Source organism: Calidris pugnax, unplaced genomic scaffold (genome assembly GCF_001431845.1).
Source record: "Calidris pugnax isolate Ruff unplaced genomic scaffold, ASM143184v1 scaffold15, whole genome shotgun sequence".
NCBI lineage: Eukaryota > Metazoa > Chordata > Aves > Charadriiformes > Scolopacidae > Calidris > Calidris pugnax.
In genome coordinates this window covers 6,044,817-6,116,905 of record NW_015090774.1, presented here as the reverse complement: position 1 = coordinate 6,116,905, position 72,089 = coordinate 6,044,817, and the positions used below count along the sequence as shown (strand labels likewise).

General features: G+C 39.1%; 1 long non-coding RNA gene across 1 annotated transcript; it reads right to left on the bottom strand.

The window, feature by feature from the left end:
• Positions 1–16,174: 16,174 nt before the first annotated feature.
• LOC106889016 lies at positions 16,175–67,599 on the bottom strand. Its single transcript, XR_001412243.1, has 3 exons — positions 67,576–67,599; positions 65,762–65,824; positions 16,175–16,253 (listed from the first exon to the last, which is right to left on the bottom strand). It is a non-coding gene; the product is annotated as an uncharacterized LOC106889016 (long non-coding RNA).
• Between the last annotated feature and the right edge of the window lie 4,490 nt (positions 67,600–72,089).

The window sequence follows — 72,089 nt, the reverse complement described above, 5'->3', positions numbered from 1 at the left end:
GATTTCTGAAAAGCTTCACAGATAATTGAGTTGCAGCTTCAATACGTAGGAACCCTCAGTAGGCAAAAGAGTATCATCCTCTGTTTGTCATAAATCTTTTTAAAATGGGAAGAAGAGTGAGAAAAGAAGAACGGATGAACTTGTTCAAAGGTTTAGATGGCATTACTTCTCTCAGCAGTCTTACTAAATACGCTACAATTTTGCATGGTTACTTCAAGGCCTTAAGAGTTAGGGAGCTGATTGACTTCAAGCCAGTGGTGCCACGCTGTAAATGCAAGTTAAAACTGAGTACTCCCATCCTCCATTAACATTGCAAGCCTGTCTCTGTGGAGCTGTTGCCCGTTAGCCTCTCCACACAGCTGTTTCCAATGACAGCTGATTTTCAAAGTGGGCTAACAGGCTTTCACTATTGCAGGACCTCCAGATCAGCTGCCCACTAAATGAGGTCCTAGACTAATTGCTCAGGCAAACTCTTACCAGCCTCAGTATGGGTATAAACTGAGCCTGGAACAGGTTGGGGTTTTTTCTGAGTGTCAGGTGGAGATGCTTAGAGTCAAGGTTGGTCTAAAAAATTTCCTGCATTGTAAAATGTCACTGCACACATCATAGTCCTTATTATTATTACTACTGTTATTAGGTTTATTATTCCCATGAACTATAGAGCTGTGAGCGATGTATGTGTTCAGAGTACAGCCATGGCTACCGCTCCTCTCCTTTCTGCTCCAAAACAAGTGGTGTGTATCAAAGGCTACCTCCTCTCTTTCATGATGAAAATGTCCTCAAGACAAAACAAACAAGTAGACCCCTTTCTTCTGGTAAGGCAGAGCCAACGAGGCTGTCAAGAGCATGGTGGAAAATTATAATAATCGGATAGTGGAAAAATTACAGTTAGTGGAGAACGAAGTCTATTGCTTCTAGGTTTAACAGCCCTGCAGAGAATAGGAACAGCTTTTCTGCTGAGAGATTTGACGTCAGTGCCAAAAATTTGAATTGACACCTTAAAATAACCTGCCAAAGGAGGGGGAAAAAAATAACCTTTCTTCTTGAAATACTGTAGCAGAGTTAGCTCAAATTAGTACATTTTAGTACTGCTGCCCAGAGCTATGAGTTGGGTAAATGGTGACTATTAACTCTGGTTTTTGGTCCAAATTTATGGAAAAGCTGGAGAGTTATTCAGCAGGGATAGGTACTCTGGGTAATTTGTTTGGAAAATCTAATACTGACTAAGAAAAATCCCTAAGCTTCTGTTCATATGGGGGAAATTTTACTTTCTTCAAATAGATAAAGGCAATCTGATTATTCTGTACAATAGCTTTTCAAGAATTTCTGGTAGGACACTTGTTATTTTGCATTTATTAAGACTGGTTTTTTAAGTTGTATTTCTGAAAAAAAAGGCAAGACAATGCATCAGTGTCTGAATCCTTAAACTAGTCTTACATGTTTTGGTGTTTTGCCCTGTGATACTTAAAATACTATTAATATGTTTGCATCTGATTTCTTTCCAATAGAGACAATCATATATATGTTTTTAATATTGACAACACCACTGACAGTGTATACTTCATAGTACAACTAAAAATAGCAATTATATCAGTTACACAAGTTGCCTTTGTGCTAAGTAACTTTATTTTAGTTTGAAAAAAAGTTTGTAAAAGAATTAGCTGCAAATATAGAAAGAAAAATGAAGCTGGTAATATGTATCAGCAGCTATGTTTCCAAACAAATAAAAGTCTATAAAGCAGTACCATTGAGGACTAACGAAGATGCAGAAGAAGTAAGCAGCACTGAGTATAAACAGAGGCCAGTTCTAGAGTGTTGTGCATCTTCCTCAAAAGTCAGTTTTGAAAATTGTTCCTTTATTTTTTTAGGACAAGGTGCCTGTTTTCTTGCCGTGAGTTAACCACATCAGATATCACAAATCAGTCAGACTATTCCTGGAGAACAGAGTGGCTTAAGAATGGATCTGACTTGAGACCCATCACAAAGTCTCCTCGGCACTTGAGAAAATGCAGTGCCCAGTATAAAATATCATGCAACAGCCAAGTGTCTTTGTTACTCTGTTTTGGATACAATTAGAAAGTCTTTGCCAGTTGCTATCACTTAGTAAAACTTTTAATAACTGTATAGATATAAAATCTAATCTTTTGGCCAGAAACTAATATGACTAATTACATTCCGCTATCTGCATTTCCCCTGGGGTTTCAATATTTCCTGCTTTCTTCCCAAACTGTAATGTAATACAATTTCTACTAGTTATGTAATTTGTTATTAATTTAAATAATACACAAACTATGTTTTGGTCTCTCTGGGGGAGAAAGCATTCACCATCTTCTTTGACATAGTGCGAAAAAATTGAAATTTAAAAAATTTTAACTAACACATTTAAAGAAAATCAGCATTTCTGCCCAAGTTAGACTAGTTTTCACAAGCTTGGTGACAATGTTTTAGATATAAAGTTCATTATTTTGTCACAGGGGGGCTACAGGGGTGGCTTCTGTGAGAAGCTGCTAGAAGCTTCCCCCATGTCCGATAGAGCCAATGCCAGCTGGCTTCAAGACAGACCTGCCACTACCCAAGGAGGAATCCATCAACAACAGTGGTTACATCTCTGTGAGAACACATTTAAGAAGGGGAAAAAGTTGCTGCACAACAGCAGCTGGAGAGAGGGTTGAGAATATGTAAGAGAAACAGCTCTGCAGACACGAAGGTCAGTGAGGAAGGAGGGGGAGGACGGGCTGCAGGCACCAGAGCAGAGATTCTCCTGCAGCCCCTGGTAAAGCCCATGGTGAGGCAGGCTGTCTCCCTGCAGCCCATGGAGGTTAATGGTGGAGCAGATAGCCACCCACAGCTTGTGGAGGACCCCATGCTGGAGGAGGTGGATGGCTGAAGGAGGCTGTGACACAATTGGAAGTCCACACTGGAGCAGGGTCCTGCCAGGACCTGTGGACCAGTAGAAAGAGGAGCCCATGCTCAAGCAGATTTGCTGGTAGGACTTGTGACCCTGTGGGACCCCATGCTGGAGCAGGGGAAGAATGTGAGGAGTCTTTGCCCTGAGGAGGAAGGAGCAGCAGAGACAAGATGTGATGAACTGACCACAACCCCTATTCCCTATCCCCCTGTGCTGCTCAGGGAGAGGAGGGAGAGAAATGGGGAGTGAAGTTAGGCCTGGGCAGAAGGGAGGGCTGGGGGGGAAGTGTTCTAAGATTTAGTTTTATCTGTGATATCTTTTCTTATCTACTCAGTGTGCATCTCTCATTGGTACAGTTCTCAACAACAGCTTGCACAGAGGTTGCATTCAGTGAACATCTCCAGTCATGACTTACAAAACCTGAAAGACTGATATGGCATATAGTTGGGCTGTTGTCTGTCTTTCAGTGAACATCTCCAGTCATGACTTACAACACCTGAAAGACTGATACGGCATATAGTTTGGGCTGTTGTCTGTCCTCTTAATGTGTCATATCTATTCATTAAGGTACTTTGTTGGGGGAGATCTAAGGAGCCTCTAGTATTGAGTCCCCCACTGTAATGAAAGATTTGATTTCTTCTGAAGTCCTGCTCTCTTGGAATGAGCTACTGATAAACCTGGGAGATCATTAAGCCTTATAATTCCACCAATATTTATATTCCAATACCTGAAGGTGACTTATTTGGAGTCTGTATTAATAAATTAATGAACCATTTTCAAAGATTTGCTGCTTTGGCTGTGTGTATAGCTGTGTCTCTGATCACATAGTGTTCATTGCCACACCATACCGTACGATTACTGTATCATTACCATGGTAAGTGCAGTGGACTCTAGTGTTTGTAGCATTTGGAAGATTACTTACAACTTATTAATTCAAGAATTGGGAGAAGGAAATACAGAGAAAACATACGTCTGTTCCCTGCAGCCTCCCAGAATTTCATGGCATTAAAAAGCAAAGCGTACCTTACAGCCTAGAGGAAGGCTGGCTCCTCGCAGGTGTGAGTCCCCCTTGAACCGTTTGGTAGAGCACTGGACTGTGTTTCCAAGGGTACTGTAAGTAAGTTCCTAGGATTCTGTTGCGGGAAATCTTAAAGTGCTATTATTTTTAAAAGGTGCTATATAAATAATATAACCGCTATATAAATATGAAAATAAATGTAGTGCTATCATTCATCACTCTGCAACCGTTTAGTTCATACTGCCAAGTCAAATGACTCTTGCATGTATTACCTTCCTGCTAAGCTCCATCAGAGGTTTTATGAAAATGCATTTCACTCTGCCAAACCAAATAATCTGTTGCCAAGAAACACATAGAGCTTTTTAAATAATTCTTTTTCTATCTTTATGCAGTTTAGGCAAGAACGGCTTAAATATTTGATTGAAACAGGTCATTAATCAGCACTTCTGTTAACAAGTGGTCTCCATCTTTGGGAAGAGGATTTTATTTCAAGCATTTTTTGGGTTCACAGGAGTTAACTCCTATGAATTTCTTGTCTTACATAAACCCTTTTGATACCATATTCTGTAAGAAAGCAAAGGGCTTTAGAGTCCTAGTCCAAGGTATAGGCAAAGCCCAGGACTCTTTGTTTGCCTCCTATTAAGTTGTGAATAATTTTCATTGCTTTAACTCCAGATCTATTTATCTTATGGCTTGCTTACGTGAGCAGTTACCATAAACTAAGCTAAAATGTGGATCTACAGTACTCTAATGGTTCCCTGGTAACAGCTCAAGTATGCTCCTGTGCCCAGCAGTGCGTGCAAGGCGTGCGACCTGCTCCTTACTCTTTTCCTCTCCTTCTTCATCTTCTAAATCTCAAATTTGCCAAAGGTAAGAATGGGTGAATTTATATAGTCACCATTGTCAGTCTTTACTCAAACAGTTCTGTGGGGAGTTCATATTCTTTCCCCTTAAGGTTTTATTGCTACCTGTCGTTTAGTGTATCTGAACCTTTCCAGGTAACAGATTCAGGACATGAAACCAGTGAGAGGGTTAACTTGCTCTTGCAGGGATGTTGGCGTTGGGTTGCAGGAAGTGACTACATGGTCACTCACAAGTTTTACTTTAGTTGTAATGGAAAATATGTAACCAAGTGGAACAGTTTTCATCACAGCTCAGAAATACTAGGTTTTGTGCCTTATACTAAATGAGTAAATATACTAAATAATAAGGATTAAATAAATATACAGTTTTAAAATACTACGGTTTAAATAAATATGAATATAAAATTTAAGTAAACATAAAACTTTAGTAAATATACTAAATACTAAGATTTTGTGCCAATCAGCATTGGAGTCCTGTGTCTGAGGACAGCTTGTCTCCTGCTTTCACGTTCTTTCTGCTGGAATTTGTAATCTGTTTTTCTCTTCTAAAGTGCATCTATTTCAGTATTTCAGCAGAGGAAGAGGTGGTAGGTAGCTATGATAACTCAGTTCTCACATAGCTGATTTAATAGATCTTACTTTGAAAGTTCTTATAAGCTAAACTGATCATTCAAAAAGCAATGTAGAAAATCTGCAGTCCTGCCAGACTCAGACACGAGTTGCAGGAGGAGTTAGTATGTTGTGTCCTACAAGTGACAGTTGAACCAGTATTTATAATGATAGTATCTGCAAATGAACATATTCAGACTGTTTCTTCTACAATTCTTCCAATGTTTCTGTGAAAAAGGATTATCAGCACAAAAATAATAATGTCTTTGGTATCTGAGGTGTGAAGAAGGCCATTATCATCAGCCTCTTTGCAAGAATATTGTCACTTCTTGAAACATGGCCTTAAAACGTTTTGAATTCCTATAGAAAGTTTCAAACTTTCTTTGCACTAGACATGACATTCAATTAATACTTTGAAAGTTCTTATAAGCTAAACTGATAATTCAAAAAGCCATGTAGAAAATCTGCAGTCCTGCTGGAGAAAGCTCAGACTCAGATACGAGTTGCAGGAGGAGTTAGTATGTTGTGTCCTACAAGGGACAGTTGAACCGGTATTTATAATGATAGTATCTGCAAATGAACATATTCAGACAGTTTCTTCTACAATTCTTCCAATGTTTCTGTGAAAAAGGATTATCAGCACAAAAATAATAATGTCTTTGGTATCTGAGGTGTGAAGAAGGCCATTATCATCAGCCTCTTTGCAAGAACATTGTCACTTCTTGAAACATTGCCTTAAAACGTTTTGAATTCCTATACAAAGTTTCAAACTTTCTTTGTACTAGACATGACATTCAATTATTTTAATTGTCCAAAATTGATACTGCCTCTAGAACAGGTTTTCCAACAAAGTGAGTGGAGTAACTGTGGAGTTATGCCAATGAACCCAAGAACAAACTTACCTTAAGACAACACAGATTTGATGTGCAGGATTGTTGTGCAAGACAACACAAATGTCATGTAATGTTCTCTTTGTTAAATGTCTTGCCCTCTAGGGTCTCCCTAGGGTTTTGTTACCGTTAGCAAGCAGTGACAACTCTGGCACTAGATGGCGAAGTTAGGTAAACTGTGATCCAACTACCAGCTCAAAATAAAGGAGTTAAAATAATTCACAATTTAGTTTGGGAAAAAAAAAAAAAAACCCAAAGAAAACAACAACAGAAAATATCCTCAGTGTCCCTGGGATGCAGAAAAGTGCTTGGATGTCCTACCGGTACCCCGTCCTTCTCCACAGCCTTTCTGAAAGGTTAAAAGGGTGGTACCTTCTTTACTCCAAAGGCATGGTACTCCAACAGAGCTTCTGTGCAGAAAAACAGCCATCAAATGACTCTCTGTGGTAGTTTTCAGCCTGTCCCCTGTGGAGTTTAGAGTTCTTCTCAGCAGAGGTCAGAGAAGGCCCTATTGTGATAGAGCAAAAGGGATTATTTAGTGGAAGGACCTTAATGCACTAATTGTATTTCTCTTGCAAATTACTGCTGGACTTCATTTTTCCTGCCGCCTCAGAGGTTTTGAGGATGTGTCTGGAGCCAAAAAGGGAAGGTGGAAGCTGGGACTCTTCATCACATCAGTCAGTTGCACCATTGCCCTCCCCTGCCTTTCCTCTCACTGATATTCCTCTGGTACCATCCTTTACTAAATAACAGGACACATAGTCTCAGCATGGACTAATGGGGCATGAGAAATTTCGAGAAAAATTGCACTTTGATCAGTAACTCTTCCTGGTCCTGTTGCTTCTGGACTGAATCCAGCCTTCACACCAGGGGAGGCAGGTCCGTGGGTGTGTGTGAATTGCACAGTTGGAGAGGAAGGAGAAAACATGATTCTGCCAAATTTGCTTTTTGGAAGGGAAGGGAGCTGCTAGAGTTTGCTGAATGGTTTGAAATACTTAATGGTGTCCCTGGCAGATGGGTCAGGAAACTGAGTGCAGGTACAAGGTAAAGAGCTGAGTGACAAATTACATCTATCTAATATTATCACAAGGCTTTGCAATCTATATCAAAGCTACAAGCACTAGAAGTTTGGTTATTTCTGTATTTGTAAATATATCTATATATGCATGAAAAAACCTCTCAATATCTCTAGCTGTTACAGAGAGCAGTGCCGAGATATTTTGACAGTGCCTTTGGGAAAACCCACTGAAAACCTCTTAATTCAGAGTTTTCATGGTCCCATAGTAAGAAGCCCTCAGAAAAACACATCAAAAGTTGCTCTGAGCACTGCTCTTTGGCCAGAAAATAGGCAGTGAATCAATGAGCACAAGGCTGGAACATCCCAGAACACATTTTGTAAATCACACAATCCTGATATTTTAGCAGTTGAATTTCTGTTTCATCTGGATATAGATAGCCACTGTCAGAAGCCTAACAAGTCCTGAGCACTTAACGGATCTCTCGGAAACATCTTTAGGACTTTTTTCACCATTTTAACATCATGCTTTTTTTCCTCCCACATTTGGACCTCCTTGAGATAGGTATGGCCAGGCCTGGTATCATGTTTCCACTGGAGATATGGGGACAGGTGAGATTCCTGAGGGTCAGTTATTTGATAGCATGTGAATGTCGCAAAAGTTACCATGTCCTTCTAGCTACCACATCTGGGGTTGAGTGCTGTAGGACTCTTCCCCGAGGGGTCAATTATCTGCCTTGGCAGTGCAGTGAGCAGAGAGTAACCCCCTAACAGAATACTCCAGAGGCATTTTATTCCTCAAAATTTCTCCTGTGGGACTTTCCACAGCTGGAAAGTCTTCTCTGGTGCATGACAGTAATTGCTCTGCTTACAGAGCAAAGCAGAGCGGGAAAAAAGCAGGAAAAAATTCTTGCTCCTTTTCCCACACTGACCATAGAATGTCCTGTCTGGCCTTGAACCAAGGGCCAAGAAATAATGCGTTACCATGTAACATGTTCAGCTGGGGAAAGTGCTTTGACATTTAAAGGGATGTTTTAAAATCATCTCATACACAACACTGTTGGGGAGCAGCAAGAGCCGGGCTGCTCCCCAGGGAAAGGCGAGCTGGGAGGACAGGGCAAGCCAAGCAGGGGCAGTCAATGCCACCAGGGCTGAGCATGGTCCCACTGCACTAGAGGCAGCCAAATGACCTGATAAATGCTTTCAAAAAACCTGTACTAGATTTAAAAGCATCCATATAGTTCCATAGGCTACGTATTGAGGACTCTGCTACTAGATCTTTTGTTTGTCTTCACGTGGGGGCTTCCATCAATCGATAAAGGTACTGGCTGTCAGTAAAAGTCCTTGGCCAGAAATTGCTTGTCACTCGAGTTTGTAAAGAGTTTCTCCACCAGGGAAAACACAAGGGTATAGAGAGCATTTTGTTTTTCTCTTCTCACACCTGACTTCACTTTTTTTTTAACTGGGAAGGTTGATTTCAGCAACAGGTTCTGGCTGAGGTTTGTGCTAGAGAGCTTATTCTCTTTGTAAAACAGGAAAGAAACTAGCAATGATTGATTCTGTCAGTGTTGCTATTAATGTTAGTAACCAAAAGTTGCTCTAATTAAGCTGCTTCTAGAAAGACGGGTGTTGAGCCAGTTGTTGCTCTCTGCTTCTTTTTTGTTTTTGTTTTTGTTTTTTTTTCTCCCTTGGGGGAGTGGGGTGTCAATATTTATGAAATGTTTCAAAAGTCTAGATTTTGTTCCAGGACAAAAAGTCTTGAAACGCTCTCTTCTGCCCTCCTTGGTTCTCTTTTTCCCGTTTGCATGCTTTCTTCCTGCAAACTGTTGTCTAGAAAGTGCCTGCCAAGTCTGTGTTCTCATGGGGACCCTGCTGATGGCTCCGCATGGACCACGGAGATCCATCTCCAGTGACTCCTGTGGAGAGAGTGATGTATCATTAACATCTCTCTCCCACTGTCAGGAATCCAATATCTTTTGTTCTGGCTTGTCCCACGTGACCATAGTAGGGATAGCTAATGTCAGTGGTTCATGGGGTTAATAATTCCTAGGGGCTTAATTGCCGTAAGTTTTTTTCAAGTGACTGTTTTTATGATGTGTAACCGATGCTTTTTTCCTTTGTGTGGGACATCATTGTGATTGTCTATTAATTGTGGCAATTCTAATCACTGAACTGTTACAGGTAGGAATACATACATATGTACATATACACATATGTGGTTTAGTAATTTTTAAAAAAAATATAAGAAGAAAGAATGTAAAGGGCCAAGATTCTAGGTACAAACACTAAGTAAGGAAGTTAAGGAGTTTGTTTAATCAATGCAGTACTGTAATCAGCAGTTGCATAGCCTAATTATTTACTAATATATGGTGTTGATTCTTACTTAGACAAACTCTTTGTCAATAAAAAGATCATTATACAAGAATTAGTAGTATTCAGATAAAAATCTTTGAAGCAAGACACTGTGATAACTGTGTAATACTGAAGGAAATTATCAATACCTATGAAGTATTTATGGCATCCACAGGCTCTCAGAAGTAGGTGAAGCTAGTGACACTATGAAAGTATCAGGACTATTAGGTCAGTTTTTTAATTGTCTATTAGATTGTATAATTTTAATTTTTTTCTTATTTCTACCGAGTTTTGATAAAGTAAAATATCTGCTCTATTCTCTGAAATATTCTTTGTAACAAACAGAACTTCAGTATCTCTGGATGTTTGTAATAGAACTTCATGTTGGAGGCTTAGGATTTTATCTCCAGTCTCCACTGTGGTCTTGCAAATAGAAATGACAGGTAACACACACATTGTACAAATGTCAGTGGCTAGTTCAAAGCAAAGCCTGCTCCTTGCAAAATTTTTATGTGGAATAATGCAAAATATGGGTGGTAGGATGGCAATTAAAAATTTTTGGTGCAGGTTCACTAACAGAACCTTGTTTTCTGACTAAAATTATGAATGTGGATACTGTATATGGCCAGCAGCCTCCGTTGAATCCAGACATCTTCAAGCTTTTGCTCTAAATAAGATTATTACTTCATAATAACATCTATTGTATTTCTTTTGAAGTTCAGCACTCTCCCTTTAGTAAGACACAGTATGATGACTTAATGACAATGTCAATCACAGTGAAACAGACAATCTTGGAGGTTGCATAGGATGTCCTCAGAACACCTTCCCTTTGGACCACAGGTGTGTAGAAATGTCTCATTTTTTAAAAAATAAAAATAAAATGTTTATGACATGAATCACCTACTTCTGAGTCAGTATTTCAGATTGTTTGATGAAGATCAGCCTCTTGGTTAAAAAATAAGAATTTTAAGAGTGTTCCCTAGGCAGTCTTTCCACTTTGCTTATAAATAGCTTAACTATTGCTTGTGTTTCAACCACAGATTTTTTCCTATAAAAGTACAAATGAAAGAGATGGGCAGAAAACAAATACTTACCTTCGAAGAGAGAATGAAGAGCAACAAGAAAGCACAAAACTTGAAAGAGATAGTAGTATTATATGGTAAAAAATTAATATGTAAGACTCATTGGTAAGAGAATGAAAATATCCAAATGACACAAAATAAAGTTTTCTAAATACAGTATTTTCTAAGGCACTCCAAATTATTATTATTTTTTTTAAATAAAAAAATTGATAGGCCATAAGACATAACAATAACTTTGGCCTGTCATTTTACCTCTCATTCTTTTCAGGACCCGGAGGCCTAGATGTGAGGAGTAATAAAAAACTTTGTTAGTAACAGATTTACCACTTTTTTTTTTTTTTTTAATAGCACCTCCGTGTTGTGTTTTCTCTTCTTTCTTCCTTGAAAATCATATGTGCATGTTCTAGATATTATTGGTGATGTGATGATGTCAGCTAAATTGGTTTATACAGAAGCCGTTTTGCAGCCCTTGCTGCCCTCATCTCCCGTGTCAGACCAAGAAGCCAGGAGCTGAGCACGTAAGGAGAAATCAGAGTCTCTGCAGCCTCTTGTGCCATGGGCCTTTGAGGTGATAAACATGAACACCCACAGCTGCATGAGCACCATCGGGCACCCGTCCTGCCTGGCCGATGTCTGCCAGCCCTGGAAACTGCAGCAGGGCAGTGAGATGGAAATTATCTGTTATAATGTCTGTTACAGAACCACAGAGAATCACAGAATGGTAGGGTTTGGAAGGGACCTTTGGAGACCGTCTAGTCCAATCCCCCTGCCAAAGCAGGTTCACCTGGAGCAGGCTAGGCAGGAACACATCCAGGTGGGTTTTGAATATCTCCAGAGAAGGAGACTCCACAGCCTCTCTGGGCAGCTTGTTCCAGTGCTCTGTCACTCTCAAAGTAAAGAAGTTTTTCCTTATGTTCAGATGGAGTTTCCTGTGTTCCAGTTTGTGCCCATTGTTCCTTGTCCTGTCACCAGCTGAAAAGAGTCTGGCCTCACCCTCTTGACACCTGTACTTCAGATATTTATAAGCATTGATGAGGTCCCCTCTCAGTCTTCTCTTCTGCAGCCTAAACAGACCCAGGTCTCTCAGCCTTTCCTCATGAGAGAGATGCTCCATTTCCTTGATCATCTTCGCGGCCCTCCACTGGACTTTCTGTAGTAGTTCCCTGTCCTTCTTGAACTGAGGGACCCAGAACGGAACACAGTACTCCAGATGTGGCTTCACCAGTGCACAGTAGAGCATGACCTCCCTCAACCTGCTGGCCACACACTTTTTAATGCACCCAAGAATACCATTGGCCTTCTTGCTGGCTCATGGTCAACTTGTTGTCTAGCAGGACTCCCAGCAGGTCCCTCTCTGCAGAGCTGCTTTCCAGCAGCTTTTCCTGACAGAGCTGGTGCTGCAGGGACATGGCTACGAGGTTTTGAGAGTGGAGTGGTCTTGAGCCGGCGCAGGCCGCTCTTCCTGAAGCGGCAGCCTGACACAGGAAAAGAAAGCAAGCAAAATTCTTCAGTTTGAACATGTTTGGTAAGTCAGAGGGCCCATTTGCTGTAGGTGCAATTTACTTCCATTTTGCGTGCTACAGTCTGGGAAGGTGTTTGTTCGGCCAGTTGAGGTAGGCTTCTCTCGGACACTGCTGCCAGTCCAACACATTAGCATATACACTCTAACGGCTAGCCAGTAATTAATCTTGTGAAAGCAAAACAAAACAACAAGGAAAATGTTGGCCCTTTTAAAATCTTCAGAACATTTAATGAATATTACTGCATGAACCTAAACAACATGTACTGAAAGACAAGTCCCTGTAGGCGCTTTGCACAACAGGCACCTAACTTATATTGCAGAAGTATCTCCAGCTACATCCAGGACTTCTCTGTGCTCAGGTCACTGCTGTGATAGTCCAGTTATTGAACCTGCTGTATTAAGAAGATCGCTCCAGGGTTCTTCTGGAGGCACAAGCATGCAGGGAGGGTCTGCTTCCAGCTCTCATCTAGGATGGGGCTTGGTCCAGCTCCCAATTAAGTTAAGGAAAGTGAATTAATTAAACCTCTGAGATTCCTGTTTTGCCCAGGGTTGTCTTACAAATGAGCCTGACTCTCTGACCCCTCCACAGAAAAGGCAGATTCAGGATGCTGAACAACAGTGATGTGTGCAGTAGAAAAGGTTTCGGGTTCATCTTTATAGTAAATTCATTCTTCACCTAGATATGATGTCATATTTTATTGAAGTATCCTGAATTCTCAATGATAAAGCTAAGAACCAGAGAAAAATCTTGGAGTCCACTGATGATATAGGGAAAAATAAACTTCTGTATGTGTCATTTCATCTATTCCCTTCGAAAAGACATTCTAGAAAGAATGAATTATCTCCAAAGTATATGGAATTATTTAATAGTGTAAGCATCACCTTTTTTTTTTTTTTTTTTTTTTGTTTCAATTACACTGCTTCTTTAGTCCAATTATCTCATATTTTGGTGCAAAAATAATTTGTGAACAAGGCCTGTTATCCCTGTACAGTGACTGAAATGAGGCTATTATTGCTGTTGATTCTTACCATAGGATGTGGACCATAGCAAGAGAGACAAAAGGGTTTGAAGAAGCAGGTCCTTTGAAACAGCCTGGGAGCTTCACCAAGGAATATGGATATTTTGGGTTTGCAGGGGCTACGCTTCAGCATTCCCTCATTTACTTACATAAGTCAGGTCTGCAACGGTGTGTGGCTCTTGGAGCATGTAAATGAAAGTCCTAAGCTGGAGCGTGTCATCTCGCAGACAGCAAGGGCCAACCTGGCAGAGCAGCTGGGTATCTGAATGTTGATGTGTGTAACGTGGCAAGCCAGCAGACTGGGGGAGGATACAGCTCGGTTGTTCCAGCGCATCTCAAGCTGGTGGTGGATCAGGGAGATGGTTGTCATCTTGTGCCAGGAAACGCCGGAGCCAGAGCCCTTCTCCTCAGCTCCTGGCAGAGACAAAGGTGCAAAAATGCTCAGGCTCCTCTCTGTAGCTCTCCAGCCAATTATGAATAATTCACATCAGAGCAGGAGGGCAACAGCATTTTGTTTGCAAGTACTGAAGTTTCAGAAAATCCAGAGTGGAAAAAAAATTAGGAGGGCAACAGCATTTTGTTTGCAAGTACAAAATCCAGAGTGGAAAAAAAATGGAGCATAAATCTCACGCATGGACCAAGCTCTTAATAACGCATGTTTCACTCCTAAGTCACAAAGCTGATGAATATTTCTCTTATGTTCCCAAAACACCACTCACTACTGGTGTAAAGAAATCGATGACTTCTGTAAGAGTCTCTAGGGAAGCCAGTGGACATAGTTGATTGCTTCCCTCACAGGTACCAGCAGAGTACGTAATCACTCACCCAGGGGCTGCGCGCTTTCTTCACATCCACTCAGACCCCATGGAGCACAAAAGAATAGAGGGCACAGGGTTCACAGAAGGAAAAAATCCAGTGAAACCATCTCAGCTAACAATGCAGTAAAAACAAATTAGCAAAAGTGCTTCCTTTGAAAGCCTTCAGAATACAGATTGCCTTCACATTTTTGAGACTTTTATTGGCAAATATTTTTTAAAAATATATTTACTGGCTGCAATAGCTAGTCTGCAGTTTATTTCTAGTTGGCTGAAAAGTAATGGTAATATTTGAAGGTGAAAGACAAGAGGTTTAAAGTAGGGCATAAGGGAGAAATGAACTGATCCAGGGAGACATTGTTTCTGTTGAGGCAAATGTTATCATCTTTATAACAGCACCATTCAGCCCTGAACCTCCTTAGAATTAGTTGCTCTTTCTCTGGTAAAACCGGGCTTACTGACATTTTTCATTTTTTCACATTAAACAGGTTCTGTGATAATCAGGCTGGTGGTTTTCACACTACACTGAGCATACACTGCTTTGCCTAGTGAGGACTTGACCTTAAATCATTTTACACTTGGTGCGGATGGAGAAGTGGATGGGGGAAATGTCAGGAGTTTTACTTCTGTGACTGTGATTCTGAATTTTACGTCTCTCTTTTTGTGAGTTATCTCTTCAGACACTACGTATAATGATTCACTGTGCCAGACTGGGTTTGCTACTTTGTAGCTGTAAAACCGATAGGGAATTTTAGCATATGATTCATTAACAGAAATGTTTTAAAATTGAGATTTGTAGGAAATCTGTTGGGACAAAAGAGGAAAATCTGTGCACACACAGAAACAACATAATCTTAAACATTATCTGCCTCCTTGGCCTTTGTGAAATTTACCAATCTGGGTACTTGTTGAAAATGGGAAGTAGATGTCATTTAGATTAGCTGTTTTCACAGTTTGTATTGCATGTATGTTTGCATGGTACTTGCCAATAGAACTAGCTGTTTATCTCTGACAGTTTTGAAGAATCCCTAAAAGACACGCTGAAAAGGTTGGTGGTATTTAGGGTTTTAACCTTTCCTGTGCTAGATATGCAAATATATGGGCTATGTTTTGTTTGTAGTTGTTGTTGTTGGTTTTTTTTTAAACCTGCCAATACTGCTATTTACGTTGTTAAATTCTTTTGCATTACATTGTCCCTCTGTCATAGAGGATGCCTTTTTATGCTGCTACACCCTATTCCCATTTAGACGTATGGTATTTTGAAAAACTCATTTTAGAAGGTTAATGTGTGGACCAAAGTAACACAGACAGGTACTTTTTCCTCATATTTTACCAGACATGGAAATACTTTCAAGAACAGACCCTATTCAGCTGCAAGGACTTTCATTCAAGAAATGAAAAGGTACTCCCTTACCCAAGCCATCTACCACTATTTATTTTCACACCATCTTCACTTGCCACCCACCCCGGCATAGCTGCACCATGTACCTACATGTTTTTTGGGGTTCTTTTTGTTGCTGATAATCCACCCCTCTCTAAATGCTGTCCAGAATCTAAACAATTTGGTTGTTACAGAAATTTGGCTTAACCTGACAAAGATGCAATGTCATGGGTGAGGCAACAGCACACTCACACTGGATATCTTCTGGAGACCACGCTATGAAAGGAAGTCGGCAACAAGGTCTCCACTAATGGAGAAACTTCTGCAGCAGCTTCCCAAAGCATATTGGATATGAGATGTAGCTTCAGAGGGAAACATGCAAATCCTTGAAAGGAGAAAGGTCCTCTGGAAAGCTGGGCAGGTGCAATGCACTGCATGCAGCTACACCACTCTGCGGTGCCCTACAGCAGAATCAGCCAGCGTGAGCAAAGAGTTTGTGACTGTGGAAGATGTTCATCACTAAAAGTGTTACTAGTTGGGCACTGAGTATAAGGAGAACAAAAATAACACAGAACTGTGATGTTTTGATGTAGATTTTAACTATTCTTAACTAAAAAATGCTATATAACAAGAAATGCTCATATTGTTTAGAAGAACAATTTTTTTGGCAACTGAAATGACAACAGTGACTCACCTCCTAGCAAGAGTAGTTTCATCTGTGAAGTCTTGCAGAGACCAGCAAACAAAAGGTACAATCAAGAAACACGGTAAGCTGAAGCCTAAGAATGCAAGAGAAAAAAGTGTTATTTCTGATGACATAAGAAATGTATTCCCTATGAACAATTTGCAAGCACTTTCAATGTGAGAGTTAGGTTATTCAGTCACATGCAAGAACAAATCACCTACCAGCACACATTTTCTGAAATGAACTGTGAAGTTGTCAGGAGGCAAAATCAAATTGCCTTGAATAGTAAAATAAACTGGTACACTATCTGCTAAAATAACTAGATAAACTGATACTGTCCTTTGCCTCCAGGAACAAGTATCAGCCTCAGTGCAAGAATATGATGCTGAGAACATTTGCTCTCATGCAACTGGCCTTGCCTGGCAGACTGGTTCACTGCATAAATGGACTTGTTGCTTAGTCTCAATTCTTTAGATTAAAGTCTGGGAAGATCTTAGTTAATGGTTCATTTTGTCTACTAAATTACACATTAAAATTAAATGTTAAAACATTAAAGATGTTTTTACATTGAACTTCCTGTCTTCTGAAGGATTGGCTTAAGAATATTTTAAAATTTGTTTTCCTACACACAAAAGTCCAAATTAAATGCCAGAACAGCAGACAATTCCACATGTGCCCATGATGAGTTAGGCACCTTCTGAATCGCCGGCTTTGCCTTTATTTCCTCCTTAGAGATTGTTCAGTTCATGTTCCCCTAGTTATCCAGTTGTAGGCAAGATAATCAGTTATGTGATCCACTTTACTTCTAATGTTAATTGATGATATTGTAATTGCTGTATACAAAAATAAGGACAGAAAAGTGTAAAACACCCATAAACCATGCCGGAATAATGACTTTTGTGTGAGTCCACTTCTATACTACAGTATACCAAACTACAGTTCACCAGACTGGATTCTTGCAGTGCAGGAGGTCTGCTCAATGCTGGAGGAGAAAACACTGCTTGGAGCTACCAGCTGCATTACGTGTTTCTTTTTGGTGTTTGATAGAACAGCGAAGAGATCATTGGAACAGACACCACCGACTTAAAGCCTGCTCTGTGATATCTGGAAGTGCTTTTGGGATCTTGGATCAGAGTGCATGTTTCAACCACACACCATGGCATGGCCCAGGTGTTTCCCATCCCTACCACACTCAGGTATGCGGAGAGAAAAGCTGGACACTTGGGCCAGGTAGATGCAGTGGTCAGGCTTTCAGTCTTGAGGACCTGAATTAGGAGTCTGTGTAGTGGCCATCTGCCATGTTGTGACTTCTGCTCCCTTTCCCAGATGTGATAGGGCACACCATGGAGCAGGGAGTTCCTCTCTTCAGGAAAACCTCTGATTTTCTCCTGAATGGCTCCTGCTCAGCTATTTACCAACCTGCCTGAATGCAGTACACACTGGGAGAAAGCACCAGATCAGGAAGCCTGAGTAGTGGTAAATAGAAGGATCACATGAGAAAGTAGAGGTCAGTAGCTCCTGTAACATATCCTTAACAACAGATTCACATAAAAAAAAAAATAATCATAAAATATTTTTCACAAATAACAAGTGAAAAATCTTCTATCCATCTCCATCTTTGTCTGGATTTGTTGCAGGACTAAAAATTTGACACAAACCCTGCAATATGAAAGTATGACCACAGACAGAAGTTGGATGAAAAACAACAGCCAGAATATTCATTAACAATTAAACTCCAAAGATGCGAAAATCCTGCAAGATTTCAAGCTGCACAAAACCTTTGGGCTCTGTCCCACATGTGCAGTGCTGTTTCTTTGTTGATTAGGATGATGGACTTATACATAAATAGAATGACTTGCACGAAACCTGGAGGTTTGTAATAATTATAGTAAAACAGATGTTCTTATTTTTCATGTTGTACAGAATTATATTTATGAGTTTCTTCCCATTCATTTGCTGGACTTAGTCCTTTGAATAAATTGCTTTTTGTTCCTTGCCTTGTGCTTAATTTCCAGCAGTGGGATTTAGCTTTGTGTTTAAACCATTCCTTTTCCCATCTGTCACTTTTTATAATGTTACTTGGTTTAATTTTCAGTTTTTGGCATTCTTAGGCTAGACCAAGGCTGCTATGGGTTATAAATGAGTTAACAAGAGCAAACATATCAAACATATCTGAATTAAATATCTGAACAATGTTAATATCTTTAATTAAATATTGTTTCTGTATCTGCCATGCAGGATTTGTTTCCACTTATTTATCACTAAGAAAAGTTGGTTTATACTATACAAACCTTGGACTCTACGAAGGGAATTAATTCTTTAAACTGAGCACTGAAAATATGTCCTGTCTGTCCTGAAGGAGATATTAGTGTTGATCCTAAGTTCTGCTTGTAACACAGACTTGATTAGATTCCATATTAGTATCATCCCATGCTGATAAATAAAAAAAAAAAAAAAAAAAAAAGTAATTTATTCTTTCTGGCCGATTCAGTTTTTATATAACAATTTCCATTTCACTCATCTATTTACATACTTCCCCATGGAAAGGGAAGATTGAAAGCTTCAGAGACATTTTGTTGGCAGCTTTGTACCTCTTTCTGAAAAGAAAGTACATTCTTGAAGAATGTGACAGTGCAGTTATCTTGAAGTACAGGGGAATCTAGGAATTAGTTTTAATTAATGTTGGCAATTCAACTTTAGTTTTAATTATTTGCAGACAAGTGAAAGCAGAGAATTTTCTTTCTGTAAAACCAACAATTCACTAGAAATATAGCATCCCTTGCTTCTGCTGTTAACTTTTTTTACAGGATGTGGGAAGAACTTGCTAACTTCTGCTTGGATTGTGTGGTTTACCTAAGATATGAATACTGAAGTACAAAATAATGAGATTCTGCTGTATGTAAAACACTGCAGCGGTACAGAAAATAAAGCATGCTTGTGTGGTCTTGGCAGGAAATCTGAGCAGTTCCTTCTGGTTATTTCTCTTTCCAGCTGCTTTTTTTTTTTTTTTTTTTTCCCCCCTCTCAGGTATGGCACTGGAATCAGGATTCACAAGAACTTCTAAAATGTGGTCTCAAAAAAGTGAAATACTGAAATGGAGAAGGTGAATTCTGGTGAGTTGCTGTCAGCACAAGAATTGATTTCTAGCCTATGTTACAACTTTGCAGTGGCATGAATAGTTTTCTCACTTGCAATCACAACCAGCGTGTCTGATCCATGTGGGTGGCACTGAGTAACCACCTCTGCAAAGCTACAGCGTTCAGACACTTGCCACTCTCTCCCAAGTGTAAGTCTGGCAGTCTTAAGACCTTTTGTGTGAAATAAAGTGAAAGTGTGGAGAGACATGACAAGTGAATACCTACAATTTAATTTTAAAGCTAAACAAGGCATATTACCTTTTCAGGGAGATAATAAAACAGTGAAGGCCAGAAATGAAAAGTTAATAATAGTATTATTTGGGGCTTAATCAGACAAGAAAAGTCCAGCAGATGGGTTAGACTGGATAACAACTATTTGAATACCTTGCCTTTTGTAAATTCATGTAGTAATCCTAATTAAGTATACATTTTCACATCTAAATGCCTAATAATTTTAATGTCTCAGTGAATAGAGGACTATCCCTTTTTCTTGGTAACAAAACTTTATGCATCATTTATGCAAGGAAAGAGAATAATTAATTGCATGATTACATAGCTTTTATCACTACATAACTTGTATCAGATATGCTGGAAACTCCTTAATAGAGTGGAACAAAGTCTTCCTTTGAATTATTTTTAGTCAGCCTGATAAGTGTATAATTGCTGGAGATAAACAAAGATGGTACAGATGAAATCTGAAGCACCTTGAAATGAACAGACTCTCAAAGACACTCCCACAACTGCCAGAGACGCGATAGGGGAAAGAAGGTGAAGACAAACAAAAGTCACTTCTCTCCTCTGTTTCCTTGCAAGCTTAGTGTCAAGTGTAGCTCAGCTGAACTTGGGAAATTGATCCAGCAAGTTTGTTTAATTTTTAAATAATGTAAATATCATGGTATTTAGGAATAAAGTGGTATTTATTTGTACAGGGGTATGCAGAAATCCACACGTATTTAGAAATTAAAATAAGATTGCGTCAGTCTGAAATACACGGTAAGTTCCTTGGTGATTCTATCACAAACTTTAAATGGAACAGTACTGACTCTCTGCACTAGTTTATGTCTACAGTGTAGTCCCTTTTTCCTGTGGTGCTCTAACACTGAACGAGAATGTTAAATGTTTGATAAAAACAACAGTGTCAAATTTACCTTGGGTTTTTATTGTTTTGCTTGTGAAGTTCTAAATACTCAAGATCAGCATGGGATTCAAATGTTAATCTACAGCATCTGTAGATGGGAAACTGGTCTATTTGATTTGAAAATTTAGTGCTGTTTTTGAGATTTTCATATCATATGTTTTCCTCTGCTGAGACATAGTGAGCTAATTCATTATTCATTTATCAGCCAGAGAGACTTGAGGATACTTTCCTCGTAAGGATGCTGGAAAAAAAGAAAACCGTACTTTCTACAATTAGAGTTACCAGTTGTACTTGCTAATGAAAATTGGACTTTGATGTTCTTAATCAGAAAATAGAATCATAGAATCGTCTAGGTTGGAAGGGACCTTAAAGATCATCTAGTCCAACCATCAACCTAACTCTGACAAAAAAATAAAAGCAATAAAAAATTCACTAATCCATATTCCTGAGGAACATGTCAACCCGTCTTTTGAACACCTCCAGGGATGGTGCCTCAACCACTTCCCTGGGCAGCCTATTCCAATGCTGGATAACCCTTTCCGTGAATAAATTTTTCCTCATATCCAATCCAAACCTCCCCTGGCACAACTTGAGGCCATTTCTCCTTGTCCTATCTCCTGTGACTTGGGAGACGAGAACAACCGCCCCGCTTCTCTACGCCCCCCCCAATACTTTGAATGGCTTAAAAAAAAGCGTGAAGCAGTCATGTTTTAATTTTATATAGAAAGTGAAGACATTCCCAAGTCACTCTTAATCTGTTCTTTTTCTTGCACGTGAATAAAATCACCAAACAAAACTGTTTATCGTTTGCTCCCAACCTGTGGCAATTCCTTTGAACCTGGAGAACTTTTCTTTTCCACTTAGTCCAACTCTATGGAAAAATGACATTTATAATTAAAAATGTTACTATAGGGTGAAATGTACAGTGGTAGGGTTGACATTATAAAAAGAAAGGGAAGTTTCACTCTGGAAGTCTAAAAAACCCAGACCTTATCTCAGACTTTGCTATTATAGTTCAGAGAACTCTGCTGAGCCAAAATTCGTGGCTGTAATTTAGTTTCAGGCTTATGATCTATATAAACGAAGTCAAATAATTTCCTCTGAAATACGGTTGTTCATAACATGCCAAATATTGAGTTATGTTTATCAGTTTGGTGGCTCTGTATCTAGGTTACAGTTTCCATGAAACAGGCGAGGCATAATTAAATTCCCACAACACAGAAATGTTTGGTACTGTGACAAGTCTCCCTTACGGTGTTGTTGTGTGGGTTAAATATTGATGGGTGTACCTTCTTTTGTACCTTACCAGCATCTCTTACGAAGCTCCTGAGAAATAATATAACTAATCTGAAAGGAGGAGGAGATCTGCTAATTTCTTTGATACTGTGAGGCAATGCATTATTTGAATATTAGGCACATCTTTAAGGATACTCCAAATATAATAATTTGTATTTGGGTAGCATAGGAGATTAGATTAAGACTAGAGACCTCACTGTGCCAGGCACAGAATAAAATATAAAGAAAGCAGGGGTTCCTGTCTCCAGCAGTTTACTCTTGAAATCTACAACAGCAGACAATGCATGATGTACCCAGGCAAATAGAGGATTAAAAAAAAAAAAGAGAAATTATATGAGAAAAAATGTTATCAGATCAGCCATCCTGATAGCCACCAGCATGCTAGTAGCATAACTGTTGCTAATTGCTTTATTGGCATCTTGACAAAGAAAAATTTTATATAGGGAGATAAAGGGGAAGAATGGCTTAGCTGTGCTCTTGTTTGTGGGGAACGCCTTCCAAAAGTGAGAAGCAGCATCCGGAAAGGCGTGAAAATGCTTTTATCGTAATGTGACAGGAGATGTAGGAGATGGGGATGATGTCAGGGGCTGGTCAGAGGGAGCAGCCAACGCCCCAGCCCTAAATTAGGAATGTGAGGTTGGATGGGAACAAGATCCAAAAAGTTTCGTGAAGGTGAAGGAGGTTATATCTGGAGTGATCCATGGGGAAATTGGAGACAGGGTAAAAGAACCAAGAAAATCAGTGTGCTCAGCAGTTCCCATCTGCCAGGTCCATCTTACGTGGCAAAGTATGCCATGCCTGGAGAATCCTTTTTAGAAAATTCTTAAATAGCGAGACAAGACATCTCCAGCATCAGGTGCCAGGAGCCATGCTGAGCTTCACTATCCTCTGAGCTCCCATTCAGGAGCCGCTTTGGCTGCAATAACAAGGGCCTGTGCTTCCTGCTGGCACACAAGATAACTCTGCGTGTGCACAGTTGTAGTCCAGTGATTGTGCTTCACAAGCCCTGTCCATCGAAGGAAGAAGCATTTCACTTTTTGCCTGTGCAGAGAAGCTGACAGGCTCTGGTTGAGGTTCCTGCCGTCAGAGGAAGGCTGAGTGCAGGTGCTAGGGGCTGGGATACAGCTTACTCTCTGGCAACTCATGCCGAGGCACAGTGCCACCATCCCCACAGGCACAGCTTTGTCTTAAGCTCTCAAAATTTGTATTTTTTAGCTGCAAAGGCATTATCATGGTGACTATCCTATTAACTCCTGGTTATGCCTAGCACCATATGTTCTCTTTGCCCTTAGCTGCATGGCAGCACTTTATAAATTCCTCTTTGCCCAAGAGCGCATGCATTCTACCCATTCCTGGTCCCATACTTTGTAAGTGGCTGCTGGAAGAAAACTCTTTCCAGTATTGCATAAATGGCTGCACGTCAGCCATTTATCTTCTTTTTACGCCATCACTCTCCCTAGCAGCTGTGTGTGCTGTCTAAGATCAGGGAGTTACAGTGGTGGTATAGAGTTTGACAAGGTAGGGTATGAACTTTTGAAGACATCACTTGGTAATTTTTTCTTCCTTCTCATTAGAACAGTAGGTTTTCTTTTCAAGGTGCACACCGGTCATTGTTTTTTCTTCTTTTACTACTGTCTTTTTAAGCTATGAGATGCATTTGCTGACTGTCAATCAGCAAAGTCAACTTTTTTTTTTCCAGAGGAACTAATTTTCCTTCCCTTTGCCAAGGTAATGGATGATCGCATGGGAAATAATTGAACTTCTTTGATGAAGGTACAGCTCAAATTTCAAAACAGTTTCTTAAAAATTATTAATAATATATAAAAACATTGTACAAATATAAAAGATCCAATAAAAGATGGCCAAATCATTATATGAATTTTCATTCTAATATTATTAATCACAGAAATACCAAAATATTAAAAATAAAATCTGAATATGAACACAGCATGTTTACTGATTTTCTCATGATACTGGTTCATATATGGCTTATTACACTACTAATCCTTATGTGTGCTTACTATCCCTGCTTAATAAATATAACATTAACTTCTTCAGAGGCAATTATCTATCATAAGCAGGTCAATTATCTTTGTTATTATTAATTTTATCAGAAAGACAAATTTTACATGGTAATATGATTCTTTTGATCTTAAATTATTTCAATTTTGCGTAACAGTGAAATCCTTACGGCAACTGATAAGAGTTCAGTACAAAGCATTGATAATAATTTTCCTTGGAGCTTGAGTGGGTGTAATAACACCAGGAAGTGTTTTATAAACTTTCCCTGGATGTCAACTATTCATGTCTTGATCCAAAGTGGATAGGCTGCTCATCCTCTAACTATGATATAAGAATTATTATTACTATTATTATTATTGTGGACGTGGAAGAAGAGCCAGATGGAGATGAGAAACAAAATCTATATTTAAACAACCATACAGAACAAAACGTGTCCTCATATGCCCACAGCTGCTACAACCTGACAATACAATAAAACCTTGTGACACAGATTTTTAATGTTTTCATGTTTCTCTTTTGTCTAGAAAGCACCCTGGAGGAGTTTTTCTTCTCTCTTTACTGGATTAAGAAGAGATACTATAGCTTTAGCATCTATCCTCAATTTTCAGAGCACACTGGCAGTATACACACTGTTCTTCAGAAGCTCCATGATTACCTAGAGTGGGAGCCTTGATTATGAAAGACCATGCTAAAATACTTAGTGTTGTAATTGGGGTGCAGGCAGACTCATTAAGCTGCCAAGTTATATTCTACTTACTGTCAGGTCTTGCAATTTGTGACATTATGGGCCTGTTGCACTGAATTTGGTGAGACCCATGGAAGCTCACTTATCCTCGGTGGCCTTTATTTTGACCGCAGAGACAGCTTTAAGCCTGCACTGTGTGTTTTCCCACACATGGCCACCTGTCTTTGGGTGCCTGGGGGTGTCTGTAGGCTGTAGCCTGCAACACCCACCCGTTGGCATAAGCAGATGTAGGGAGCAGAGCTGGCACCAAGCAGAGCCAGGGCAGATGGATGCCTGACAGCCAGGGCTCGCAGGAGACAGACTGCCAGCTTGTTCCTGCAGCCTGGCCACCCCAGTGAGTCCAGAAAGCCTACCTGCAGCTGGATCTCTTCTGGAAATATAAATTTTAGTGTCTTGTATCCCCTAAAGCTGCTAGGGACTTATCCGCCTCTGGCCCTGCAGAGCTTGGCCCTGAAAAATCTGACAATTAAACACATTTTTCAACTTTAATCTTCAGTGTGCCAACTTCTGGCAATGCCTGAACGGAATTAGAGGGCTGTATGCCCCAAGGTAAGTCCCACAAGAGGGTGTGTTGCTAAGGCTGGGGGAAATAGTACAAGGGACAATCCATGAGGAATTTTTAAAGAGTAAAATTTTTACAGAGATGGTATATTTATATAGCACTATGACAACATTTCTGCAATCAGAATAATTAGAATTATTCACTTAATTCCCAGTGCTGCTCTCACTGCTCAAATAAACAGCTCTGTTGTCTTCAGACTTTAATCCTTGGGTTAGTTACTTATCACTTCTACAAGCACAAGAAAAAAAATTACATTTTTTTTCTGAAACCCAATAAATTATTTTATTGCTGAGGAATTGTTTCTATCAGCTACTGAAGTTCTCCTTCCATAAATGTAATCATAAATGTAGGGAAGAACCATCTCACACTTTTTCATAATTGTATCTTAGCTTTAACTGGTGGTGACTTAGAACAGGAGAAAAAGCATACACCCATGAGATACACTGTGCAGAAATTTCCTCATTTGCAGTGATACATTTGTCTCTTACCATTCTAATGACTAAACATTTGTAAAACTGTACCTTCATGAATCTTCATGCTATAAAATTCTCTAACAAGAAGCCACATACTAAGTTCTAATTCAATTTCTATACAGTTTGTTTTCAGTCTTCTGTTCCTACAGAAATGCTAGGAGTGAATGAAAAAATAGGTATGGATTCTAGGAGCTGACCTGGACACTTTTTCCCTAGATGATCCTAGGATTACATGAAAGTAATAACACTACAGAAGTGAAGAAAAATTTGCAAGTTTGTTCTAATAGCCACCAGACAGTCAATGGGGAATTTATTTGGGCCCAACTATGTCACTAGCACATAGTTTGTAAGCAAAGTGTCTTTGCAATTGAGAGCAGAGCCCCTCATTCATCACCCTGATCCACCCTTTGCCAAACCCGTGGGGCTGTCAGGATGCTTGTACTTGAGCTGCTGGAAGTGATTTGTGCGTCTCTGCAGTATCTGCAAAGCACCTGCTGGCAGCAGGAAGAGCAGACCTCTCCAAAAGAGAAAACTGCTGACTGAAGAGTGATGAGAGCTGCAGACGAGCCTTTTCTGAGCCTTCAGCATGTTTAATTTGGGTTTACTTTTAGTAAGAACTTTGTTTCAACTGCACCCGTTTATCCATTTCTAATTGCCTGCCTCTTTCTCTTTGCCTTTGTCCCATTCCTCACATATCAGCTTCGTTCTTTATGCATCAGCTTTGAAATGCTTACTTTCACAAGCCCAGGTTTGTGGCTTGGCACTTGCCATGCAAGATTTTCAGTGTTGAAATGCAAGTTTTCAAAAAGGCCTTAACAGAGATTCTAGGTCCGTAAAGCAAAATGCCAAGCACAAGTGTTTATTCAGGACCACAGCCATTCAAAAATCAGCAGAAACATGTAAGTGCCATGCATGCAAAATTCCAGGGGGAAATTTTTAGGTCCAAGCAGAGGTCCTTTTGAGGTTTATCATTACTTGATGTTTTGCTATGAAATGGCATTCTATTCAGTAGTTGTACTAAGTAGCATTTTTCTAGAGAAAAGATCTGAATGAAGATTATTCTGGCTCCCAGGTGAGCTACGGGACACCTCTGTCACATTGTAGTGAGCAAGGCAAACACCAGAAGGTGAGTATAGCTGAGATTACAATCTGTGTAGCACATAAAAGAATCCTACTCTATTCAGCACATGCTGGTGTTTTAACAAAAAACAGTATCCATTGCTGAGTGTCCAAGTACTAGGGAACATGTGGGCTCGTTGTACGAAGTCCAGGCAAGACCTTTGTGGGAAGCTGGTTGGAGGCTTAGAGAGAGTATTTTTTCAGGAGTGATTGAAGTGAAAACAGGGCAAGGTGTATGAGAACAATAAGTATGTAAAGGGCTGAGGGAAGAGACTAACCTGTGTTTCATGTCTGTTAAAGACAGGAGAAAAATTGATGGGCTTAAATTGCAACAGAGAAGACTTGACTTACACATGCCTTTTCACTTGCAGGGATAGCAAAGCATTGGAAGCACGGATAGCCTGGGAAGGTTGAGGAATCCCTATCATGAGAGTACTCAGCAGACAAAAATGCTACAAATAGCATAAGGACAGTTCATCCTGTCTTCAAGGCCGTGGGTGGACCTTCTAGACCTATGTAACCCTTTCTCTGATCGCATTAGATGGTAGCAATACACAGTTAAAACACGTGGCAGCCTAAAGCAATTAATTATATTTCTCTGAATTGTACAATAGTGATGAATTTCACAGAGAGCATATCAGGATATACGATTCTTGCTTTCATACCAAACCCATAGCAGAGGGACAGGAATACTAGACACACCCCTCTGTTTTGATTTGTGATGTCTTCCTCACGCTCCACTACCTATTCCTGTCTGCATATATGTATATAATTAGCAGCATAAAAAGAGGTGCTTTTGTCTTCTTCCTGCTGCCTAAAAAAGATATTAACACACAGGAAATAATTAGGTATTTTGGCTGCTGTAGTATGTACACAGTACGACTTCTGCAGAGCAACACACCATGATTGATGTGGGAGAAACCCAGTGACAAAGCACTCTCCACAAGAATGCAGCCATTGCTGGAGGAAGGTAGTTTTCTTATTTACGGAATATTTCAGTGTTAGATACATCAAGATAAATTTGCCCTTTTCTGTGAAAGATTTTTGGTCTGAAAGTCAGTATTAGAGTACATTACAATGCTTAGCATGTTTTTTTCTGTAATTAAAAAGTTAAACTAATTGCCAGTGAAGAGAGAAGGTTTTGAGGAGGAGTGTAGCTGCACAGATTTCCACATGGTATTTACTGCACTGTGCTTGGAGAACTGAAAAAGCAGCCAGCAAACCCCAATATAAAATAGTTTTGTTATATAATCTTAATGGCAAGGAAACCTACTTGCTTGAACAGGGTCTGTTGTACCTGCTTCTTGGTAAACGTCCACCCAACTGGCAAATCCTCCACATCCTTACTTTCTCCTGGTACGTGGACTGTTTCCTCTCATCCCCAACATGTAACACTTGTAGCCTTTCTCTCCTAGCTCAAACCCTCTATTTCCTTTTTTTTTTTCTACCTGCTTTGGATGTGTCAGTTTGACCACCAAACTTCACATATTTTTCAGCAAAGTCATTATATGCACATGAAAAAAACATAATATAGTGGTGTGAGAGGACACTCCCTTGAGTTGCATTATGCACTTGCCCACGCATACCATCACACTTTTTTAGGTGATAAATATCCACATCTCCTAGTCAAATCTGTATGCCAACAAATGAAAAAATGAAAAACATGCTGCAGTGATGCTGACTGCACAAAAAGTTCAGAGAAACAGCCATCCATCTTCAAAACTGTTTTTCTCTTGTTGCTTGTTACTTGCTTGAAGGTATCCGGTAGGAAAAGCAACAGATGCAACCTCTTTTTCTTTTTTTTTTTGTTTAATACTCTGATCACCTCCTCCAACCTTTATGGATAAGGGCTGATGAAGTCCTTACACAAGAGATACAGATCAGAGACATTCGGTCTTGTTTTTCCGCACTGCTTGCTAACAAAGACACATAGTCAAAGACTGTACATGGGTTTAACCAAGAATGTGGCCATGCATTCTCTAAATCAGCTTCAATGCTACTACTAAGATGAAAATAGCTGTCATCTTTAAAATCTGTATATTATACTCAAATCACATGTGGTTGTCTGTATTTTTATTTTGATGGATGCTAATTTATGTGTAATTTATTTTTTGTGGCAAAAGCATATTTAGGTCAAAAGGTGACAACTATGTCTCCTCTGAACTAGCCAAGGATCTTTATGAAAGAAGGATAGAGGATGACTCTTTTAATTGCTGTTTCTTTTCTGAATCCTAAACATAATTGTAGATAGTTAAAGTGTAACGTCTCAATTTCCTACTGGCTTAAAATTTCTGATTCTTAAAGTGCTGACCTTCAGCATGTGTCAGGAGAACATGCCATGCTGTCTTCTTATTGAAAGTATCCATGCATTCACGCCAAGCAGTTTTAAAGTTGTTATTGCTGCATATCTCAAGGTACCACTTCCTACTGGGGACTCACTCTCTAGCTAACAAACACTGGTTAACAAGTTGACTGCAGGAGTGATACCAAAAAAAAACCCAAGTGAGATAATTAGGTGGAGGGAAGGTTTTCCTCTTTCTTCCTGTGAAGATGTAGGAGGTCCACCACTGGTCCATTAGTCCACTCTGAGCAAACTGTGCTGTTGCCAGTGTGACCAGTTCTCAAGATTTTGTTAGCAGCCTCGCAACCCATTTATAACTGCTGCAGTGATGAAATTAATGTTTCTCAGATTATAAGGAAGTAAATTTTCTGGTCTTCAAGGTTGCAGAGAAAGATGACTGAAGCCATCTAAAAAAAGTGCATCTACAAGTTCAAATCAAAGAACGCACAACATATGTATTTTTAATTAAGGCAAAAATCCCATTAATGTTTAAGAAATCTCATAATTTGGGGATTTTTCTTTAGCATTTGGGAATATAAAACTTCCCTCAGTCACATTAGATAACAATTTTCAAAAATATGCCGTTCTGTGCCTCTTAAATAGTGTAAAATGTCTTTTTTATGACATTGGGTTTGTATTTATGTATTTTTTTTAATGTAGGCAATTACTGAAGACATAGATCTAGGGGGTGCACTTATACAGACATATAAAATTATGTATGTACTCAGAAAGCCAAGATGGCACTTTGCTGCCTTACTCCCATTGGTAAGAAGGTCAGACTTGTCTGTCCTACACTTTAAGTCTTAAATGAATTAGTAGAATAACAATGTTTCAGTTGTTTCAAGTTCATTCATCTGCATAAAGCTTACAGTAAAGTTGGCACTAAGCTGCAGAAAAGTTAACATATATTAACATACAACTGAAAGTGTAGATTGTTATTTTAATGGAAACTGAAGCGAAAAATAGTGTGCCCTTCTGCGATACCTGCTCTTCCTTTCGTACACACATACTATACTTTGCTTTAAATGATCGCATGTCTGAGTACCCTTTCATAAAGCTTTCAAAGGATCATCTATTTTTCACATTCTATTTTGGCTCACTGACTTCATCAAAGGTTTAACGAGCATAAAGAAGTGATAGACAGCTGAATACATGCTACCTTTCTGACATAGCAGGGTGGGGATTATGCCACACAGATGATTTGATGACAGACTGTACAGAGCATGTCATGTCTATTTTTTAAGAGAAAAGCGAGCACTTTACTGCAAGCTGTCTGGCTGAGTGTAGAAGAATCTTTTGTAATAAGATTTGACTGGCAGGAGGAGAGAAAAAGGAACGTTACTGCATTAAAGAACTTGACTTAATTGCAAAATACCAAGTCGGATTATGTAGGAGGTACCTGAGGAAGCAGGTACAATGGAAACAATTTTAATGAACATTTACCCCAAAGGAATGTGTTTCTATTTTGTTCAAGACAAATCAGTTTGGCATGGGGATTGGTGTCTTCTATGTCTTTGCCATTAAAATAGAGCAGATAAGAAAATGGATATAAAAAGCTTGCTGTCTGCAGATTTTTAGTAGCAATTCTGTGTCTATTGAAGCTGAAGTTGTATTTTGTTTGCTCAAAACATCTTTCAGAAACTTTAGGATTTATGAAAACCCTAAGGGTTTGTAGTTTATGAACAGAATCTTAGGGTCTAGATGTACTTTAGCCTTCAGAAAGAGACAAATCTGAAAAATAGCATCATATCTATTCTGGTGGCTGAAAAAAGTGGATGGCTAGCTCAAGATCAAAAAGCAGAGCAGTAACAGATCCAGGAAGACAAAGGGCAGGTGACTTCAGTTTTAAATATTAAATATATTTGACAACATATCGCATATAAAGGATTGAGACAAGAAGCATTAATCCAGAAAGAGACTTACATTTCTAATAGACAGCATTAATGATAAGCTTTTAAGTACAAAATTAAATCCTCAGTACCCTAAATCAGTTGCCACCTAAAATTTTGGCCCTGGAGAGCTGTATAATAAGCCATGTGCTCATAGTGCTGAGCTGATTATATGCCTAATTATCGTGATCCAGATCTCTCTGCATCTGAAAAAAGGACTAGGTGCAGTCTCTTGCCTCTCAGGACAGTGCCTAGCCATTGAACCACTGAGTATTCTTTGTTGGGATTCAGTTTCTTTTGCCAAAGTTGTGCCACTTAATTTAAATTTATAGATCTTTATTTGGCAGGGGGCACCAGAATGACTATTTGATCCAATGGTTAACTTATTGACAACAAAGGCTTGGGTTCAAGTTCTTATTTGGGGAATATTTAGATGTTTTATGCAAAGCAGAGCAGCTTGTATATTGTTTTCTTCGTAGATGTAGAAAAGATTCCCAGAGTTAGTTTATTAAATGCCAGTTCTTCTCCTCAGGAGATTCTAGGTCCGTAAAGCAAAATGCCAAGCACAAGTGTTTATTCAGGACCACAGCCATTCAAAAATCAGCAGAAACATGTAAGTGCCATGCATGCAAAATTCCAGGGGGAAATTTTTAGGTCCAAGCAGAGGTCCTTTTGAGGTTTATCATTACTTGATGTTTTGCTATGAAATGGCATTCTATTCAGTAGTTGTACTAAGTAGCATTTTTCTAGAGAAAAGATCTGAATGAAGATTATTCTGGCTCCCAGGTGAGCTACGGGACACCTCTGTCACATTGTAGTGAGCAAGGCAAACACCAGAAGGTGATGTATAGCTGGGATTATAATCTGTGTAGCACATAAAAGAATCCTACTCTATTCAGCACATGCTGGGGTTTTAGCAAAAAACAGTACCCATTGCTGAGTGTCCAAATACCAAGGAACATGTGGGAGGCTCATTATATGAAGTCTAGGGAAGACCTTTGTGGGAAGCTGATCGGAGGCTTAGAGAGTGTATTTTTTCAGGAGTGACTGAATGGAAGTGAAAACAGGGCAAGGTGTATGAGAACAATAAGTATGTAAAGGGCTGAGGGAAGAGACTAACCTGTGTTTCATGTCTGTTAAAGACAGGAGAAAAATTGATGGGCTTAAATTGCAACAGAGAAGACTTGATTTACACACCCCTTTTCACTTCCAGGGATAGCAAAGCATTGGAAGCACGGATAGCCTGGGAAGGTTGAGGAATCCCTATCATGAGAGTACTCAGCAGACAAAAATGCTACAAATAGCATAAGGACAGTTCATCCTGTCTTCAAGGCCGTGGGTGGACCTTCTAGACCTATGTAACCCTTTCTCTGATCGCATTAGATGGTAGCAATACACAGTTAAAACACGTGGCAGCCTAAAGCAATTAATTATATTTCTCTGAATTGTACAATAGTGATGAATTTCACAGAGAGCATATCAGGATATACGATTCTTGCTTTCATACCAAACCCATAGCAGAGGGACAGGAATACTAGACACACCCCTCTGTTTTGATTTGTGATGTCTTCCTCACGCTCCACTACCTATTGCTGTCTGCATATATGTATATAATTAGCAGCATAAAAAGAGGTACTGCCTAAAAAAGATACTATGTATATAATTAGCAGCATAAAAAGAGGTGCTTTTGTCTTCTTCCTGCTGCCTAAAAAAGATATTAACACACAGGAAATAATTAGGTATTTTGGCTGCTGTAGTATGTACACAGTACGACTTCTGCAGAGCAACACACCATGATTGATGTGGGAGAAACCCAGTGACAAAGCACTCTCCAAAAGAATGCAGCCATTGCTGGAGAAAGGTAGTTTTCTTATTTATGGAATATTTCAGTGTTAGATACATCAAGATAAATTTGCCCTTCTCTGTGAAAGGTTTTTGGTCTGAAAGTCAGTATTAGAGTACATTACAATGCTTAGCATGTTTTTTTCTGTAATTAAAAAGTTAAACTAATTGCCAGTGAAGAGAGAAGGTTTTGAGGAGGAGTGTAGCTGCACAGATTTCCACATGGTATTTACTGCACTGTGCTTGGAGAACTGAAAAAGCAGCTAGCAAACCCCAATATAAAATAGTTTTGTTATATAATCTTAATGGCAAGGAAACCTACTTGCTTGAACAGGGTCTGTTGTACCTGCTTCTTGGTAAACGTCCACCCAACTGGCAAATCCTCCACATCCTTACTTTCTCCTAGTACATGGACTGTTTCCTCTCATCCCCAACATGTAACACTTGTAGCCTTTCTCTCCTAGCTCAAACCCTCTATTTCCTTTTTTTTTTTCTACCTGCTTTGGATGTGTCAGTTTGACCACCAAACTTCACATATTTTTCAGCAAAGTCATTATATGCACATGAAAAAAACATAATATAGTGGTGTGAGAGGACACTCCCTTGAGTTGCATTATGCACTTGCCCACGCATACCATCACACTTTTTTAGGTGATAAATATCCACATCTCCTAGTCAAATCTGTATGCCAACAAATGAAAAAATGAAAAACATGCTGCAGTGATGCTGACTGCACAAAAAGTTCAGAGAAACAGCCATCCATCTTCAAAACTGTTTTTCTCTTGTTGCTTGTTACTTGCTTGAAGGTATCCGGTAGGAAAAGCAACAGATGCAACCTCTTTTTCTTTTTTTTTTTGTTTAATACTCTGATCACCTCCTCCAACCTTTATGGATAAGGGCTGATGAAGTCCTTACACAAGAGATACAGATCAGAGACATTCGGTCTTGTTTTTCCGCACTGCTTGCTAACAAAGACACATAGTCAAAGACTGTACATGGGTTTAACCAAGAATGTGGCCATGCATTCTCTAAATCAGCTTCAATGCTACTACTAAGATGAAAATAGCTGTCATCTTTAAAATCTGTATATTATACTCAAATCACATGTGGTTGTCTGTATTTTTATTTTGATGGATGCTAATTTATGTGTAATTTATTTTTTGTGGCAAAAGCATATTTAGGTCAAAAGGTGACAACTATGTCTCCTCTGAACTAGCCAAGGATCTTTATGAAAGAAGGATAGAGGATGACTCTTTTAATTGCTGTTTCTTTTCTGAATCCTAAACATAATTGTAGATAGTTAAAGTGTAACGTCTCAATTTCCTACTGGCTTAAAATTTCTGATTCTTAAAGTGCTGACCTTCAGCATGTGTCAGGAGAACATGCCATGCTGTCTTCTTATTGAAAGTATCCATGCATTCACGCCAAGCAGTTTTAAAGTTGTTATTGCTGCATATCTCAAGGTACCACTTCCTACTGGGGACTCACTCTCTAGCTAACAAACACTGGTTAACAAGTTGACTGCAGGAGTGATACCAAAAAAAAACCCCAAGTGAGATAATTAGGTGGAGGGAAGGTTTTCCTCTTTCTTCCTGTGAAGATGTAGGAGGTCCACCACTGGTCCATTAGTCCACTCTGAGCAAACTGTGCTGTTGCCAGTGTGACCAGTTCTCAAGATTTTGTTAGCAGCCTCACAACCCATTTATAACTGCTGCAGTGATGAAATTAATGTTTCTCAGATTATAAGGAAGTAAATTTTCTGGTCTTCAAGGTTGCAGAGAAAGATGACTGAAGCCATCTAAAAAAAGTGCATCTACAAGTTCAAATCAAAGAACGCACAACATATGTATTTTTAATTAAGGCAAAAATCCCATTAATGTTTAAGAAATCTCATAATTTGGGGATTTTTCTTTAGCACTTGGGAATATAAAACTTCCCTCAGTCACATTAGATAACAATTTTCAAAAATATGCCGTTCTGTGCCTCTTAAATAGTGTAAAATGTCTTTTTTATGACATTGGGTTTGTATTTATGTATTTTTTTTAATGTAGGCAATTACTGAAGACATAGATCTAGGGGGTGCACTTATACAGACATATAAAATTATGTATGTACTCAGAAAGCCAAGATGGCACTTTGCTGCCTTACTCCCATTGGTAAGAAGGTCAGACTTGTCTGTCCTACACTTTAAGTCTTAAATGAATTAGTAGAATAACAATGTTTCAGTTGTTTCAAGTTCATTCATCTGCATAAAGCTTACAGTAAAGTTGGCACTAAGCTGCAGAAAAGTTAACATATATTAACATACAACTGAAAGTGTAGATTGTTATTTTAATGGAAACTGAAGCGAAAAATAGTGTGCCCTTCTGCGATACCTGCTCTTCCTTTCGTACACACATACTATACTTTGCTTTAAATGATCGCATGTCTGAGTACCCTTTCATAAAGCTTTCAAAGGATCATCTATTTTTCACATTCTATTTTGGCTCACTGACTTCATCAAAGGTTTAACGAGCATAAAGAAGTGATAGACAGCTGAATACATGCTACCTTTCTGACATAGCAGGGTGGGGATTATGCCACACAGATGATTTGATGACAGACTGTACAGAGCATGTCATGTCTATTTTTTAAGAGAAAAGCGAGCACTTTACTGCAAGCTGTCTGGCTGAGTGTAGAAGAATCTTTTGTAATAAGATTTGACTGGCAGGAGGAGAGAAAAAGGAACGTTACTGCATTAAAGAACTTGACTTAATTGCAAAATACCAAGTCGGATTATGTAGGAGGTACCTGAGGAAGCAGGTACAATGGAAACAATTTTAATGAACATTTACCCCAAAGGAATGTGTTTCTATTTTGTTCAAGACAAATCAGTTTGGCATGGGGATTGGTGTCTTCTATGTCTTTGCCATTAAAATAGAGCAGATAAGAAAATGGATATAAAAAGCTTGCTGTCTGCAGATTTTTAGTAGCAATTCTGTGTCTATTGAAGCTGAAGTTGTATTTTGTTTGCTCAAAACATCTTTCAGAAACTTTAGGATTTATGAAAACCCTAAGGGTTTGTAGTTTATGAACAGAATCTTAGGGTCTAGATGTACTTTAGCCTTCAGAAAGAGACAAATCTGAAAAATAGCATCATATCTATTCTGGTGGCTGAAAAAAGTGGATGGCTAGCTCAAGATCAAAAAGCAGAGCAGTAACAGATCCAGGAAGACAAAGGGCAGGTGACTTCAGTTTTAAATATTAAATATATTTGACAACATATCGCATATAAAGGATTGAGACAAGAAGCATTAATCCAGAAAAAGACTTACATTTCTAATAGACAGCATTAATGATAAGCTTTTAAGTACAAAATTAAATCCTCAGTACCCTAAATCAGTTGCCACCTAAAATTTTGGCCCTGGAGAGCTGTATAATAAGCCATGTGCTCATAGTGCTGAGCTGATTATATGCCTAATTATCGTGATCCAGATCTCTCTGCATCTGAAAAAAGGACTAGGTGCAGTCTCTTGCCTCTCAGGACAGTGCCTAGCCATTGAACCACTGAGTATTCTTTGTTGGGATTCAGTTTCTTTTGCCAAAGTTGTGCCACTTAATTTAAATTTATAGATCTTTATTTGGCAGGGGGCACCAGAATGACTATTTGATCCAATGGTTAACTTATTGACAACAAAGGCTTGGGTTCAAGTTCTTATTTGGGGAATATTTAAATGTTTTATGCAAAGCAGAGCAGCTTGTATATTGTTTTCTTCGTAGATGTAGAAAAGATTCCCAGAGTTAGTTTATTAAATGCCAGTTCTTCTCCTCAGCAGTGTCAAGTGAAATTAAATCAAGAGGAACCGGAGGTGCAATGGGAATTATCAACTGATTGCTACATCAGTCTAAATAATTCCTTTGGTGTGTCTATAACTCACCTCTCCAGTGCTTTTCTGTAAGCCAATTAGAAACTAACAACTAAGTTTGGAAGACATAAAATAATAGAAGTTTCCCTTACATCCCCTACTTAACACAGGAACCGAAATAATCAGCCTTTAAAAGAAAAGATGCTGAACAGAAATATATAGGGAGAATGATTTCTACTGAGTTACTGATTTATTTAAATTGAAAAGAGACTATGGCTGAAATTAGCCTCTATTGCTTGTAGAAAGTTCTTAACCCTGGCTGTTCTAGGTTTTCTACAAACTTGTATACTTAACATTTAAGGCATGTAAAAAAAAAGCAAACACACATCATTGCAAGTGGTAGCTGTTTCTTTCAACCCTATGACTTAATACGATTCTTCAGTTAAGCATGTGACGTGTTAACAAAATATAAGAATCAGAGTCTCAACACTGACACTCAGTTAAGGAAAAAAATAATATTGTTATTCCGTGTTCTTGAACCCTTAACCTCTTTACCAAGAGTTCCAATGCTAAAAGCAGTTATCTTCTTGAAAGAAAGCAAGGGGATCTTTCACATTTTTGGTTATATTGAAGAAAGATACTAGGCCTGTTAAAACTCTTAGCTTTCTCTCCCACCCTGCCCCACCCAATAATATTCCCATTGTGTGTATCTTCTACGGTGAATTTAAGCTCTGAGGCATGGTCTGTCTCTACTGCGTGTTATGAAGTTATTAGCATGGTGGTTCATGTTTTAGGTTAGTTTTTGGACGTTATCATTACACAGATCTATACTACTACTAATACTGATTAAATACCTCCAAGAACAGGTGTTTGGCTTGTCCTGCTCAAGTTTCCCCGTTTTCCTCAAATGGAGCTTTCTCTCACATGGAATAATTGACATCTGGGGAAAAGTGTGGACAGAGAGAAAAATATTGATTACTCTTCTGTCTCCCATAATAATTTTGTACAACTTTAACTGAAAGAGTAACTTAAGATCACTTAAGCACCTGTGGTATTCTGGAGTGCTCTCCATTAGGACATGATGACTCTCTAAATTGACACCTATCCATCTAGGAGTAATGACTGCATGTGTCAGCCCAAAGCCTGGAGAATATTTCTATCTTGGTCATGCATTGCACAAGAGAGAACCAAGCAAGAAGGTGAATGAAGAATGCCAGGGAAGTTTTGGAGTCTTACGATGTGCAATTTAAGTGAACTGAATATTTGGTGAGTTTCAAAAGAAAGTGTGTGTTATTCTCTCCTATTCGGTGAAAGGTATAGAAGATCAATTCAAAAGGGATTTATGTCTCTTGCAAAAATGAAATCACTAAGCGATAGGATTTTCAGATACATCTGTATAAATCCTAATAAACACAGCTAAATCGCCTGCTGCGAATTTTCTCTCTTCCTGATAATTTTTGGAAGTTAATCCTCACAGCACTCTCTGTGTGGAGCAATGATTAAACAGGAATAGAAGTTGAGGGTGGTGGGGTCTTATTTTATTGCATGTACCAGTGTACGCTCACATTTGAACAAATGCCAGGCTTCCTTTCTTGCTAAAAGATTGAATTCTTGCCTATTAAAAGGGTCAGTAAACTACTAAAGCACACTTCGATAGTGATCACTTAAAAGACGTTATATTTTGAACAAATAGAAACTATTATTCCAGCAGAATGAGGTACGAATAGCCAGCTGCAATGTTTCCTTCAGGGAAACAGTGTTCCGCTGCACCATCCCTTGGGAGATGCCATGGGACGTAGAAAGCATGAAATATGTAACCCTTGGAAACTGCTGTCTTCAGAGCCATCCATAATCAAATAACTGCTCCTCTACGCTCCAAGTGCAGGAGATTTAAAACTGGGCTGTGTATCAGACAGGATCCTTAGTGATGTAAAATGAAATTAGATCAATTAATACCTTTTTGGTATTGCTACAACTCATTCTGGCAAAATCAGCCAAAATTTTAAGGAAACTAACGTATCAAGGGCACAGAACGGGCAATCTAGGAATCTAGGAAGTGCCTTTATTTTAGCTGTGCACAGGAAGCACCGCTCACTCTAAGTTTCTGTAAAGTCAATTAAGCATAATATTCAGTTGAATTCACTAGTAAAATATTAATCTTGCACCGTGGGTCAGTTAGACCGTACAGCGGATGTGCTCTGTTGCCAGGCTTTCCTCCTGATGAGAGCCAGAGGTTGAGTCTTCCAGTGCGTTGGGGTTGGGCGAAGGGTGTTTCACCTGCCCTTGGCTTGAGCCCAAGACCCAGGAGCTCTGTACCTACCTCTGGGGCCTTGTTCTTAGAGCTGAGCTTCCAGTCAGGAAAAGGCTGGATTTTTGGCTACACTTTGTACTAGGACTTGATTTATAAATAGTTTATAAAAGACCGCTAAATTATTAATAGGTGCTAGAAGTGTGCTACAGATATAAGTAGCCTGTATGGTGACTGTTAAAAGCACACAGCCAAAAGGGGAGATGGACCAGACGATCTCTGGGGGTCCCATCCCATTCCAGCCATTCTGCCACTGTGTGTTGAAGAGGATTTCCAGGAGTAACCAACCGTACCTCTCAAAAAGAGCATAGCAACTCACGCCAGCACGCATGCCTTGGTTGCTGCGCTTGCCAAAAGAGCATACTGCAGGAGAGACATCCCACGGGGGAATATAAAGGGGGGCAACTCACACTCCTGTGAAGACAAAATTAGCTCCACTTACTGAATGTTATATCTTTTTTGCTTGCAAGCATCTTCAGTGATTTTTGCTTGTGTGGTCAAGATGTTTCCAGAAATTACTTCTACCCTTGAAAAATGTCCCTGACTGAACACAAGAATTATAAATCACAACGACTGCATGACTTTCAGACTTTTTGCATTTTTTATCCTGTGTATATCGACATTTCCCCGGAACATTATTCCTTAAGTAACATTAGTTTCTGTGTAGCCATTCCTAAGCCTGTATTTTTGAAACACATTGGCAAGCCAGAGCTGCATGTACTGTGGTTAGTCCCAACCCCTCTTAAACTGTTCAGTCTCCAAATATTGAGTCCCATTAGGCAATCAAAACATTTTGTGTTTCCAGTCTGTACTCTGTGAGTAAAGATCAGTTTCCTACGGGTATCTGTTTTCATCCATTTTTCATGGTAGCACATGCCATTAAGTCTCATTCATAAAGGTGAATTCTCAGCAATCTTGTCGGTATAGCTCTAGAGGAGGTGTGTGGGAAGCATACAGGGAGGTGGAAAACAAAATTAGATAGGAAATTATGTTCAAGAGATGAGAAACAAACTCACTTCACAGCTTCCAGGACACAGGAGCATGTATCATGTTTAAAATAGGCAAATGATTTTGATATTCCTAGAATTAATCTGAATTACTTGCACTGCACCATGAATTATTGCTTAATGATGTGAAAAGGAAATATCATTAGGCTGATTACATTATAATCAAAATAAGAATTTGCCTCTTCTGCCATGGTTTTTGAAAATGATTTACTTAACAGAACAATTAGAATCTTAATTTTATTGTAGGAATGTAAGAACTGCGGTAAATAATGCAATTAACCATACATTGGTTACATTATATTGGCATGTAATTATCCAGACACTGACATACCTGCCACATTTTCTATGCATAGTTCCTTTGCCCTGATGGTTTCCTTCCTGATTTTTTAACTTAATCGTGAACTTGCATTTAGCAAAACAGATATTTTTGAAACTAAGCTATTATAATTGGTAACTTGGCATTAAAAAAAAAATCTATGCTTGAATTATTTTTTTCAAGATTCATTTCAGCAAACTACTAAACAATCATTTCACTGGAGTTCATTGCAGAGTTGCCTGAAAAGACATCATTTTTCCCATGTAGCTGTTTCTTTGGGATCAATATATGATGACTAAATTGCAAACGTTTGTGGTGAATGATAGATGGTAACTACATTGATACAAAGTGGTTTAGATCACACTTTGCCTTGCTTTTCAATTGTTACAGACACACTTTGAGGGATGAACATCAACAGCATTCTTTATATTTTGGCCTTATTGTTTGAGCAAAGATTATATGCTCCTACTGCATTTCCCCATTAATCTAAGAGTGTCTGATTCAGTTCTTTTTAAATTTATTGCCTTTTGACAGACATAATTGCCTTGCTCGTATTAAGCTGGGTTTAATTTAGCAAGCTGGTTGAAGAAAGAATGCCAGTATTTTAAAGGAAATCCATTTTGTTAATTTATAAAATTTGAGCATGCTTGAATATATAAAGAAAAGTACTTGGATGTGTAAATATGGGTCTGTGTGCACAATTATAATCTATGCTATATTCATACTTGTTTTCTGATCTTCCCTTTCTACAGAGTACTGTTGAAAACTATTCCCAGACTTTCAGAGGGGCTACCATGGAGCCTATTGACTTCCAATGGACTCCCAGTGCCTTTGTGGTATATACCTGAAGCTATTTGTGGTAAAGGGCCACAGTATTTTAAAGAGGTGGCTTGAGAGATGCACTTATAGCATGTCTTGGATCAGAGGAAGGTATGAAAGCCACCTTACTCTTTTACTTGGTAATCATATTTGGTCCTACCATCCCTCTGCACAGGAAGCACAATTCCTCAGCTTTATCTCTGCCTGATGTATAAGGGATTATAACTCTGTCATTCCTTGTCACTCATAAAATATTTCTCTCCTTCCTTTTCTAAATGATGCCAGAACCAGTTATGATCTGGTCCTGCCCATCACCATTGTAGTAGACTTTCTGCAAGCAGCAAGATATACGAGTTTGTACTACATAATTTTACACATTAGCCTGATCTCAGCAACTTTTGATTTTTTTATCCTATGTCTGGATGGATTTTATCTAAGGCAATGTTACAGAATTACTTCATTCAGCTTCTCAGCTTAGAAGGCAGACTGAAATCAATACATTAAGAGGAATAGCAACTTAATATGAAAAACTACGAGTACGCGTGTGCTGTTACCCTCTTCCTTTCCAAGAAGCAGCTCCCTCTGATCAGGGAGCCCTGAGCCCAGGGAAGAGCTTCAAGGTGCACAATTCACAGCTTAGCAGCGAGCCCCAGATTCGATATTCAGACCTGACACCGCTGCAGGGTGCTCAAGGGTTTTGTGGGAAAGTAAAAGTGAAATATTTGCAGACCAGTTGTTCGATGCAATGCTTATGGAATACAGATTGAAAGATATTTCCAAGGTAGAAAGCTGGCTTCTGTTTGGCTAAAAATGTTAGACAATGTGTCCAGATTCTACTGATTTTACACATCTGCATCTTCATGTACGTGCATGATTGTACAGGTATGTGAAAATGTATGTAGCTATGCATATACCATTTTTGCAGGGGGAATATATATGCAAATTAATCCATAACTTAATAACTCAGTAACTTCTAATTGAATAGGCTATTGGAACAACTATTTTCTTGGCAGAAAGATGAACCTTTGTTTTTCAATGTATCTGTCCAGCATAATTTAGATTTTAATACTCATACTTCACATTTTCCTACCAAAAGAAGTACATTATAATTATTGTCTATGAAATTCCTAGCATTGGAAAACCTCAGCATGAAAAGAGATGAATGTATCTCTGGAAAAAGACCTTGCAAATGAAATAATGCACTGCTGGTACTCACTACGTGCAGGCAGTCATATAGCTAAGGTGTGCTCAGTGACAACAGATCTGCAGAGTATCTTACAGACATAAGATTAATGATTTTGGTATTAGACAGGACAAAATGCCTGAGGAATTCTGATTAACCAATCTAAAAGTACACAGCCATATGCTGGGTCAAGATAAAGCTGAGGAATATATTTAGGATGTATCTTTACACTGTGGCTTTCTCATAAATCTAAGATAAATCTTTACCTGATTGAGGCAAAAAGAACATGCACTTGTCTGTCACGTCAGTGTGACAAATATCCATATCATTAGTGGAACAGAAGTTATAATCTCTGTAAACTGTGAGATCTTTAAAGCAAAAGTTACAAACTTAGAGCTAGGTCCCTGCAAGTGTTCAATATCCCTTAAAAGATGCAAAACCAGCAGTCTCACGTGCAGGAGCTGTGGTTGACAAAGAAATGTTAAATGAATCTCGGTCCTGGTCCTAGAGGCACGGTTCCTCTCTCCTTCTGTCAGAAGGGCTGTCAGAGGGGTGGTCACAGCTTTCACGTTTCTGGGCCTTGCAGAAAGGTGAAGGGACTCCTGCCAGAAAAGGGGGGAGCTAGGGAAGCACAGATTTTCTGCTTTGGAGATGTCTTCTGTCTAGTGTCAACAGGGGCTGGAACTATAGGATAGGGTCACTAAATTCTTTGGCTGGCAACAGATATAATGTGAAAAAATAATGGGGACACAATACAGAAAATGTCCTTGCCATAATGTATGACAAATTATTATTACTGTCATTACAAACAGCTGAATAAAAGAAGCAGCTCTTTTTATCTGTAGAATATCAAATAGCTTTTCCTCTGACATTTCATATTTAGCTTGATTACAGGCATTGCAAGCACCCTTCCATACATCTGTTGCATTCAACCTGCAAAGGCACCAGCCCAGTGTTTGTTATTTTTCTCTTTCATCCTCTCCTAGCTGTCCTTCCCCCATTTTATCCTCAAACAGAGACTAAGAACTGATTCTACAGTAGTTTTCTACTGCACAGGAGTTTTCAATGTTTCTTCAAGCATTTGACGGGACTGGAAAAGATCTCAGCAAGAACCTTCTACCCTGTCACCCTCAGCAACACAGAGGATAAAGGAAAAAAGTACACCATGGCCCAGATTCAATACAAAATCTGTAGTTCTAACTTTTTTTTAGGTGCCTAATTTATTTCAGGAAAAATATTACAGCTTAAATGCTTTGAGATCTGATATTCAGATGCTGAAAAGTTAGCCATTTCGGTATCACCCTCTGAGACTCTAAATATCGGATGCATAGTCTCTCAGTCCTCTGTGTATACATGCATTTTAATCTGGCCTCCATATTAACAATGGATTAACAACTGACTTTGTCTAATTTTCTGTGCAATGTTCCATATGCCTCATATTTCACAGGCAACTTTTTTCTGCTGGTCCACAAGTTTACACTGTGATTCAAATGGGCTTATAAGTAGGAAGGAAAGAAAGAAGGAAGGAAGGGAGGGAGGAAAATCAATTTGATTCTTTTCATGTCTGTGAATCAAGATCTCCAGCTGTGGCAAACTAATGCAAAGTACATTAGTGCCAACATCAGCAGCCCTGGAAGTGCCAGCTTCCAAGGATTTGTTTAGACTTCAGTGAACATATGCTGCACTGAGCTTAGTGTGTTAACCCTTGTTCATAATTAAGTTGAGAAAAAATAGACCTTCATGGCTGGTATAATGTATTTATTGACCTTATTTATGCCAGCTTTGTTCTTTAATTTTTCTTCATTAGAAAAGTTCATTAAAATTGCTGAACCAAGGAAACTAACTGCAGGGAAAAGTTCAGATATAGTACATTAATAAAAATTGACATTCTTTTGGTTAAGAGTATGACTGATGAAAATGTCCACCAAATAAACCTATGAAATTCTGACAAAAAATTAGGAAAAGAACCTAGCTGTGACCCATGTTGTGATAGACCTATCACATTCAGGAAATTAGGAAAAGAACCTAGCTATGACAATAGATTGTAATGGTGTGTCTAAGTCTGCAAGGTCTTGAGTATCTTCTGTTTAAACTGGGCCAAATCCTGATTCCCTCTTCCAGCTGGTTTTCATTATATTTCAGCATATGGCTATTTCAAACTTTGCAACTATGAAGAATTGTTGTCTCCATAGAAAAATAAGCCTGGGTTGTGGGGCTTTTTTTTTGTGTATTTTTGGTTTTTTCTTTTCTCTTTTTGTTTTATTTGTTTTTAGATCAAATGTATCAAGAATATTGGGCTAGGACTCCCAGATGAAATAAGACAGTCTCTGTATTGCTGTTGTATATAAGATCTATCTTTTTCTTAAAAGATCCTGCTTCATTATTCTGCTGGTTGATATTTATTTCTCCTACTACAGTGAATGAAAGGCAATTCTAGCTTCTAATAAACAAGACTTGGAGTTTCCCCTCCTCTCCATACTTATTTTTCTCTGCATTTATTCCAGACTGAGTTCATGTTTTGAATGACAAGTATAGTACCTATATTTCAGATAAGGTTTCACTAGAGCTTTCTACAGTGTCTTTAATCACCTCCCTTTACTGGAAATGCCTCCTCTTGCATATTCTAGGATCTCATTAGTCTTTGTCATGGCTGTAGCACGTTAGCAACTCAGAGTGAAAGATTTATTTTTGTTAACTTTATAATAATTGTAGAATATCCCTCAAATTACTGAGAAATAGCTCTTTCAGGGCTATCTACTCTACTTAATCCAGTACTCCCAGCCTAATATTTCCTTGTTTATACAATTTAATATACTCTGGTCTATTTATTTGATCCTAGCTAGTTTGATCCTGTCTAAATTAACTTATCCTTTCTAGCTCGAGTTACCTTTATGGCACTGATATTAAGATCTCGTAACCTCTTGCTGACACAGACTAAGCTCCTAAAGGAGAAGATCCAGAAATGATACAGCTGCTGAGGTGTCCAAGTTTGAATTCTCATTTTCTCTCCTTGCAATAAATGCCAGTGTCAAATTTCCAGTCCACTGGTACAGATGCAAAATTAAGGCTTTATTGCCTTTTCTTTCAGAAATCCCAGGCAAGGAAAACAGACCTGGCCTCAAGCAAGGAAATCTAGTTATACTTTTTCTTCTCCCTGCAAGACTATGAAAACTAAAGTGAGGGATATTTAATATTATCTTTTAATAGGTCCTGTCTTATCTCCTTTTCAAAATTGATTTGGAAAACCTGCCAGCAATAGAAAACAGCAAGAGCTAAGAGGGGAAAAAGGCAAGCATTTCTTCATTGATCAGCTGCTATACTTCTGTGACTTTAGAAGCAGAAGTCTTAAGGCTTCAATACTTTTGACTATACATAAATAATATAATTAATTCTTAAAAAACCCACATGAAACACACATGGATACTCACAGGGAAAAGCTAGCATTTCACATTGATTAAGCATGCTCTCAGAATTTTGGGTCCTTGACATTAAAAGAGATGGAAAACTCCTTGCCAGACAAGAAGTGGAAGCAGGGGAGAAGATAAAGGTTTTGGAGATATTCTTATATAAATGTAACAAAACTGAAAGAAGATTTTTTTTTTTTTTTGCTATACAAACACTCTCACCACTGGATGTTGACAGACAACATGAAAACCATCAGCACTGTTGCTCTGGTATAATGCACCTCACTGCACCTCTCCCCCAACTTGTTCCAGCCCGCTCTCACCCTCTGCAGTCAGCATTACCCACTTCAGATTTGCATGGGGTGCACATAATTGAGTGTTACAGGGCAAGGGATAAATTGCTAGGGAGGAGAAATTATGGGGGCTGTTTTGTTTGCCTGGGATCTAGTGCATGAAGGCTAGATATGTGTGTAGATATTTGTACCATGATAGAAAGCACTAGGGAAATGCATGTAATTCTTGCCACCACAGTCAAGAGTAAGCAACTCTGAATGAAACAGAAGTCAGGATGACCAGAAGGTCAGAGAAGCCAGGTCATGAGCCTAACAAGCATGGGAGATGTCTGCCATACCATGGGGAGAAGAATTCCTTAAACTGAAAGGGAGTCTTGACATAAGAACAGATGGGTATAAACTAGTTACAAATAAAAGTGGGGAAAATAGTGAAGGGAGCCTAACCATCAGAACTGGAGTCTTCCAGGAAGAGTTACTGAAGGTGGAAGCAGAGAACAACTGTCTCATTCAGTTGCATATAATTGAACTCAGTGATACTAAATTGCTCCCCATCTAATTAATTGTTATTGATGCTGTTGGGTATATAGGTGGATTTGTATCCCTTCTGTACTTTAAGGTGTATATCAGCACCCTACCAATAAACAGCAAAGTCAGTTGCTGCGTACAGAACTTTTGGTGCTATTCGTCTAATGACAGATGACCAATTCTGACCAAATGAAATCCTGACTGTATTGAAAGCAACAACAAAGCTTCTCCCGCATTCAATTTTATCTCAGCATCCTTGCTTTTTATTGCAGCAAGCTCAACACAAACACCAAGGAATAAAGAGCTTATATGTATAGTCTCTGTGCATGGCATCTCCTGGCTACTTCCCAGTCACATTTCCTGAATCAGCCCTCAAATTGGTCTACAAGAATGAGAGTAGTCTGGAACCAGATGGAAACATCTGCTGTGTGTCTCTAGGGTACTCTGTGCTAGGCAGAAATATAAAGCTGACATTGAATGACAAGGAGTTCATTGTGCTCATCTTTTCTGCTTTCCCTCCACCTTTGTTTGTCAGCTTTGCCCGCCTCCTGGTGTCCAGCACAAGGTGTCTGTATGGTCAGCATGAGCTGCTAAGGTTTGAAAGACGAGAGACCCAGGCCATTCTTTCCAGATTTGCTGTTTGCTAGTCAGAGCTGGGGGTGTTTTCCCCAGCACTACAGGAAATCCAGAGCAAGGATCTTATTCCACAGAGATTTCCACCTCACAGAGTTCTCAGGGATTTCACTTTAAACAAACAAGTTCTGAGGGATTTGCACAGAGCTTAAACCGAGCACAGCTGAATGGCATTTGATTAAAAGGCAACATTCAAAATGAAGTGGAAATAGATCCACCCACACTGGAAAAAAGAGTATTATAAACCTTTGAGGGCTGCTCATAAAATTACTAAACAGCAAGCACCATAAAAAAAAAATCCACAACTAAAATGCAGAAGAAGAAAATGGAATACAGTTTGTGTTTATTACTCTGCACTGAACTGTTATTTCACCTATTTACCCTTTGTGCGCTGATGTTTCCTCATATACTTACTAGTCCCTACACATCTGCATGGCCACGTTCATCTTGGAGATCAGCATGGCTCCACTGCAACAACCCTGGTGAGCCTCCTCCTGTCTATCAAAGCTCTCTAAAGAGAGCTTCACACCAGTGGCAGAGTCCCAGCCTGAGGACACCTGCTGGGAGAATAGGCTGATGTAACACGAAGTGCACTACATACCTTGAACTAAAGCTACAAATTCTCTGTTGCAGGCAAGATGCCCCCTTCCGGCTCTAGGACACACACAAAAAAAGTCCCATTCCTAATGAAAGGGGAAGAATGAAGACCAAGCACTCAATGACCATTGACTCTTGACCATATCAGAGACTAGTTTAATCCTTACCAGCATCTGGGCTGGTCTAAATCTAATCCTGGCTTCAAGATGTCATGTAAAGCTTTTCCATATTCTTGTTCCTATATACAGAAAGCTACTCCTTTAAGGAAGAACAAGCTTCTGCACGCTCAGTCACTGCTTCAGCAGTAGCCTCAAGGTGCTTGCGAAGGGCAGTCCATATGGCTGCAACCCCAAAAAACGACTTGTTGCTACTGTCATCAAGGGGCTTCCTGGCGCAGGGCACCTGCCATCCCTTCCATATAGTTGCTGCAGACGGAGTGAAGCCTGGAGCCAGGATTCAGCCGGGTGTCTGCCAGCTGGACCATGCTGTCCTACAGCACTCACTGAGGGACATCAGAGAGGTCTCGCCTACAGCATCTGGTACATCCCAGAAATCATCAGGAGCGGGACACTGGCTTGTGTGACAGAACGACACGTGGCTCTGCAAATACCTCTACAGCAGGAACTCCTTCCCAGAGCTCTTCTACTGTATCAGTGGGGATGTCTGTATGTACCGCTGCTTCCAGCTATAGGGGAAAAGAGTTCCTAAGAAGAAGAATGGATTTCTGTCTCTATCTGCATCAGGCTCAGATAAGTGCATAGCTTCTGATCACAGCCAGGAAGCAGGTACAGAAATGAATAACCTCAGAGATGCTACCCGTGATGCAGAGAATATTAAAGAGCAAACAATGAAAACTGGATGAAAGCTACTGGCTGAGCATTTTTGTGAGGCAGAAGGTAAATTACAAAAGATAAAATTGGTGGCTGAGGCAAAACATGCATTTTATTGATTGCAAAATTACCACTGCTGTCACAGTCTCCAGTTTTCCCTTCTGACATTCATAACAACAGACAATCTAGATTAACCAGTTAGAAACAACTCTACAACATTAAGACAAAAGAAATTGAAAATTAGGAAATTGTTTAAAAGAATATGCAAATCCCAGTGGCTGCTTGTGACAGAAGTTACCTTCCTGTTGGTTATTTGAAAAGAACCGTTTGGAAGAGGCACTGAAAGAGCAACAAGAGAAGAATAAGGAGTGGAAAGGGCCAGGGAATTTAAGGTGTCAGTGGTCTTAAAGACACTGAGAGATGTAAGAGGGTATGACAAGATGCCCAGTTGTGAGGCTCGGCTAGGAAGAAGGTGTCAGAGCATGTGTGATGTCAGTTTCAGCAGAGGAAAAAGCTGAAGATCCTTTCTACTCCAGCACTGAAAAGTGGAGTCAGGCTTCATTCCCATGTTTTTGCCATGACTATGAATGTCTGAAATAAGACATCCATATACCTCCATCTGTCAAATATTTTCATTTGCAATTTTTTCTTTTTTTTTTTTTAACTTTTCTTTTAAGCTTGTACTTGCAAATGGATCATGTGGTACGGTTAGGTGGCTCTTACCACAGTCATCTTATTTTAATGAGTTTTTAATAGCCTGTCAAGTCTTGATTATTATGCTGGAAATAAGTCATAACCATGTTCTTTGATACTTTCTGCTTAGGTTTTGTCTTTGTTGAAGGTGGGCCTTTCAGTGAGACAGAAAACACTTTACAGCCCAGGGAACCTGATTTGAAACACGTATCACAACCTCATAGAAGCTAGAAAGAGAAATGCTGCAGTTAATTTATTATGCTACCAATTTCTTATTAACAAAATAGCTTCTGTGAATTAAAAAAAGAAGAAAACAAAGCATAGCTCAGTGAACACAGTAACTGGTCTTTGCAAGCAGTCATGGCAGTCTTGCTAATAACTATAGATTTCTCTCACAGTAGGAAAGTCATCAATCAGAAAGGGAAAGGCCAGGTTATATTGAGCTCTGTTCCTTAGAGGTCACTCCTCACAATCACAGAATAGAAACCTTTCAAAGCTTCCTCTTCTCCACTATAAATTCAAGATATTTAGTTATAATATATAATGCCATCTAGGTTGGATATCTGTTTAAAAGGAATGTTTTTTTTAAAGCAGCATCCCTAGAGAAAAAAACTTAAGGTATTCTAATCTTTTGATCTCGGTATACTTCCTCACTCTGACTGGGATAGGCACCATCTTCTGATGTGGTTACAGAGTGCTTGAAGCAGAACTTTGACCAAGGCTTGTAGAAAATAGCATTAATCGTACCAGGCAATATTTACAAAACTTAGGAGTAAGCCAGACATGTACTGAACTTTCTTATACTCCTATTCTCATAGAAATGTTGGTTGGAAGGGACTTCTGGAGGTCATTAAGTCCTGCCTCCTACTTGAAGAAGGACTTGTCCCAGTCTAGATAAGGTCAGGTGTGGCAGCTTCTTCTTCTATATCCTTATAATAACATGCATCTGATTATACTACTTAGATCAGTGCTGCTCAGCACTGTATCACAGCCATTTAGTAAAATGCACTTTCTTTTTTTTTCCTTTGGGGTGCAGAAGCTTCAGCACTTGACAGGAGACAGAAATATTATCAAATCTGAAGTATTATCAAATAAGTGTGAGAGTTGCTAGGGTAGCTGTCTGCATTTCTTTTCAAGGCTTCAATTGCTCTTACCTCAGATATTTCTTTGCCTATTAGCGATGTTGAAAGTCACATCATTTGTCATGAATATTTTCCTATATTAGGAAGTGTTTCCTTTTTTGGTTCTGGTAAAGACAACAGATATGACCTAATTCCTGATGAGGCTAATGAAAATAGCTTTGGTGCTCTTATATAGAGTTAGAGGGAGCTTTCTGTGAGCTTTTATATTGCTGACAGTTGCCCTGCATGCGACAAGGTTCATCCTCAGATCTTTGCTTTCGGGGGAATATGTGTGTCATAGTGTTGGGTTTCTGGATGGTAAGGTAGGCAGGATTGGGAGTAGGGAGAAAGTTATGTAAAAAATAAATCACAGTGAAAGGAGAAAAAAATAATTTCATGTTCTTTTTGAAGACTAGAAGAGAGTATTTCCTTGGGTGAAAGAAGGTAATCTCGTTTAGAGAGCACAGGACAATGCAGTGTCTCCAGCAGAATTTTTACAGGACGAATAGCATTCTCCACAGCTTAGAAAAGGAGGAGGAAAAAAGATATCCCCCATTTTAGTCCTTGCTGATATCCCTTCAACACTGTATGGTTTGCAATAAGTAGGACAACCAAAACTTGCAAATTAAAAATTCATGCTGAAATATGTTTTATGACCTAACACTGAAAGAAAAGGACATTACTGATGAAATGTTTGAACTGGACACTGTACAACATAAGATGTTCTTCTTTCATACTTTAGAACATAACAGAAGTTCAGATATTTCAACTTTTTAAAAGGTTAAAAAGCCCAGTGTGAGCCCTGATTCTTCCCTTCTACCACCCAGTACATTGCAGGTTCAAGTTCTGTCACAAAACATACATAATATTTTCTTATGTATAAACACAAGCCTTGAAAGACAGTAATGCAGAAAATAAATCCGGTAGTGGTTGGCATGCTTGGATAATTCTCACAAATTCAGAGCTATAGATAGGCTGAGAAGGGAACACAGCAGAGCAGTCTATCAGGTATCAGAGAGCAGTTTGTATTAGCTCTACCTGCACAATCACTGTTGCTAGATCACCATACTGTCATTTATATTGTGCATTTAGATGTATGGAAACACAGCACACATTTTGCCAAGAAACACAGCACAGTGACTTGCATTTCTGATTAAATTTTCTGGAGAAGCACCTATGAAGATAGAGGCTGCAGTTTTTGTAAACCATCAGAAAGATCTCAATATTCCAGATGTCTTCATACATAATCTATTTAGTAAACTACTTGATACTTTAAAAATGCAGGAGCTGATCTAGCCCGAGAACTGATGAATAGTGCATTACCACTAAGTAACACAGAAGAAGAGAATTACATTATAATTTCTTTTAGGTCCTTCTCCGCCCCTAAATTTGCATGTTTTTCTTTTGTTCCATGCACTGAGGCATAGAGATTACAATAACTGTTAATCTTTTCAGAAAACAATCTTCACTAGCTATAACAAAATGTGCGAGATGTGCAACTGAAAAGAAAGCATTCTGAAGTGAAGATGTATTTTGGATATTAAAAAAGTGATTTGTCATAATTTCTCAGACTGTATCACCATTCAAGATTAGAAATGTACTCTGTGTGCTTACAGAGGCAGAAATGTTTAAGTGTTTTGTCTTTTATCTCCCATACTTCTTCCTAATTACAGTCCTTTGGTCAAGAGTGAGAACAAAGATCTGGCAATGCGTTTCTCTGTTCCACAGGTGAAATTCTGACTTTTCTAAAAAATAAGCTAAAGATCTGATGGGTTTCAGGGTTTGTATCTATGCTGTAGGGTGTAACCAACTCTGTGCAACATCCTCTGCAATAGTCACCCTGGCCTAGTTTCAGTTATGCTCTAAGGACCACTTCCCTCACTCTGATGGAGCCCAGCTGTGTAACCTTGGCTCGAACTTCTAAGGAAATTGTTAAGACACAAAGGAGCTGTGTGACTCTCTGCAGAGCCATAAGAAAGATAAAATTTCAAACAGGTAGGGCTGGTAAAAAGATGATCATCAGTAGCTCAAGAATTCAAGAGAAAAGCCACTAGAATAGAGAGGTATGGAATGCTAAAGGAAGAAAAACAGAGCTGGTGGAAGATGGCAACTCAGCAACCTCAAGGATTTGTTTCTGGGGGAAGTGGAGCCTGACCATCCTCCTTACTGATACCTGCCTGAGCAGCAGAAAGCCCCTGGGGGTCCTATTGGAGATGGTGAGCATGCTAATGCTTAGCCCAGTAGCTCATTAAATCTCAGCTCTCTTTTGTTCACATTTGGTAATAAATAATTACTACATGCATTTAAGCTGTTTATGTCCTACCTGCAGAATCTTTTTGTGTGAGCTAAAGGCGTTTGAATAAAGCAGTCCAAGGAAGGATGTCTATGAGGACATGAAAACTCTCTGCATTCACTAAGGTCCTGCCCTTTGGCTGCCCTGTTAAGTCTGTCTGAAAATGGATCAGGGAGGCGTGGGGGTCTTTGGGTCAGTGCAGAGTTGTCATGCAGCCAAAACAAGCACCTGAACCCAGAAAGGGTATTCCCAGTCCTTCAGGTCAGACATAGCCCATGCCAAAAATAGTAGTTTCATGTTTCAACAGTCTCTCCCATCCTGAAATACCTCCTACGGTTACTTGCTGGCGAAACCGTGTTTCACAAATCACAGGCAAGTACTCCTCTGCTGTGATTAGAATTGTTATGGTCTCAGCTGCAGTAAAGTTATGAGATACTTAACTTGGCTAGGATGTCTGATAATAATCTATTATTTTAACATTATAATCTGTAATGATAATGTATTATTTCAATATTACATCTTGACAGATGCATTTCTCTCTCCTTGTGCTTTCTCTGCCATTAACTGTGAGTGAACTGTTAAAACCTTTGGAATATGTTCCATTACTGTACATACATTATTTAACAGATAAGATTCATTACCTCCTCTTCAAATAGCAATGAGACAAAATAACTATTAAATGGAATTAGAAAAGCTTAAAGTTTTAAAGTTCGGATCCTAACTGGCTTTTAGAAAGTCAGAGAAGCTGGTCTTGCCCACCTATTTTTGAAGCTAAAGAAAACAAAAGCAATCTGAACATAATCCATGCCACAGGTAAATGTTTTAATGGAGAAAGATATGAGCCTTCCCATGGTGTTCCTAAAGGTCCCTTCAAAAAAGGCTGAGGAAAGATAGGAAAGCCAATTACTGGATATCTGAAAATTGTTTAAACACACACAAAAAAGCATTTTATTCTCTCTAGTATACTTGGTTGAATTCCTGCCCGTGAAATAGACGACAACATACTTAATATTCTAGGAACAATCAGGGTCCAGAGGAGCATTATGCAAAACATGCACAATGAACTTTGAGGAATTAGTCCCTAGTGACGGAACACAACTTGTTGGCAGTCTTTAGCACCATTCCTACTCCACTTCTTTATAAAATGCCCTCTGAGGAGCCATATGAACTTTGATATTTAAAACTCTTGGGAAATAAAAAATGTTTAATACTGGCACATACTAAAAACCGATTAATGTTAAACACATATCCAAAAGCAATGATATGAAAGAATGAACTATTTTGAAACTGTCTGAGTTGTGGATGTGGTGACCAGTATTAGCCATGTCCTCTACCATTAGTTTTTCTTATTGTGCCAATTTTGTGTTTACATACCATAGATGACTGTCATGAAGAATGCAGTTAGTGCTTTAAAGGATGCTATTTTCAAAGTTCCTGTAGTAGCAATTCTAATATCTATAATTACAGGGGACTGTCAGTCTTTTTATATAAGATCTGAACATCCCTGAAATGATTCTTCTGTCATTTAGGCTAGAAGTTGTCAGCTGTTCTGTGAACACATTGTCAGGTTCTGTTCTCAGTAATGGCATACTCAGTCCATATGGTACTTGGAAAATGAAGTTGTAACCTATAGAGCTTATAAGAGCGTCCCCATCCTGCATAGAGTTGTGATGGATTTGAATCTACTTTCTTTGGTAACTCCCTTATTCTGAGTATCATTATCATCTAGTGGCTCTAGGGAAATCACAGAAGGTACTAACTGGTGACCTGTATGGCTGTTGGTAATGCTATAGTGCTATAAATAAAATGATTCCAAAGAGCTACAACCTGTTCTGGTAGCAGCTGCTTCAGTTGAAAGAGACTTGATGACTCCAGCAATCCTCATGCTTCATTTCAAATTGTAGCAGGAGAGTGTGAGGTTGCAAGAATAAATGAAATTACTATAGAGGAAGATTTACTCTGGCTTGAATTTTGATAAACAGCTCAGAAAAGTAATACAAAAAAGCTGAAAGCTGATTCTCTTTCAATCTGAAACAGTGAATCCAAGATTCAGGATTTGGGAGATCTTTGTAGCACTGTTTGAAAAAGAAAAGTTGAGAGTCCTGAAGTTAAGACTCCTGGAAAAGTTTTTCTTAGTTGCAGAGTCATTATGCTCAATTACAGCAGCTTAACAGGTTTATCATGACCAAACAGACACTATCTAGCAATTTATCTTTAAAAACCTCTTAATTTCAGTGGTCTTTATACTTATCATGGAGTGTCATATACTTCCGAAAAATAGTTACTGAAGTTCATCTTACATGGATAAGTTTAAAGTCTGGTAACTGACAGAAACACAGCCCATAAATAAAAGGAAAACATATATTTCTGCACATCGTTGCTATCAATACCCTATCATATCCAATAGATTAGATAGCAGATAGTATCCTTGCTTGGTGCTAAGTAAATCATAGTGTGATATACGGCCCACTGAAGTAATGTGAGAGACTTCACTGACTTTCACAGCTTCTAGGTCAGAATGTTATTTAACAATCTAATAGTTATCTAAATAGCATAATGATAAATGTACTAATAGTATAATGATAAATGTACTTGAATCATGACCGGAAAATATTACCAAAAGAAAGAGATTACAAGCTTAAATTAGATAGATGAGCCCCCTCCTACATTTGAAAATTGACTAGTTTTTAAATCAGTGTTCTATTTTACTAAATTGAAGTTCCTTTTGAATGGAAAATATTTGGTATTGAGCTAGGGGAAATTGTGCAGCTATTATTTTTGCATATCTGGACATCTACCTGAAAACTATTACTGTGGGTTTTTACAACTGGGATAGAAAAAACCCAAAACAAATAAGCCATAAAATTAATGCAGTCAAAGGAACAGTAATAAGCAAAAATATTGAACAGATGGTTATTCTTTTCTAATGAATAGCTGCTAAATATATCATTCAGGGAAAATTATCCCAAAGAATTAACCCCTTAAGCCTATTGTTTTATACTCCCACTCCATTTACTTTGCAAACTTATGGTTAACTATGTCTTCCCCCAACTACATTTTAGTTGGCTAATTAACCATTTCTATAACTTCTACATTAAAGTCTTTAAAGCAGTTCTGTTGGTGCAGCCTAAGCTTGCATTCTTCTTATCAAAATGCCCCTGTGGCAAATCAGCCTTGAGGTCTAACCCCCACACAGCCCAGCCAAGCAAACAAGCATGCCTATTCACCCCTCTTTCCCCAGAAAGCTCTATTAGTCTTCCTTGATCATCCTATCCACAATATGCATACCCAGTAGACCTAAGTAACCAGACTTCAGCCCTTAGCACAGCCAATCATATTTCCTTTCAGCTTTGTTGGTAACATTTGGTGTCGCTTTTCAAAGGCTGAATTAAATCAGGTGTCTGTCAGACTTCCACACACAATGCATCTGAGCTATCTCCTACCTTTGAAGGACAAACAATAACTCTCAGCTAATTTCTCTCTGTTCTAACACCTCTGAATCACAGCTAATGGCAGAGGAATTGATGGAAAAATACAGGATTTAAGGGACAGGACATAGTTTCCTGATGAGCCGTCCAATGCCACTTTAAATGCCTGGGGTATCCTGTCTGGCACACAGCTGCCACTGCAGAAGGGTGTAGGAGACCCATATGTTGTATGTCATACCTGCCAGCTCCTTGCAGATGTCTTAGACACTCAAGAGAATCTAAAATGTCACTGGGTACCTCAGTTTAGCCAGCCACTTAACTTTGACATGAGAAAAAAATCACAAACAAGTGGACAAAGCACCTTTCTAATGTAATGTTTACGGTATTACTGTTTCTGGCCATCAACTAGGTTTTAATACTAAGCTTTTCAGAATTTCTTACACATTTTCAGAGTGCTGTGTGAGGTGTTGGTTGTGAAATCTATCAGAACTAATGTTATTGTGTATTTAATCCTATACTCAGTGTTTTGAAACTATATGAGCTGACATCTCAAGGTAAAATAACTCCAAAAAAATCCAAGATGTTTTATTCTATTTATGTCATTATTCTGGCAGAGCAATGACTGGAAAATAAAAGAAGAAAGAATTTCACATTTTAGGGATGCAGAGCTGGTTTCTAGGAAGATACATCAGAAATCCATCCAATCCCTAAGGTATGATTGTAGGCTAGAAATTAGGACAAATATACATATATAGTATTTGTTTCTCCATTTCCTATTCTCTTCCAGTGGGACTTATGCCTGAATAAAGGGCAATCATATACAGACAATATTAATCTCACTGAAGTCTATTTTCCTGTATGCAAACAAAACCATAGCACAAGTGAACTGGGACATCAGGCAAAACCAGCTAGGTCTCATCCATGCAAGACAGAAAGGTGAAAAAGGTACACGTGGCTAAAAAGTCATTACAATCCTGAGGGAAATCCAACAGAACTTGCAGGAAACTTGACGCGGCAGCAACAATCTTTGTGGAGTCACAACACCATTTGCTACCAGATCTGTGTGGTAGGGGTACCATATGTACGAGACTCGCAGGGGCTGCTTGGGCACCCCTCCCTGTCACTGCTGCTGCCCCTGGAAGCTTATGTGGAATTGTACCACAGCACAAAGGTCTCACAGTCACAAGCACAACTATAGCAAAATTACTTTCATATTGCTGTTTGTCTACAAGCCAGTGTGGGCTGCAGTGCGGGGTGCATACATTTGATCAGGGAATTCAAATTCTCATTTGGTTGGATGAGATAACATGGATAAACAGAATGGGATTGGAGCTGCTGTCTTATGATAGCACACATTCCTATTACACGCCAATCACAAAAGAGTGGGACTGGATGGGACTTTGAGCAACCTGGTCTAGTGGGAGGTGAGCCTACCCTCAAATTCTCATTTGGTTGGATGAGATAACATGGATAAACAGAATGGGATTGGAGCTGCTGTTTTATGATTGCATACATTCCTATTACACGCCAATCAGAAAGGAGTGGGACTGGATGGGGCTTTGAGCAACCTGCTCTAGTGGGAGGTGTCCCTGCCTATGGCAGAGGGGGTTGGAACTCGATCTTTAAGGTCCCTTCCAACCCAAACCATTCTATGATTCTATGAGATTTTCTTATCATCCTGGTAAGTCTCCCGAAACAAACTTTACATTTCCTTTCTGACCTCATATCTGGTTGCGATTCTATGAGATTTTCTTATCATCCTGGTAACTCTCCCAAAACAAACTTTTACATTTCCTTCCTGACCTCCTATCTGGTTGTTTTTTCTTCATTTTTGTTTAATCTGTTTTTGTTGTGAATAATTTAGTTTACATGCACAGCTTATTTCTATTTCACCAAACAAATGATGCCCAAGCACTGCATGAGAAGCCTCTAATTAAGGCTCATACAGTTAACATCAATTACATACCATAAGTTATTAAAAATAAGCTTTCAGGATTCACAATAAAGTGACACTGAAACAACCTGAGTGCTCTCACTAGAAAGCCGTGCTGTCAGGGTCAACATCCCTCTCAGACAGCAGAGAATATGGTGTGCTTGGTTCATGTTTTGAACCCAAGAGAGCAGAAGGTTCAGGTGAAAATGATGTGAAAGTTAATGACCTCAAAGTACACCATTGCTTGTTTTCCTTTGCAGGGGCTACCTCATCTTTTTTAGAATTTAAAGCACAGAAGTGTTTACATCAATCCAAAATCGCTTACAATTCCAGAAGTCTACATCGTGTCTTGGGTTTTTCATACAAAGTTGCTTACACTTGTGAATCAAGCTACTCTGTTTTTCTAAATGAAATCAGTTCTGTTGAATTCAGTGTGATGCCTCTTGTACTAAGAGACAGTTTTGATGCTGTCACTTGCCTGCTCCCAGATATTGGCAGAAATTCATCTTTTAACTACCTCTGTGAGATTCTGCTTTATATATCTACAATGATAGTAATCTACAATATGTGCCAGTTTGGGCAAATCCTTTACATTTTCGGGCTTAAATGAGTGCTTACAACAAGCAAGTTTATGAAAGGGCACGTCTAGCAAAGTAAAAGTCTTATTCAAGCCTTATTAAAATAACAATTCTGCAGCCAAAATTCAGTTTTCCCTCCTTTCTTTGAACTTTTTTTTTGAAAAAAATAAAGTTGCTTAATATCATTTTTGCAAGTAAAAGTTTCATCCATCAATAAAAGGAAGGGGCAAATTTACCAGAACTATTTCCCATTATTTCTCACTATAACTCTTCTGTTTAACAGCTGCTACAGATTGTTGTCAGCAACTTATGTAAGTGGGGTTTTCTTCTGGTTAATTTAGTGGCACTTAGTAAGACTTTAAGGCACACAGCTTCCTTCTTCTCATTCCCCATGATGATTTTAACCAAAAACTATTCAGTCAGCAGACATACAAACACACTTTCCTGCTTAACTTTACCTATTAGAACACAAAAATCCATTTATGAGACAATTACAGGGAAGGCTGTTTTATGCCCTAAATTTTGCGCAGTAGCAAGGCTCTGCTCCCTGCAGAGAACACAGGGAACAGTGCTATTGACTGCTTGTGGGTCTTCTGTGAGGTAACACTTAGCCTGCCCCAATAGAAAGTTCACAAAATGATTAACAGGGAAGAGGCCGCTCCCTCTCCCCTCCTGGAATGGACTTCAGAGAGGGGGATGTGAGCTGAAGGCTCATTTTTGCTGAAGAGAGAAGAGTCCTTGCTTTGACTTCAGTGTCAATCAAAAGAGAAGGGGCACTAACAAATTCTGATTAAGCCTCGAGTTCTTTACAGGCTCTGAATAAATCACAGGAAAAAGCATTTGATGCTGTAAGCTTGCTGAGAAAGTTTAATCATGAGCTATTCACAGCAGTTTCAGGAACATACCACTTCCAGCTACCTGTATTTGCTATACCTCCTATACCTAAAACCACATCCAGACGTACTGCAAGTGACTATCTTCCACCTGCATCCCAGCAGTCTCTGTTGGACCCCTTTTCCACAGCACCCTGGGTCCTCAAGCCTGCTGAAGACTGTTTGCTGTGGGTGCCACAGCAATCCAAGAGAAGAGGACCTCTCACATCAGCCAGCTACTTGGGCTTGATGCTCTACACCAAGATGTAGCACATCTCTAGCAGAGTCACAAACCTCAAAAATGAGAAGCAGCAGCACACAGGTGCTCCCCTCATAACATCACAAAGCCAGCCCTTAAAACCACCAGTGCTTCTCTGTCTTATAGCTTTTTAATTACCTTCTTGCCCAAATGCACCACACAGAAATGGGTCCAGCATCACAGATGATCCTAAATTGACAAAAGAGGTTTTGGTTACATTGAAGCCGAAGCACTCCCTCCTGCCCACATGCCCACTTGCAGTGATTAACACTGTTCATACAATGGTTTGGGTTGGAAGAGACCTTAAAGATCATTGAGTTCCAACCCCCCTGCCATGGGCAGGGAAACCTGCCACTAGACCAGGTTGCTCAAAGCCCCATCCAGCCTGGCCTTGAACACTTCCAGGAAAGCTGTGGCTCCTTGCCCACGCACATGGTGGACATCACTCCAACAGAGCTGCTACAAGTGCCTGCTACTTGCTAAAAGCTGCCTCAGTCTGGCCAGTGCATTAAACCAGCCTCATCTCCCAGCTTTTTAATTTTCTTTTCAAAGGCAAGGGGCAGAAGGAAGAGAAAGACTACCACAGCTTTTTGCCCTGAAAAAAACAAAGCAAGAGTAATCTGCTTTTGTCCTTACCGTCCATCAGGGCAAAGCTAATTAGGTTGCTGAAGAGATGCTTTCCAGAGAAGCCGCAATAGAGAGCCTGCAGCCCTAAAGATACAATCAGCCAGGCAGCCATGAGAATCTTCCTCCATGTGGGCCTAATATTCTCTGAGTACATTTGCATATTGCCCCTCATCACATAAACAGCTCCAGCTGACATCCCCTCCCTCTGGCAATTTCACCGGGCAATGTTCCCTGTGCCTTTAGCTACAGATACCCCTAGTTCAGTTACTATTTGATGTTGGTTGCACAAAAAAAGGGCATCTGGAACTGAATTGTTGGAAGTCCCAGCCTATGAGTATGCTCGGCCTGTTTATCCCTAAAACTGGCTATCTGCAAGCTACATTTGAATCTCCGGTTGAGGGCAGAGACAGTGGGGTTGCAGCTATGGCAATTTGGGCTTAACATTAAACTGCTTCTGAGTTTCAACAGATAACACACGTAGCATTGCACTGAACCATGCTGGTTGGAAGTTTTAGGTGATTTTGACTCGGTTATGGTCACTTCACTGCAAAAATAGTTATGATCTTTTACTCTTGAATTGGGGGTGGTGGGAAAACCTGTGGTACGAAACTTAACCCAGTGGAAATATATCCGTGCCTTGTGAAAGCTAGTAGAGCTAAAAGCTGGTGTCTTTTGGTCTGGAAGCCCTTCTGATATCAGCTATGAGAGGAACCACTCCATACATGCAGCAGACACTTGAGGACCTAAGCATGACTGTGCCTGTATCCAAAACCCAGGGCTAGACAAGGCGACTGATGCAGTGCTTCTGGAAGTCTGCTGGAGCAGGCTTGGGAAAACATCCCAAGCCTGAAGAAAGCTACTGTTGAGATTCCTTCTTCCACCACATGAGCTAATGAAACAACAAAACTCCTATTATGTTCAAATGCCCTGCAGTTTTTGACAGACCTGCTGCTTATAATCGGTAACATAATGCATACAATAACACTTCATTCACAGCTCCCAACTATTTTATTATCCTCACAGGACAGCTGATAAAATCCAGGCAGGGGAAGATAAGGTTATTTTGCCTGTGGCCAGCTAGCAAATCAATGACTATGGCAGAGATAGTAACTGTGTCTGCTGGTTCTCAAACATTATCCTCTGTCAGCGACTGTGACACCTTCCAAGCTAACTGGGGTTATTAAAATTAGAGGTGTGTAACAGGAGTAAATGATAACTTATCTACATAATATGGCTGAAAAACAGCGTATTTGGAAGCCTTTATTCTCAGGTCAGGACCATCAGTGAAGTCCTATTTACTGCAGGGAGAGTGTAGTGAAAGATATCACCTGAGGATACAGTCCCCACTCAATAATTTTCCCTTTTAATTTTATCTGTAGACTGCATTAATTTTTAATTGCTAACATAATTTCCTCAGTTGTTTTTGAGATGATGAATTAGATGTGACCAATTCTTATTTGCTGCAAGGGCTAATGTTCCTGGGTTTTGGCCCTTAATAAAATTATTCAGTAATAATGTAATTGTCCATGGAGCCACCATCTATTATGCATTTCCTGTTTTTAAAAAACCCCAAAATTCTTTGGCTTAGTATAGAGGAAAGAGCCAGGTTACAAGTTACAAGAGGAGTCTTTCAGATTAAAATTACATTTACCCTTAAAGCTAACACGGTCTGACTTCTGAGCTAAATCAGAACCTTTTAAGGCGCTCATGTATTGAGCCAAATCCTGCCCCTCTCCACCAGTGACCTGTGAATGCACAAGCAGGATTCCTGTGCCTGCTCCAGTCATGACACACTCTATGTGTTTGCTGTGGTTAGGGCTGGAGTTTGCTGTCTTTCCCCTTGCCCTGTAAATTATTGGAGTCCATTATCATGGTTTCCTTCACACAACGTCAGCATCTATATGTGTATTCCTCCTCTGCTCCCCAGCATCATGAGTATCAGAGAGCTGCTCTAGCCAGGCAAGACCCAAGTAACCTGTTCAGTAAATACTTTTGTCGTGTTAGAGAAAGAGTAGCGATGGGTCAGAGTTCAACTTGGGTTTCTGGAGCTTCCTGCAATAACGATATTGTTTTGTCTCAGCAAGCAGATTTTCAGTGGACTCCAAGTGGAGATTTTGCCACCATTAATGTGATGAACAAGGAGCGTGAAAGCTGACTTGTGAAGTGAAATGAAATGTAGCTGCTGTTATACCCAAGCAAATATCTGCAGTTCCAAGAGACCTTGTGAAAAACATGCAGATGCCCTGGCTTCATTTGTGGTATTAACTACAATATTCAAATAAAACTTTCAAACTTGTCTACATCCAGTTTCATCTCTTGAGTACAATACAGGAGTACTCTTAAAGGCATAATTGACTCCCAGTGAATGAAGAAGACTTCTGGCCAGGTCTTGAGTGATGCAAAGCCCAGAGCTGCAAAAGCATTTTCCCACCATTGAGACTCTCAGGATATTCATCTTTACCTGATCTTATTTTATATGCTTTGGAGGCAGGAAAAGTTTAAAGAAAATGTATTTCAGTTTTGAGGTAAGAGGGAGAGTAGGCTGATTCACACCAACGTGTGTGACTTTTCTTGCAGAGTCTTCAATGGATAACTACCCTCATGAGTTTTAGGGTTTTTAAATTTTTTTTTCACCCATGCTTGTTGTTTTTAAAAAGTCTTAACCCCACTCACTTGTTGTAATGTTTTTTTCTATCTTCCATTACTTACATATTCTAAAGAACCTAAGAAGTGTTTCTGATTGATAGAAAAACGGTTCTATCTGGGAGTAATGGCTGTAGTTACATCTGTCCAGTTTGGGTGTGAAAGACATGTCTTTAAGAGTTGCTAAGGTTCCTATTTGATATTTGAAGCAGTTGTAGATTGACAAAAACCATAGACATTTGCACAATTTTAAGGAGAAAGGCACATTTTATGCAAAACTACAAAACCATTAGCCTCTCCAGTACAGAGGGCCAGCCATTTATTTTGAATGCATGGCATTCTCTTGAAGTGTTCTATACCATCAGATATGATACATTGTTTACTTGAATATTTTAAATTAAAACTCTGGAAGTTAGCGCTGCGGTGATTGTGACTGTAATGCTTTACCAAGGAGGAAAAAGCATAGGAAGAAACTAGGTACTTGTTCTTGATAATTTTCCTGCTTTAGGCTACTATTTTTTGCTATATACACTTCTATTACTCATTTAATAACAGTAGAATTGGAAAAAAAAATCTTCTATTTTGTGTTCCTTTCAATCATGTTTCTGTTTACTCTCCATTTCCTTGACTAGCCATCCCACTTTATGCATGAAAAGGTGTTCAGCTGCTGACAGGAATGAGCAATGCCTTGTGTTGCTAGGGCAGCTCTGTGCAGCTCTGACCTGCTCTCTTTTTCTAAAGATAGCCCAGTGTTGATAGCAAAATCCATTGCCTGTTATTTCAAAATGTCATTCACGATATCTCCGTTTTGAATATTTATATCCTGAATATTTTCTCCTGTTAATTTAATTGCCACAAAATGACCATTTGCCCTTTGTTTCTGTCATGCTAGCTTAATTAAACTTCTGTTAAAAGATGCATCTGGATTTGAGCAGAAAATCAGCCGATCAACTGGAACAAGCACCTGTGCAGACTTAAGCTTTTTGACAACAAAACCTGGACTTTACCAAAAGAAGAAGTTAGTCTACATCTAATCACGAACTTGGCAAATACTGAAATGCCAATCAAGAAACAGTCTTTTTATGTTCTGTGAAAATGCACTATATTTCTCTGTGTAATTGGATTCATCCTGCTGAGTTGCTACTGGTGGAAGCTCTCACAGAAGGTAAAATTTATCCAGTGTTGATCTGTAGCACTAAAGCAGTCCCAGTGTTGACAGAGGAAATTATCTTTCACAAAGGCAAAGGTGAAGTGAGTTCCCTCAATCTAAATAAATTCATGTGATGCTGCGCAGACCTCCTCCCTTCTTTGTTGCTAAACATGAATAAATATTCGCTTGTAGGATGGCTTTATCACCTGATAGTACTCCAAAACAAATGGTAGTACTTCAAAATGACTTTTGTACCCCAAGTCACCTAGCATATGAGCCTAGGGGAGCAGACTTTACATATGGCATGGTTTTAGTTTGTGGGAAGTACAAATAGCTGTAATAATAAAAGGCACTGACCTTTCAGCCACAGAAGCAACAAGAATAACCACAGCAGAGGAAAGTAAGAGCAGCAGAAAGCAAATATTATTTGCAAACATTGAAAATGCTTGAAAATGTTGAAAAATGATGACCCAACACTGAATGATATTAAAATCATTCAGAATGATACTTTTTTCCTTTCATTGCCCTAAAAGATTAGTTAGCATGTAATAAAAAATGATATGTAAAAAATTCTGTCTCATATTTATGATGCTTCACACCTGTTTGCCCTAAAAGATTAGTTAGCATGTAATAACAAATGATATGTAAAAAATTCTATGTCTCATATTTATGATGCTTCACACCTGATTCTACTGTGTTATGCACAAGTACTGAAATCTTTTCCTGTAGATTTTGAACCAACATTTTCATCATTATCCAGACATTTATTCCAGCCTTCTCTCGATTGTGACCTTTCTTGGGTGACAAGGGCTGGAGATACCATTCCATACTGTCATCAAGAACTAATAGTTTCTCCAGTAGCAGTCACCAGGTTTGTTTTGAGATCTGGACAGACTAGAAGTATATATTTGAGTGACTTAGACCAAGTAGCTTGGACTTATCTCACTTCGAGTGGTCAGGTTAGCCAGATGTTCTCAGACTATGTTATGATTCAAATAAAAGATACCAGAGGAAACACCACCTTCATGCAGGTGTTGTGTTTTTGCTAACCCTCAGTGGGACTCAGGAGGTGAAAAATGTTGTTTTTACAGCTCCATTTTGTCTGATATAAAACAAGGAGTTGGATGTGGTTTTCTTAGAAATTAGCAAAATTCTGCAATCACCAGGGACTGTTGTGCTAAGAGGAGGCAATCACAATGCTCTCTGCTGTAGATTGTTAGCTTTCCATTAGTGATTGAATATGCATTGAGTCAGATTAAAAAAAAAAAAAAAAAAAAGACAGAGTCTGCAAGGAAGAGATTGAGTCTGTAGACCACAGAGTCATGTTCAAGCCTCTGACTAAATGAATCTCCAATTACTTGTACAAAGTAAACAACTCTAACAAAAACAACTGAGACACCATTTATTCTCCCTGCCTGAAAAACATAGGTGTAAAGATGTTCTGCTGGCATGGGGCAGGCGGCAGGGAGATGGAGCTAAGTCTAGTCTTGAGGCTAACTTAAGCAAACTGAGGGCTGAAAGGAGGCCTTCCATCTCCTAAACGAGTGTCTTAATCAGTGATTCTATTTTCCTCAATGAAAACATTCGACATGTCTTTTTGTGCCACAACTTATGGTCAAGAATCCTCACCAGATGCTTTTCTGTCCTTACATTGCTGTACCTGCTTACTCCTGAGGCCCACCTGAGCTTCCATGGCTTCCACGACTCCGGCCCAAATCGCCTCCAGCATCTGGAGCTGAGGTACCTTATGCAGGGAAAGGGGGAAATGAAAGTCACATGGTGCAATGTTAATATCTTTTTGAATTTAGACCTCCTCTCTCCAAGGAGGAATATCTTAGAAAATATTTTGAATTTTTACAGCATGGTATGATAACAGACGGTAACAGTGATTACTGATGAAATGGATATAGGAAGAGAAAAACAACAGTTCCAGCAGTAAACTATTTGAATATTATGGTATATACATGTAAGGAGACATGGGGAAGGAACTGCTGAATGATTTTGCACACAAAATAACTATTTCAAAATTATTTTGGATAAAACGTAGAATAAATGTGTTGCATAAAAGAAAAATTAGATACCTTTTATTTGCTGCTGTTTCCAAAGAATCCAGGTTATCAACACACACCATTATTTGCAATTTTGACCTGGATGCTAAGTTCACTTCCTCCACGTATACAGAGGAGGAGTTTTAAAAAATGCATGTGTAAGAAATGACTTTTGCTTTTAAGAACAATTCTTAGTTAGTCTTTGGTCTTTTCTTTCCCTATGAGGTTTATGGTTTTTTTAGGCAGGTGACACACTAATGCTGCTCGGCTTTGAAAACTTGCAGTTATGTACATATGCTTACAGAAAGACAACTTTCTGAAAAGTTATTGTAACAAGAAATTCGCAGTTGTCAGCATAATAGAAATGCAGTTGACAAATAGAAGCAGTTGACAACAAATCTTTGTCTTGTTTTTGTTTTTTTTTTTTTCCTGGCACCACATTTATAATCCTGTACTTGGCAGATAAATGTAAAAATTATATGTGTTCTATACATAAAATCAGTCCAAGCACTGTGTAACTCTGTTCTGTAAACAATTTGGATGGAAATTTGGAAGAAGGATAGCAATGTGAACTTATCTTCCTCATAAAAACATTGCAGTTACAGTCTGACTCTGAAAAAAGAAACAGATCCCTGGAGCAAAAATATAGTTAGTATATCTCCAGGAGCACACAGTAGCAAAATGTGAAACTTAGGATAAGTATTTTGCTATTGCTCATTATCTGACTCACCTAGAAATAGTTTGGTACAAACCCAATTATAATAGAAAACATATGTTTATATGCAGCTTTGTGTATAAGTTATTAGGCACCACTAGAAGTGATTCAGAAGAAAGTTCCTTTGGTGTGTGTCATTTGTGGTCTCATTTGCAAACAGCATGCGTCATGAATAAGTCATGAAGCGGTATTGCAAAGCTGTTTTCAGCATTTATTTGGTGAGATTAATTCAACTATATGCACATGCATATGTCATTGCAGGAACACTAATATAGCATTATGCTTACCAAAGCCAAGAGGAAAGCATACATACTAAGCAAATATAAAAATTCAAGAGTAGCTACTGGAATGACAGTTTGTATTTATATAAAGATTTTTGAACTTTCATGTTTCTGAGCCATTAGTATTCTTTCTACCTGGATTTACTGAGTGGAGCATTCTGTCACCGTTCCTCATGCAATATCATAATTTACTGTCAGATGACCCCATTTTTCCATGAGATCCCTGGCACTGTAGTTGAAGTCATGGCAGGTGAAATCCCTGCCATGGTATATGATCCTGGGACTTCATCATAGATAGGAGGTAAAAACCTGAGCCTCATGAAGTCAAGGGAGAAATTCTGATTGATTTCAAAGGGATCCAAACAGCAAATTACTTCAGTGGTTGCTCTAGCAAAGCATACATTGTCAGAACAGCTATGGTGATGGTCGGGCTATGCTGAGTTGTACTTACATTTAAGCACATGTTCTGTCTTCACCTAGATTCCAGTACATCTTCTGAATCCCTTGTTTGAACTGTACACTGCCTACTTTGAAGACGCATCTGCAAACTTATTTCTAGTTACTCATGTGATAAGGGGTTGTAGAATCACAGCTGGTTGAAACATGACAACTGTAGGCAGAAAAGAAATCGCCATTGTATCTTGTGCATTATAAAGGATATTTAGCAAATTGATTTACTTGTTAGGGTGCACATTTTAACTAAAAAATAAATCCACTAAAAATGAAGGGTGTGGAAGATCTGGACAATACTTTTCACTGATTAGGAAATTTAGAGGAAAATGTCATTTCAGGTGACCAAAGCTTTTGAGACTTCAGAGTAAGTTTAACAAACAGTTCTGGCCACAGAGAGGGAACTTTTTTTTTTTAAAGTCCTGTGACTTTCTGTTTCAAATATATTGAAACAAATTTTTTCACTTTGGAAATGTCATGTGTTAATTTGAAATGAATCTATATTAAAAACAAAATAGAAAAATACACAACCAAAAGTAAAACAATCTGTTCAGAATGAAGTAAATTGTTTCCTTTTAAGTTAAACAGTGTATTTTGGGTCAACTTGAAACATTATTTTTCTTGATATTTTTTCATATTTCTGAGAGAAAAATGCCACACAATTTGTTTTGTTTTGTTGGAGCACATGATCATATCTCATACCTTTCCATGGCCTTCAACTGTTCATCACTATGTTTCTTTAAAAAAAAATTGTTTCCCTTGCCTTCATGATTCAGCAGTGAATTGAGATCTGATTATTTCCAAGTGTGATGCCGCACCTTTGGACAGTACAAAAGCAATCAACAGAATGGGTGTGCGAATGCCATGGAAACACAATTTTTCTGAACCATGAAAAATATGGTGATCTTCAAAAGACTTGCAATTCCTCACAGTACCTTCATAACTATTTAATACTAAATCTCACATTTAAAAGCTTACCAGGTGTTTTCCATAGGCTACATATGGGACATCCTCCACCACTGTAAGGTAGTTGCTCTGGGACAGATCTGGGCATATTTGCTGCAGCATGCAGCAAGCTGGACGAACAGTTCAGATCCTGAAAGATAGGACTGAAATAGAAAAGGTTTTCACTAGGGTGCTAGGCAAATATCTCTGCTATTGTAAAAACTACCTTGTATCTCAGAGGTAATTCCATTCCTGCAACACAGAAGCTGGAGCACAATTTTTTATTTTATTTCCTCATTTTGTAAACGGTGGTTTAAGCATTAATTGCCAGCTTTCTTCTTCCCCTAAAAAATCCTTGACTTGGTTATTGAGTTGGTTTGATTGCAAAGAGAGATGATGGAGAGTAGACATGGCAAAGGTTCAGCAGACAATTTCATGCCATCTTGAAGACATCAAAGATAAGAAATAATAGCAGGGTCCACATCTATTCTCTATAACAGATCTGTTCTGAGTTCATGTTTTACCCATTTTTGCTGCTGCGAAGTTTCTTAGAGCTCTGTCATACTATTATAAGCACTCAATAAATTCTCAGTAGTATTGCTAAATAGGTAAAATGAGTCCAGTATTGCAGGAGTGTCACAAGCTCAATCAAATGGCTCAATGTTTAAATCTTTTGTACAGTGCATATGGACATATGACTGGTTGCTGCATTTGCTATCTCCAGTCTAAGATGAAGCATTAGAATCAGAAAGGAAAGTTCTACTTAGTTTCCCCAGTGGGAATACAGTAACTTCAAGATCAAATATGTCAACAGATGGCTCACGTTTTCATGCACATTTGAAAGAGCCTGTGGTTTTGGAAGGGTCAACACTATGCTGTGGGCTGTCCCTGGTATCATACACAGTCAGTTCATTTCTTCCGGAACTACTTTAACTTGTCACAACAAAAGCACTATTTATTTGTCCATAGCATCATAGACTTATATATAATAATAGCCCCAGATGTACACAGATACTGAAGATCACAGTCCCTCCCCTCTGGTTTTCTGCAGCATATTGTATTGAAAAGAAATATCTCCTTGGTAATGACTATAAAAACTGTGGCACTGGTGTTTTCCTAAGGAAGTCCAGCCCTTAGGCTATACATATAGTACTCATCTGTAAACATATATCCCTATTACAACATCTCAAAATGAATGAAATATGACTAGAGTGTGTATTAGCTGACTGTTAATCAATTAACTGAATGTCAGCGATGCCTACAGAGATGCCCAGTGAGCCCAAGAAGGTAAACAGGGGAAGGATTCCTGTACAGACCTATCTGAAGGCTCACCCATGAGAGAAAACGCACAAAGAGAGGCAACGTAACAGGATTTATTTAGTTAGGTAGAGTATAATAATCCAAAATGAACTGCAGCCAAGAACTAGGCTGTAGGAAGGCTGTACTGCTATGAAATTGAGAATAAACACAAGTAAATAAGAAACAAGCCTTGAGACTCTCCATAAATATTAATTCCTGCAGTTCAGTGCATTGGTCTGTGAAATGCCCCATTTAGGTTTCTCTCTTTTTGTTGTTATCAGTAATATGCTTTAAAAGTTATTGGAGTTGTGCTGATCTCCCTTAACACAGTATTAAATTGGTATAATTTTTTTTTGCCTTTATATTTCAAGCAAATACACTTCTCATTATAGTCATTATGGTTTATTTCTATGGCTAGAATATTTTGGTTTTTTATCTATAATCTAGATACCTAAACAGGACATTCTATCCTGTTTTATTTTGCTGCCTAATTATATTTAAGTAAGGTTTCCCTTTCTGATTTTCCCTTACTCCTAGATTGCTTCCTTCCAAGTTAGAGGTACGTTTAATTCAACAGCTTTCATTCCCTGAATTTCCCTGGTAGTTGCCCCATCTGAAGAGGCTGTGCTGTTCTCTTCTTTCTCCACAGTGTTACGTGAAGTTCCTAAGTCAGGTTTAGTGCGTTGGCATCAGTTAAAAGATTGCTGCAGAGAAACGGGGGAAATGGGAGAGGCCAGCTTTCAGTGACACTCTATTACAGAGCAATTCAAACTTTTCAAGCCAGAAATAATAAAAGGTAATTCACTGGACACCATCTACAAACATGGTCTGAGTTATGCCCTCAAAGGAAAATCGGTATCATTTTTACAGTAGACTGATCTGGAGGGTTCTTCAGCCTGCTCCTGACCTCCACTGTTGGAAGATGTGTGGAACATCATCCTTTCAGGTTTTCTTCACATGTGGTGAACCTAATAGTCCTAATGCAGAAGGGGAAACAGTATCCAGTGTGAGTAGGAGTGAGAGTGTGTTGGGACTGTGCGCTTGCTCCTGTGCTCTTCTCGTCAAACAACAATATTTGGACTTTTTCGCCTGAGGTCTAAGGAGAAAGATTTTCAAAACCTGAAATATCCTGCTGAAAGACAACAGAACTGCACTGAAAAGCAGCTTTTCCCAGGCATTTTTTTACAGGATGCACAAACACCTGCTATCATGTGGGCTGCTCCATCTGGACCAAAGCAGGCCAACTCAGCGCAGCGTGATCTGCCGTGATGGTACTGAGCTGCCAGCACTGGGATGGCACCGGTGCTATGGCCAGGACTGGACACTGCCTGGTTGCTCTCCACTGGGAACTTTCTCTGCTGGAACATCTCATGAAGCACACCCTGCATGAAAATCAGAGATGGTGGTGGAGAGCCAAATACATAGAGTTACTGTAAAAATGTGACCCACCATTCACATGCACATCAAGCATGACCCTCCTTGAAATGGTGTTGGCAGGAAAAAGCCACAGTGTGACAGCACATCACGCTGAAGGCAGCTGCAGCCAGGGGAAGAAACGCTGTGGTCTAGGAGGTTGCTTTTAGAAGAAATAAGTTTGGATAAGGAGTATTGACTTGGTCCCTGATCTTTTATTCTTCTCACTGCTTTATGCAGACATAAGTATTAGAACCATGAAAGCAGCAGCTAAGCAAGGCTCCCAAGACTGTTCCTCTTAAATTAGAGAGTTTGTTTTTCATTACTTTTGTTAAGATGACATTGCCATCCTATGATGCTGAACAGAAATACTGCTAAAGCTTACCAGGTCTGGGAATTTTGGTGGAGTCTCAGCCCTTGGATTTAATGTGCAATAGCAACTTGCAGGGGATTGAGAGTCAGGTCAGGTACCTCCTAATGTAAATGCCCAGAGTTTTCCACAGATAAAATGAAGTGCAATCACAGCAGCAGAGACAGGACTGTAGAGCTGTCACTCATGATAAGGGTTGATTTAAATGCAGTACTATGAGGGTAAGCACACTTCTGGCCTCACACTTTCTAGAGAAGCTACTAATAAGTGAATTTTAAAAAAAAAGTAACTGTTTTTCCCTCCTTGCTGCATCATTACTTTGCTTGGGGCAGGATCTCTATTTAACAGTAAACATGATATGATACGTCAGTGATCATAATACATGACCCACAGGCGTAAATTGATGTTAAGTGTATTTTCTACTAAAAGGCAGAAGTACGTTTGGGGTCATTCCTGCTTTGAGATTCCCATTTGCTTCTCTGATGGAC